Source organism: Octopus bimaculoides, chromosome 24, assembly GCF_046866305.1.
Source record: "Octopus bimaculoides isolate indiv1 chromosome 24, ASM4686630v1, whole genome shotgun sequence".
Classification (NCBI taxonomy): domain Eukaryota; kingdom Metazoa; phylum Mollusca; class Cephalopoda; order Octopoda; family Octopodidae; genus Octopus; species Octopus bimaculoides.
In genome coordinates, this window is record NC_142951.1 from 28,903,990 (window position 1) to 28,969,768 (window position 65,779).

General features: G+C 39.6%; 3 protein-coding genes across 8 annotated transcripts in view; 1 reads left to right on the top strand and 2 right to left on the bottom strand.

Annotated features, from left to right (window-relative positions):
* Positions 1–5,547: 5,547 nt before the first annotated feature.
* LOC128250772 (uncharacterized) lies at positions 5,548–7,572 on the bottom strand. The gene has a single exon (XM_089341100.1). The coding sequence runs from the start codon at positions 7,224–7,226 to the stop codon at positions 6,624–6,626; it is 603 nt and encodes a 200-aa protein (XP_089197226.1). The 5' UTR covers positions 7,227–7,572; the 3' UTR covers positions 5,548–6,623.
* A 2,765-nt stretch (positions 7,573–10,337) lies between these two features.
* Positions 10,338–49,095, bottom strand: LOC106879684 (MAP kinase-activated protein kinase 5-like). Of its 6 annotated transcripts, none has more exons than XM_089341093.1 (16): positions 48,791–49,095; positions 44,636–44,805; positions 33,181–33,234; positions 27,948–28,082; positions 27,284–27,357; positions 26,535–26,708; positions 24,823–24,931; positions 23,895–23,984; positions 21,999–22,094; positions 20,570–20,647; positions 19,062–19,249; positions 18,232–18,349; positions 16,992–17,119; positions 15,369–15,490; positions 14,388–14,492; positions 10,338–13,359 (listed from the first exon to the last, which is right to left on the bottom strand). In XM_089341093.1, the coding sequence occupies exons 4-16, from the start codon at positions 27,975–27,977 to the stop codon at positions 12,005–12,007; spliced, it is 2,667 nt and encodes an 888-aa protein (XP_089197219.1). In that variant the 5' UTR covers positions 27,978–28,082; positions 33,181–33,234; positions 44,636–44,805; positions 48,791–49,095; the 3' UTR covers positions 10,338–12,004. The 6 variants fall into 6 exon arrangements, with proteins under 6 accessions (XP_089197219.1, XP_089197218.1, XP_089197223.1 ...); XM_089341092.1 differs by lacking the exon at positions 48,791–49,095 and adding an exon at positions 45,654–46,230; XM_089341097.1 differs by lacking the exons at positions 33,181–33,234; positions 44,636–44,805.
* A 7,159-nt stretch (positions 49,096–56,254) lies between these two features.
* LOC106879683 (uncharacterized) overlaps positions 56,255–65,779 on the top strand; it is a 34,365-nt gene continuing 24,840 nt past the window's right edge. Inside the window, 1 exon segment of the mRNA XM_089341101.1 lies at positions 56,255–56,406. Within this exon segment, the coding sequence (XP_089197227.1) occupies positions 56,385–56,406 (22 nt within the window). The 5' untranslated portion in view covers positions 56,255–56,384.

Consider the following 65,779-nt stretch of genomic DNA (forward strand, 5'->3'; position numbering starts at 1 on the left):
GGCACTGGCATCAACCATGTTCGTGTGGTGCTTTTTACTTGCCACCGGTATGGGAGCCAGTGAGGGGACACTGGCATCAGTCATGTTTGCATAGTGCTTTTTATGTGCTACTGGCATAGGAGTCAGTCAGGGTGCACTGGCATCAACCATGTTTGCATGGATATTTTTACATGCCACTAATACAAGGAGCAGTTATGCTGCACTAGCATTGACCTACACTCAGATGGTGCTTATTATGTGCCACCAGCATGGGTGCCAGTCAGGGAACACTGGCCACGACTATGATTTCGATTTCACTTAACAGGTCCTCCCAAGCACATCATATCGCCCGATGCTTCGAAGGTACCTTTTTAAATGGACCGGTTATGCAACACTGGTATCAGCCATGGCTGTAATCTCACTTTACTTGCCAGGTCTTCTCAATCACAGCACATCTCCAAAGGTCTTGGTCTCTTATCATTGCCTCTGTGAGGCCCAGTGTTAGGTCATGCTTCACCACCTTATCCCATGTCTTCCTGAGTCTACCTCTTCCACAGGTTCCCTCCACTGTTAGGGTGTGACACTTCTTCATACAGCTGTCCTCGTCTATACACAACACATGACCATACCAGTGCAGTTGTCTCTCTTCCACACAACATCTGATGCTTCTTATGTCCAACTTTTCTCTCAGGAAAGACAGGCGTAGGAACACCAAGCACGTGTATTAGCTTAACGCTTGCGAAAAATGGAGAAGTCTTTTACGTTTTGAGCCTACACTCTTCAACAGAAAGAATTAAGAGAAAAAAAAAAGCGCAGAGCTCAATGGTCCAACATGGCGAGATGACTGGAAGAAAGAGGTTGAATGAAAGGGAGATATAATAATGATAGTAATGATATCAACAACAATAATAATAGTAAAGGTAATGATAATCCCCAACGAACGAAGGTGCGCAAGCATGTGTGTATATGTGAGAATGGTGTATGTGAGTGTATATGTGTGAATGAGGGTGAGTGAGTCTAACGTGTGTGTGTGTGATGAAGGTACTGAGGGAGGCGGTATGCAGGTGGAGGGGGCAGTTGGATGTGGGAGATGTGTGGGAATATGCATATATATGTATATATATGCGTGTGTGTGTTTATATATATATATATATATCTGTAAAAATATGTGACACTTATTCAGTAGCCATGATAAAACTCCGAGTTTCCAATGCCCGGGCAGTGTTCCGCTCCGGCCATCTCTTCAGTTATCCAACTACCGGAGATTCTAAGCATGGCTACTGAATAAGTGTCACATATTTTTACAGATAAATTCCTCTATTTGCATAATATCGAGGTCTCTTTCTTTCTTTTGTTGCCATTCCTGTCAAATATATATATATATATATATATATTTTATTATATGTATTTATTTTCTCCTAGTAATAAATAACTCGGATAAAATAAATTGGTTAATAGATACCAGGGTAGCAAATTTATATATATATATATATATATATTTATATATATATATATATATATATATATAAATATATGCATATATCCATACATATATGTACATACCTACATATATATGTATATATACATGCATATATGGGCACAGGACATCAAAAAATCAAAAAAATCGTTGAACACAATGAGAAACGAAAACATAAAAACAAAACATAGAAAACGAACTTTTTTTTCGAACAACGAAAATACAGAGAAACGTGTGCATGTGTGTGTGTGTGTGTGTATGTATGCGTGTACCTGTGCGTATTTCTCATGGGAATTGCAATAATTCTTGTTTCCATATGAAATTTTCCCCTATCAACGATCGTTTATGTTTCAATATTTATTTCTCCTGCTATTTACTTATCTTTCTTGCCTTTATTTACTTCATTTTACCTTCTGAAACGAACATATTGTTGTTGTCTTAGAATTTCTTTCATTTTTTTTATTTTTTATTTTTTACTGTATTCTCTGCCGTCAGAACAGAAACCAGATCGTCACCATGCCCCCCCCCCCCCCGCGCACAAAACTTACGGCTTTATTTATTTGTTAAAAGTGAGTGTACGGTGGGCTGACAGAACTGTGTATGACCTCGCGATTTCACCTTCTGGCTTGTTCAAATACCACCAGGTGTTTACTCGGCTTTTTCTCATTTCCAATCCGAATAAAATATAATACCTGTCAAATACAGTCATTCAATTCTGAATTATATAGAAAAAAAATACAAGGAATAAATTCAAAGCCTTGCTTTTTCTTAAATGTGTGATATTATACTAATTGTTAGAAATCATTATTTAGCCATTATAAGGCAGCGAGCTAGTAGAATTGCTAGCTCGCCGGACGAAATGCTTAGAGGTATTTCGTCTGCCGCTACGTTCTGAGTTCAGATTCCGCCGAGGTCGACTTTGCCTTTCATCCTTTCGGGGTCGATTAAATAAGTACCAGTTACGCACTGGAGTCGATATAATCGACTTAATCCGTTTGTCTGTCCCTGTGTGTAGCCCCTTGTGTGCGTATGTGTACGAATGTGTGTATATGTATGCATATATGTGTGTGTGTGTGTGTGTGTGTGTATGCGTGTACCTGTGCGTAGACTCAACTGGAATCAATCGAAGGGAGATAACTCTATCTCGCCCATAAGTATTGTTGTACAGTAGAATTTCTTATCGGAGTTATTTTGGTTACTTCCAGTTGTAGACAGGTTACGAGGTTATAGCAGAAGATACTTACTATAATGTAAAAATATTACAATGATAAAATCGGTCCAATTACAATTAATCCATAATAATATTTTGGCATTCAATGATTTTGAGTCTCAGACTTGTCAAGATACGTTCGTTAGGCGTGAAAGCGCGCGTTGTCAACTGTAAACACATGTTTTATAGTCGTTCACCACTTTTTATAGCCGGTTTGGTTACTGTTTGTGTAACACTAATTTTATGTTTCCTATTTGGAAATCGATAATAAATATATTTTACTTTCGAAGTAGGGGATCTTTCTGATTTGGCGGGCGCCACTTTTTATTTATGTTTTATTTAGTGTGTTTTCTACCGAAACACTTTCAAACTTCATATACTTGTATATATTATGTTATAAAACAAGATAAAAAATTTTGTATTCGAGATCCGAAGTAGGAATATATATTGATAAACATGTCACTTATAACTTACTTATTTATAAGTGTTACTATTATATATAAATCCTGACTCCAGCTACATAAAGGCCATAGCGAGAAATATATATACTCTGAAACGCAAACGGACATTTTATACGTGCATGTATGTTGAAGATAAATAAATTCGTGTTCTTTTAACCGCTATAAAAAAAAAATTTTTTAAACATAGTTTCATAATTGCAGAAATAAATTTCATTAACAAGTTGAAGAACGTGAAGAAAGAGAAAATAATTACTACATTATTTTATTTATGTATATTTAGCATTTATAGTACAATAGGAATGTAAAGTCATTTTATCGTAGAGAATTATGACTTAAAATTCACACTAGCTAATCCTTCATACTAACTACTAGGTTTTCACAACAATTCAAATAAGTCTTGTTGGACTTTTATCATAGACATGGCATGAAAAAATAGCCATTATCTCAATGAGTGAATATCGTGGAGTTTAGTAACATCCAACATCACTGATTAATTTCCCCCAAACCAGGGTTTTTATAACTGCTCATATCTAAATTCTCTAAGAACCGTATTTCGTGAAAGAATTCTCTTTGACGAAAGTTTAGAATTCAAATATGGGCAGTAATTTTAATCAATGGGATTACCAACAATTATGCTTGTTCGGGCAAACGACCATTACGTCAAATTTGGGTAAATTTTCAGATTAACACCCGCACGATTTTTACTAGGGTGTTATGGTTAAGATTAGGGACGAAATTCCCTAACTCTAAAACCGTAACCGTAACTCTAAAACCTTAACCCTGACCCCTAACACCCTAGTGAAAATCGTGCGGGTGTTAATATGAAAATTTACCCAAATTTGTTACATATGATATACAGTAATCCTTCTCTATATCGCTGTTTATAAGATTAGGCCGATTCCTCCGTGGTGTTGTTTTGCTTTTATAATAAAATAAACGTATGCAAGTTATAAAAAAATGAAAAAAATTACTTACAGTACAGTACTGTTTCTACTTCGCGGATTTTCACTTATCGCGGAGTTTCTTGGATAGTCGAGGGATTAAACCGTATTATCACTAATACGGGATTTTCGATGTCAGCCTCGTTTTCTTCTAGGGAAATTTACATACACAAATGAAGCGGGTAAGATCGAACCCTGGGCGCGGAGAATCTGGATAAACTGGGATTTTCAGGAAGAGAAATCGACCGGCTAATTCATACATTACAATCTGTGAGTGGAACAGTAAAAACAGGTAAGACTTTTAAGTTCCAAATGTGAATTTGCCTCTGTTACTTACGAGTGTAGGACAAAAGACCCACGGGCAAAAAGCCCCATGGTTAAAGTGTGAAAGTGGAAAAAAGCCCCACGGTTATATTTTTCGATTATTTTTTCTTTTTTTCACAATTTACTTGTACCAGTCATTAGACTGCGGTCACGCTGGGGCACCACCTAAAAGAATTTTTAGTCGAATATATCGACGCTAGAATTTAAAATTTTTTTTATTCATTGCAGTTATTAGACTGCGGCCATGCTGGGGGCACCACCTTGAGGAATTTTTAATTGAATGTAATGACCCCAGAAAATTTTTTTAATGATTTTCAACCATCGCATGAAGTTAAGCCTAGAAGGTATCTACGCATGCGAGAAACAACAGTCAAATCTCTTGAATTTTCTTTTATAAGTCCCTCGGTTTTTTTTTTGGTTTTTTTTCATTCTAAAAATCTCTTTACTTGTTTCAGTCATTGGACTGCGGCCATGCTGGAGCACCAGCTCTAATTTTTAGTCCGCTACATTTAGTTGGCAAACATTTTATGAATAAACGGAAAGGGATAAATAGATAAATAAATAAATGGATGAAAAAGTTCAAATTTTAAAATTGGGGGTGAAATTTGAGCCCCTTATTAAACTTTATAGCATTTTCTCATAAAATGGTGGGTACTATCCAAGAAGAGTGGTCCCGGTGCGCGCACTCGCTAGTCGTGACTAGTCGATCCTAAACAAAGTAAATAATTTTTTTTTTGTTGAATCTTCCCCATCTTACTCTTAATAAAAGGGTCTATTTTGGTGTCATCTATTTCTGCGCATGATGCGCACTCGCGCTAGGTAGTTGTAGGATCGACTAATGGGCCCGTTTTCCCGGTTTCTATGGCGCATGTGTTCCCCTCCAGCAGGACGGGACGCCAGTCCATCGCAGCGTTACTCAAGAAACAGGAAGAAAGAGTGAGAGAAAGTTGGGGCGAAAGAGCACAACAGGGGTTGCCGCCACCTCGTGGAGCTTTAGATGTTTTCGCTCAATAGACATTCACAATGCCCGGTCTGGGAATCGAAACCGCGATCCTCCGACCGCGAGTCCGCTGCCCTAACCACTGGGCCTCCATATTTAATTTACATTCAATTATTATTTACGATTATTTAAGGCAAACACAAGTAACACGCAAATTCTTTTCACCTTTTGGTCTATATTTAATTTCGATTTGCATATATGTTCATCAATACACTATAATCTCTTCAAAGTAGACAAAATCATTTTTTTTTTTTTTGGCACTATCATGCTATTAGCTGTCAGAAGTGAAAGTGCTCACTGCCTGCTAGTGAAGTATCTGTCTGTCTGCCTGTATGCCTGTTGCTGGCCTGTCGATTCTTTGGCTACTGACAGCTAATACCATGACTGGCCGGAGCGAGCTATCTGTCTGTCTGTCTGTCTCTCTATCTATCTATTACTCGAAAGTTCGCGCGTCCGCGTTAGCTAGTCGTGAGTAGAAAACACAAATTTAATATAAAAACATATTTCCTGAAATTGCAAATTATTTAAAATATAAAAATATAATTTTCAACAGAGAGAATTTATCAAAATAGAAAACAAATGAAGTTTGAAGTTTAAAAATAATAGGATCGACCACTCACGACTAGCTAGCGCGGACGCGCGAACTTTCGAGTAATAGATAGATAGAGAGAGATAGAGAGAGAGAGAGAGAGAGAGAGAGAGACAGACAGACAGACAGACATATAGCTCGCTCCGGCCAGTCATGGTATTAGCTGTCAGTAGCCAACTGAAATTCTTTTTCTTCACTTTCGAAATCATAAGAAAACATTGAAAAACCACTGCACTGGAAGACACTTGACAGCTAATAGCATGATAGTGCCCATTTGTCAGCAATAAAGATTGTTTCCAGGGTAAATTTTCAGATTAACACTCGCACGATTTACCATATTCAGAGCTGTAAATGTTTTTTAGGGATAGGGTTAGGATCGACCACTGACCGGGTCCGCGCTGCTTTAGTAGTACCGTGTTGATATATGCATAGTAATTTAAGTCCCACTTAGATATCAGAGCTACAGTCATTATAACTTAGATATTCAAGATCGTCCATACCTTCAAATATAATGAATAGCGTTGATATGCTCACAGAAGTTCAAACGTTCAACATCGTCCATTTAGAAATCAAAGGTGCAGTCATAATCAAAATCATTCATATCTTCAAAAGTTTGGACATATAATCTGAGTTGAGTGAACATTAAAAGTCTACCAAGTCGTCCATATGATCGTAGTCTTGTGCACATTCAATTTCCTCTGCCAAGTCAAAATAAGCGTTGGCCATATGATCGTAGTCTTGTGCACATTCAATTTCCTCTGCCAAGTCAAAATAAGCGTTGGCCATATGATCGTAGTCTTGTGCACATTCAATTTCCTCTGCCAAGTCGAAACCGAACATACGATCTAAGTCGTCCATTACGGAATTATTATGACTGGAATGACGTTTCGCGTCATTTGGCCTCCCGACCGTTCCACTACGACTAGGTGAACGTCGAATTCTGATACTAGTACCATCGTTCTTCGTTGTAAACTTCGATTTATCACTGAGCTTCACAAATTTCGTCGTGATCTTAAAGTTTGGTTTGCTACGTTGCACTTCTTTCAAAACGTAAAGCTTTCTATTGTCACAAGCGTAGTATTTTCCATATTCTTTGAAAACTGCTATTTTTGTCATATTGTCTGTCATAGTTTCACCACCGATAATAGTTGAAATCACTTTATCTAATGTTTCTCCATTATAAAATGTGTTGCTTATAGAATCCTGAGAATAGCGGATTTCATTTAGACTTAGTTCGGTGCACATCGTGTTCGAATGGGTGGGCAGTTATGGAAATTAGAGAATTCAACAAATTTTATATCTCGTAAAAAAAAACAAAACATAAAAGAACGAGAGATAGAGAGTATTAAACAGAATCTAATGTCGATCGAGATACATTCGAAGAAACGTAATCCAGTCAGTCGTTATTTTCTTGGGGATTGAGATACAACTGATATTGTGAATGTACAGCCTTGTAAAAACACGAGCATAACTAACAAACTTACAGTTGGATGAGAGGAAGTGTGTGTGCGTTTGTGGGTGAGTCAGTTTCGTAGAAAACGAGTAGATTTCGAAGAAAATAAAGTGAAAGAAAAAGATTCCATCTCACTTTAGATAATATCCGCTACAAAAAAAAAATACTAATCATATACTTTTCACACACACACACACACACACACTCACTATGTGTTTGTTTTATATTTTCAGTCATTTGACCATGGCCATGCTGGAGCACCACATTTAGTTAAAATCAATCCCAGGATTTGTTCTTTGTAAGCCTAGTACTTATTCTATCGGTATTCTTTTGCCGAACCGCTAGTGTTACAGAGACGTAAACACACCAGCATCGAGTGTCAAGCGATGATGCTGGGACCAAACACAGACACACAAGTATATATACAACACGAACGGCTTCTTTCAGTGTCCGTCTACCAAATCCCCTCACAAGGCTTTGGTCGGCCTGAGGCTATAGTAGAAGACACTTGCTCAAGGTGCCACGCAGTGGGACTGAACCCGAAACCAAGCTTCTTACCACCACACATCCACTGTGGCCATGCTGGGGCACTGCCTTGAGGGGTTTCGTTAAAGAAATTGATCTTCCACCCGTACTTATTTTGGCAGAATTCTTTTAGCACGCTTTTAGCAAACTGACAACTCAAACAAGATTTTTTTAATGCATTTTATTATAAATTTGAGTGATGTTTCTGTCCGTTACGTTTTTATGTTCGTTAACTCCTCCTAGATTGTTGGTGCAAACCAATAACTCCCCTAATCCCCTAATCTCAGGGTATGTGCTAAGGGGTGTCTATTTTTTTAAGAGCCGCCTAATTAGGGTCCCCACTGCCCCCCCCCTATTTTTACTGCATTTTAAACTAAAATACATAGCATTGGTGACCGAATCGAAGCAATGGCAATGAAGTTAAACAATACAATAAACAATAAAATAAGCATATATAACTAATAAGTGAGTCATGAATTCTGGCCCACCCTATATATATATATATATATATATATATATATATATATATATATATATATATATATATATGTAGTGAAACTACCTCCCGCCATTAGATACAAACTACTATCGCCATTACATACAATCTTCTCATTTAAATATAAATAAATGCGAGCGTAGTAGAGAACCCATTCCTTGTCCATCACGTGACTGATCATTATTCGAATCGGCAACTTCTTCGAACCGTTCCCGCCAGAACGCAAACTGACCAATCACGGCCCCTAATAAGGTCACGTGATGGAGTAAAATTCTAAAGGCATTTGGAGCCCTCTTAACGCTATATATAGATCAACTCATACCCAATAATTTGTCTCGGTCCAGTTTCTCTTTGAGAACTGTTCCGTGTACCACACAACAGCAGCAGCAGCCAGCGACCACTTCAGCAGCTTCGTCCAGCCACGATGACCTCCGCCGTCGCCACATCAGCAACAAGAGTCTACTACTACTATCCAGCATCATCATCATAACCAACACGATTAATACCAAACAGCCTCTACACTACCAGCGTCAACACGAATTACTATGTACACCAAACCAAACCTCCGCGGCACATCTCTCTCTTCGATTCTGTTAGGTGACTCAGCTTCACCACGGTAAATAAACAGACAAGAGTTCTTAAACAGACAAGAAATTCTCAGCCAGCGATGAACATCTGTATAACAAGAATCACGGCCCGGCATCGATGCCACGACATCACAACTAGTGATCAGCACTGCCACACTCAGCCTCTCCTCACTTTCACATACAGAACTTTTCCTATAGTGTACTAACGATCTGGTATAATTGCTCACGTGTCATTTACTGACTCTTTCTATCTGCTGTAATAACTCACACATGTATCACTCACATACACACTTTTCTTTGTATGACGGCCTGTCTTTGATTATGTTCTTGTATGTCGCATTCACACTCTCACACAGACATACATCTTTAACGCTACAATAAATATATCTGTTATTCATCTAATACGGTTGTGGTCTTTCATTACTGGTCATCTATGTTATCGTCGTATAACATATCATATATATCATCATTTGATATATATATTGTGAGTTCGACCGTGTGACACGTTTAAATAAAAGGAGTCCTCTGTTTTTCCATTCGTCACCATATCTCCTTTTATGAGTTCGCACGGTCGTCCCTTACAATTGGTGCCCCCGACGTCGGTCGTTCCTAACATATATATATATATATATATATATATATATATATGGCTGTGTGGTAAGTATCTTGCTTACCAACCACATGGTTCCGGGTTCAGTCCCACTGCGTGGCACCTTGGGCAAGTGTCTTCTACTATAGCCTCGGGCCGACCAAAGCCTTGTGAGTGGATTTGGTAGACGGAATCTGAAAGAAGCCCGTCGTATATATGTATATATATATATATATGTATATGTGTGTGTGTTTGTCCCCCTAGCATTGCTTGACAACCGATGCTGGTGTGTTTATGTCCCCGTCACTTAGCAGTTCGGCAAAAGAGACCGATAGAATAAGTACTAGGCTTACAAAGAATAAGTCCCGCGGTCGATTTGCTCGACTAAAGGCGGTGCTCCAGCATGGCCACAGTCAAATGACAAACAGCATGAGCGCAGCCACTTGGCTGAAACACATAAATAAATAAATAAATATACACAGATAGACAGGTATTCCGGGTGTCCCAAAAGAGACCAATGTAATAAGTAGTAGTCTCACAATGAATAAGTCCCGGGGTTGATTTCTTCGACTGAAACCCTTTAAGGCGGTGCTACAGCATGGCTGCAATCAAATGACTGAAAGAAGCAAAAGAATATATACGTATGCACATTCAATTGAATGTCTTTGTTATTGAAACAAAAAGTGCAGTGAGGATTTAAACAAGGTACACTTCAACATCCTTAAAAATTTTATTTCGTATATATATTTCTCTATTTGTAAGAGAATAATATGAATGTTTTCACATCATCAGAAATATTCACAACTAAGTCTTCCTTAAAAAAAACACAAAAAAACCGAAACTGTAGATTTATATCCATTATACATGTTTCAGGTAATCTTTTTATTCGTAAATGAAGTGTTTACGTGAGGGTGAGAAGCTACCCTCTTTGATATAAATTTCAAACTGTCAACTAAGAAAATCAGGCATACAATAAATAAGCAAATACATACAAAAACAAAATACAATTTTTTTTTCTCTCTTTTGTATGTGTGTCTACAAAGATAAAAAGCTGGGGTTTAAAGCTTTCTTTTGAGATGGGTGAAAGGAAGAGATCGTAATTTTTACAGGAGGGAAACTCGAGGCTGTGATAAGCTCCAAGACAGTCAACTGGCAAAAGCAAGCGCGAGAGCAGAAAGGGGCAACCTTTGTTTCAAGAAGTGGGTCACATGAGCCTCTGCTCATCGTCAGGCAGGCCACACTTCGACAAAACATTATTATTTTCTTCAAAAAATTTGGCGTGCCATTTAGAAAGTTCGGCAGGCCTGAGTTGTCGGCCCATGACTGCTTTGGAACAACATCATCGGACTTTGAAGCTTGCTGACGTCAACGTTGTCTTTCGTACTTTGTTTTTTTCCTGACGAGGGATCAATAAGTAAAGTATTAGTTGAATGCTACTGGCCTGGCAGAATCATTAAAATGCCTTCTGGTATTTGTTCTGGATCTTTGTATTCTGAGTTGAAAATCCCACTGTGTTCTACCAGCAACCAATTAGCTGTCATTTTTGACGGCACGGGGCCAGCTAGTTTATATATATATATATATATATATATATATATATCATCATCATCGTCGTCGTTTAACGTCCGCTTTCCATGCTAGCATGGGTTGGACGATTTGACTGAGGACTGGTGAAACCAGATGGTTACACTAGGCTCCAATCTGATCTGGCAGAGTTTCTACAGCTGGATGCCCTTCCTAACGCCAAGTATATATATATATATATATATATATATATATATATATATATACACACACACATATATATATATATATGTATGTATGTCTATCTACATGTGTGTATGTATATATATATGTATGTGTATATGTGTCTCCTCTTGCCTTGACATCACGTCATAGTTGGAAAGAAAAATCTTCCTCATATAAGCAATGTCCTTCAATGCAATCTTCCATGAAAGACGTTGTCTCTCTGGTCACAAGGAAATATTACCTTACTTGGAAACAAGTATGCCTAACCCATGACAGATTGGAAAAGCAGACGTAAAAACTATGATGATGATGATGATGAGTGATGAGGAAGCTGGCAGGGTGACAGTAGAGATTGCAGGGGACAAGTATGACCGATAGCCTGGGAAGGATGTGGATGGTGGCGTGGGTGGTGGCAACAGTGTTTGGTCACGGACAGAATTGCTGGTGTTGGTGCTGCTGATGGTGAAGGTGGTGGCGTCATTACCTAATGGACTCCTTCCTTTCTTTAAGACCATAGTGTGTGTGTTTAATCTGAGTGAGATTTGGCTGCTATTTCTAACAGGTCGGCAGAGCGACCGCATAAAAGTACCTGTTGTCTCTAGTGAACAAACGTCACGATGACAGTCATGATGAAGGCGGCGATGATGATGATGGTGATGACGATAATGATGTTGATGTTGTTGTCATTGTTGCTAATGGTGACGAGGGTATTGATGCTGTTCTTCTCGTAGTCACTGTTACTGCTGCTGCTGCTGCTGTTGTTGTTGTTGGTGCTGCAGCTGTTGATGATGATGATGATGATGACATTGGTGGTTGTGGTGGTGGTGGTGGTGGTAGTCCAGTCGGCGGCGACGGCGATGACGTTGCAGCTGCTGCTGCTGTTTTCGGCGGCGGCGGCGTCGTTGTCGTTGCTGGTGGTGGTGGTGGTAGTGACGGCGGCGATGAAGACGGTGGTGACGGAGGCGACGTTGACGACGACGACGACGACGACGGGTAGTGGTAATAGTAGTAGTAGAAGGAAGTGGAGGGGGAGGAGGTGGAGGTAGTGGACTGCATCACTGCCCTCGCCCGTGCCGGATATGCCTCAACAAAGAAGGAGGGAGCTACGGTATAGTCCGCAGCGAGAGTGGTTCTGGTGGTAGTGGAAGGAGTACTGTCAAGAGTAGTAGTAGTAGTAGTAGTGTCGATGGTTTTGTCAGCAGTCATGGTGGTGGTGGTAGTAGTGCTGTTTATGTCATCACTTGTGCTCCCAGAGGTAATAGTTATGGCGTTGTCACCGATGGTGGTGGTGGTGGTGATGGTGGCGGAGGCGGTGTTCATTGTGGTGGTGGCAGATAAACTGTCAGTGGTGGTGGTGGTGGTGGTGGTCACGGCGGGGTTGTCGGCGGCGGCGGCGGCGGCGGCCACGTAGACGGTGGCTGGCAGGAGCACGCCAGACGGGCTGCCGGGGTCGCCGGGAGGCGGCGGCGGCGGCGGCGGCGGCGTGGCCGGGGAAAGCGGCGACGACGGCGAGGGAGGGCTGGCCGGCACGTCGAGCGACGTCTCGCACGAGGAAGGGGACAGCGTGGAGCACGGGTAGGACGGGGAGGTGTAGGAGGCCGGCGAGATGTAGGAGGAGGTCGGCGGGGAGGCGAAGGAGCAGACGGACGGGGAGGAGAGGGGCGAGCCGGGCGACAGGGACAGCCTTGACGTCGACGGCAGGGGAGGGGCGGGAGGAGGAGGAGGAGGAGGGGGAAGGGGTGGCGGCGGTGGAGGAGGAGGAGAGGCCGGGGGCAGTGAAGCCGAGGACGGCCGATCTTGACCGTCGGGTTGCTGTGGTAGTGCTGCTGTTGTCGCTGCGACTATTGTTGGTGTTGTTGTTGAGGTCAACGGCAGGGAAAGGCTTGGCTGGGGCTGGGATGGCGAAGGCTGCAATAATAATAAATCACTGAGATGCCGGGCCAGCAGCTTGCGGTCCACTTTCTGGTTGAATTTCTCACCTGTTGCAAGAAGAAAGAAGCAACAAATAATCACATAATTACCAACCAAAGTTAATTAATTGTGTGTGTGTGTGTGTGTGTGTCTCTCTTTTATCTTTTACTTGTTTCAGTCATTAGACTATGACCATACTGAGGGACCACCTTGAAGAATTTTGAGTTGAATGGCTCAACTCCAGTACTTAATTTTTTGGTAAGCCTGGGAATTATTCTATCAGTCTCTTTTACTGAACTGCTAGGTTATGGGGAAGTAAACACACCATCATCGATTGTCAAGTGATGGTGGGGTGTACAAATACAGACACCCGCACATATATGATGGGCTTCTTTCAGTTTCTGTCTACCAAATCCACTCACAAGGCTTTGGTCGGCCCGAGGCTATAGCAGAATACACTTGCCCAAGGTGCTACGCAGTGAGACTGAACCCAGAACCATGTGGTTAGGAAGCAAGAATATATATACATGTGATAAATTCAACATCGGTTGATAAATCATGTTCGACGTATGAAATCTCACCTGGTTGTTGTCTTACCTGTTTAAAATTTTACCTCAAGATGGGGTTAAGTGTCTGAGCACCCCACAGACATGTGTAGTAACCTGTAACATAGTTCTCAGGGAGATTCAGCATGACACAGAATGTGATTAGGCTGGGCCCTTTGAAATATACATACAACTTTCCTTTGCTAGCTGAGCAGACTGGAGCACTGTGAAATAAAGTGTCTTGCTCAAGGACACAGTGCACCACTGGGGACCTTACGACCGTGGGCCATGTGCCTTCATTTCTACGTTTCAAGTAGAGACATAAGATAGTGGTGGGAAAGGGGTGGGAGAGGAATTGAAGATGAGAGGTGAAAGAGAATCAAGAAGGAGAAAGGGAGAGGGGGGAATAAGAGAGAGTAAGGGAGAGAGAGAGTAAGAGATGGTAAGAGAGAGAATGAGAGAGAAAAAGAGAGTAAGAATGAGAGAAAATAAGAAAGAAAGGGAATAAGAAAATGAGAGAGAAAGGGAGTACGAGAGTGAAATATACCTACCGTCCCAATCCCACAATTTGAAGATGTCTAGCAAAGCTGTATTGTTGTTATTGAGGTACAAAGTACGGATGGTTAGATTGGTGATGGTTTTCTCATCTTCTTCCACTGTTCCAAAGAAAACATGGAGATAAATTTCAGGTTACACATGTAGCACAACATAGAAATTCCAGCAGTCAAAGAACACATCATACCATTTATAATTGACACAACTGCAATTGAAGTAAAGATTGTTTGCCAACATAACATGGCAGTCCTGGTTTAGGACGAATGTGGCTGTAATTTAGCCCCAGGAGACATTGTGGATTTGGTTGACGGGAACTTTAAAAGCCTGCTGTATATATATTTATATATATATATATATATATATATATATACGAAACACCGGTGTTTTAATGGTGGCAGCTGATGAAGGAGATGTTTCTATGTGGCCTGCTTGTTTGTTGTACCTTGTTTATCATTTTGTCCATGTTCTTTTGCCACATCATGTACCCAGATATGCATCTATATGTACATGTAGATGAAGGTATGTACATACATGTATATATATATGCATATACTCATATATTGTTTATATATATATATATATATATATATATATATATATATATATACATACACATGTATATGTGTGTGTGTGTGTGTGTATATATATATATATATATATATATACGTGTGTGTGTGTATATATATATATATATATATATATATATATTTCGTGCGGGTGACACGTAAAAGCACCCACTACACTCTCTGAGTGGTTGGCGTTAGGAAGGGCATCCAGCTGTAGAAACTCTACCAGATCAGATTGGAGCCTGGTGTTGCCATCCGGTTTCACCAGTCCTCAGTCAAATCGTCCAACCCATGCTAGCATGGAAGGCGGACGTTAAACGATGATGATGATGATGATATATATACACAGCAGGCTTCAAAGACACTGCAGTAGAGAACTGTGAAAGAGTCTTGATAAATTAGAAATCTTACCTGCTGAGGGCAGTATGCAATACGCTATGATATCACGAAGGGCCTTCAACTTAATGTTCTCTGTGTTATTCTTCGTTACTGTCCTCACGAGCTTCTCTGTCAACTCACTTTCAGATTCATTCCTGAAATAGTGGGAAAACAATTTCATTTCAGACACACCAACACACACACACACACATATAGAATGAAGTCTGGTGCAGCCTTCCAGCTTGACAGTCCTGGTCAAATTGTTAGACCCGTGCCCCTGGACTGGCTCTTGTGCGGGTGGCACATAAAAGACACCATTTCGAGTGTGGCCGTTTTCGTGCGGGTGACACGTAAAAGCACCCACTACACTCTCTGAGTGGTTGGCGTTAGGAAGGGCATCCAGCTGTAGAAACTCTGCCAAATTTAGATTGGAGCCTGGTATTGCCATCCGGTTTCACCAGTCCTCAGTCAAATCGTCCAACCCATGCTAGCATGGAAAGCGGACGTTAAACGATGATGATGATGATTCCAGCATGGACAACGGACGCTAAATGTTGTTGATGATATATGTATATATATATATATATATATATATATATATATATATATATATATGTTGTTGTACTTGGGGATGGTCATATTGCCAGTTTAGCCAATAAAAACACATGCACTGTATATTTGGTGTTAATTTGCTTCAGCTTTATATTACATTACATTACATTACATTACTCCTATTTCAGCCAGAGTTCTTTCGTCACACTTCTGTGACCTCATCAGTGGTCCTTTGCTTTCTTCCTTCTTATGTGTGTCCCACCTTGCTAACTATCAGCCATTTTGTCAGCCAATCTTGCAAAACAAATATATATATATATATATATATATATATATATATATGAAGGGGTGTTGATAAGTTCCTGGCTTTAAGGGTGTCGTGAAAGGCCTGGTTAGAGGCCCAACCTTCCAAGTTCTTTTACAGGGCTTAGAAAAACTGAAGGATCGCTGCAATAAGTGTGAATCTGAGAGGGGAATATGTTGAATAAAATCATCATTAACAGATCTTCCTCTATTTTCTTTTACCCAAAGCCAGAAACTTTCTAAGCAGATCAAGTAACCCTGTAGAGACTCCCTCAATGGTCCAACGGTGTTGGTGATATATGCCTGTGTGTCCTAAACATCTCGGAGGGAAAAACTCCCATGAAAATATATAGGAAAGAGTGAAGAAAAAGAACTTGAATTAGGTAGGAAGTGGGTAGTGGTGGTAATGATGGTGGTGGTGGTAGTAGTAGTGGTGATAATGGTGGTGGTGTTGGTGGTGGTAGTAGTGGCGATAGTGGTGGTGGTGTTGGTGGTAGCAGTGATAATGGCGGCGGTAGTAGTGGCGATAATGGTGGTGGTGGTGGCAGTAATGGTGGTGGTAGTAGTGGTAATGGTGTTGGTGGTAGTGGTGATGATGGTGGTGGTGGTGATGTTGGTGGTGGTGGTGATGTTGATGGTGGTGGTGTAGTAGTGGTAATGGTGTTGGTAGTGGTAGTAGTGGTGATAATGGTGGTGGTAGTAGTGGCAGTAATGGTGATGATCATGGTGTTGGTAGTGGCACTGGTAGTGGTGGCAGTAGCGGTAGTGGTGGTGATGGCGGTAGTAGTGACGGTGACTCACCTGAGCTGTCTCTTCTGTATGATGGGGTTCGTGACGTCCTCGATTGGTTTCAACTTCACGTGGTTCGCGGACTGACGCATCGTAGACAGATAATCAGAATGCACCATTTTGATGTCCTCGTGGACGGTCTACGGCGATAGAATTGACACCGATAAGAAAAACAAACAACACCAAGAACAAACAAAAAAATAAAAATATTCACAACAATCCAGGCAGTAACAATAACAACAATTGCTACAATCTTTTATCTTTTATTTGTTTTTAGCCATTAGACTGTGGCCATACTGGGGCACAGCCTTGCAGAATTTTTAGTTAATTGAATCAACTCCAATATTTATTCTATTTGTCTCTTTTGCTGAACTGTTTAGTAACAAGGATGTAAACACACCGACACCGGTTGTCAAGTGGTAGTAGAACACACACATACAATGGGCTTCCTTCAGTTTCTGTCTACCAAATCTACTCACAAAGCTTTGGTTGGTCCACAGCTATAGTGAAAGAGACATCACCTAGGGGACACGCAGTAGGACTGAACTCAGAAGCATGTGGTTGGGAAGCAAGCTTTTTATCAAACAATTACACCTGCACCTATATATATATATATATACATATATATATATATATATATATATATGATGGGGTTGTTTTAGTTTCCGTCTACCAAATCCACTCACAAAGCTTTGGTAGGCACAAGGCTATAGTAGAAGACACTTGCTCAAGGTGCCACGCAGTGGAACTGAACCCAGAACCATGTGGTTGATAAGCAAGGTACTTACCATACAGCCACTCTACAATGGACTTCTTTCAGTTTCCATCTACCAAATCTACTCACAAGGCTTTGGTCGGCCCAAGGCTATAGTAGAAGACATTTGCCTAAGGTGACACCCAGTGGGACTGAACCCGGAACCATGTGGCTGGTAAGCAAGCTATTTACCACACAGCCACTCTTGTGCCTATATTGGAATTTGTAATAGACCTAAATGAATTTAACTTCTTGTACTTTTGAAGATGTTCTTTAGGATAACGTGAAATATTGTACTTCAGATAGAATAAAGTAAAATATAGCTGTGAATAAAAGGTGCGTAGATTATGAATTTTGATTGAAGGGATGGGGACTCGAAACAAAAAGTTGCAGGGGGGACTCTAAAAGTCAAGCGATGGAGCTGACCATGTGGCCACAAAGTGAGTTTCTTTACCACATGGTTATGACTAATTAACATTACTTTACTGATTAACTTACCTTGTTGGCTATTATACATGGAGATTGGAGAATGGTGTCTGGAGCATTCTCATTCAGCCATAGAGTTTGCTCCAGCTGGCCAACGGTCATTCTCTGGGCAGGATCAACATGTAGCAAGCTGAATAAAGGCAAAAAAAAAAAAAAAAGAAGGGTGAATGCTTGCATCACCAACATCATCATCATCATCATCATCATCATTTAACATCCAATTTTCCATGCTGGCATGGGTTGGATGGTTTGACATGGAGCTGGCCAGGTAGAACACTGCACCAGACTTCACTGTCTGTTTTGGAATGGTTTTTGTGGCTGGATGGCCATGTAAAAAAAAAAAAAAAGTAATAAGTAGATGCATACATTTGAGTGAGTGCAGTGATAGAAGTGGTGGTGGTGGTGGTGGTAGTGTTGTAGTTGTGGTTTTGTTGCAGCTACTGGTGATGGTGACTGTGGTGGTAGGAGAAGGGTAAATATGGTGGTGGTAGGTGATGATAATGCTGCTGTTGATGATGATGATGATAGCGGGAGTCTAGGACATTTATCCCCCATGGATGATACCCCACCCGCTAAAGACAACAGATAATAACTTAAAGCTTCTTAATATATTGGAGAGGGGGTATTTAACCAGGCAGTGGGGAGTAATTGTCCTAGGAGGTAGTTGTTGTTGGCAGGGGGGGAACTGTCCCATGGGGGTAGTTGTCCTGATACAGATAGGGGTGATAGCAATAGTAATGGTGGTTATGTTAAGAGAATATACAACCACTGTGATGATAGTGGTGGTGATGTTGGTGGTGGTGGTGGTGATGGTATCTCTCCTCGAATTATATATGACTTACCTCTGTACAATGTCCTTAGCCGAATTTGAGATGAACTCCCAGTCCTGTTCTGGGAATTCGTACTGCCCAGTGAGGATTTTCCGACGCATTGCCAAGCTTAGTGGACGCGAAGGAGTTTCTGAGTAAAACGGGGGATAACCACACAACATTATATACAGGATCACTCCAAGACTCCACATATCACAACTCTGTATTTAACAAAGAAAGCAAGAAAGCAGATGATTAAAGATTAATGACTGTAGTTGAGCGATTGAAAAAATGGTTTCAAACTTATCTAAGTAGTCTGGTGTGTATATATATATATATATATCATCATCATGATCATCATCATCGTTTAACGTCCGCTTTCCATGCTAGCATGGGTTGGACGATTTGACTGAGGACTGGTGAAACCGGATGGCAACACCAGGCTCCAATCTAATTTGGCAGAGTTTCTACAGCTGGATGCCCTTCCTAACGCCAACCACTCAGAGAGTGTAGTGGGTGCTTTTACGTGTCACCCGCACGAAAACGGCCACGCTCGAAATGGTGTCTTTTATGTGCCACCCGCACAAGCCAGTCCAGGGGCACTGGCAACGATCTCACTCGAAAATCCTACGGGAGCCAGTCAGGCGGTACTGGCAACGGCCACGCTCAAAATGGTGCATCTCATGTGCCACCCGCACAAGAGCCAGTCCAGGGGCACTGGCAACGATCTTACTTGGCTTGCCGGGTCTTCTCACGCACAGCACATTTCCAAAGGTCTCGGTCAGTAGTCATCGCCTCGGTGAGGCCCAATGTACGAAGGTCTTGCCTCACCACCTCAGCCCAGGTCTTCCTGGGCCTACCTCTTCCACGGGTTCCCTCAACTGTTAGGGTGTGGCACTTTTTCACGCAGCTATCCTCATCCATTTTCACCACATGTCCATACCAGCGCAATCGTCTCTCTTGCACACCACAACTGATTATATATACACATACATATGTATACATACAGTTCTATATTTAAGAGATGAGGAATTATGGACATTATTTACATTTGACGGATATTTAAAAAAATAGACAGAGAACACTGGAAAATACGAAGACTAAAAGCAGCACATATGCTAGGACACAACAACCTCCTAAGCAGGCTGAGTGCAGATATGAGCAGCATATGGGAACCGGTATTAAGGAAGGATAGGAAAATACTACTCAAAATCTTGGAATTTCCAAATGAAGGATCCACCACCGGATGCCGCTTGAAGTCACACCCAGGACAATAAAAATGCATATACACACATGTGGAGAGAGCGGTATTTCGTCTGCCACTACGTTCTGAGTTCAAATTCCGCCGAGGTCGACTTTGCCTTTCATCCTTTCGGGGTCGATTAAATAAGTACCAGTTACGCACTGGGGTTGATATAATCGACTTAATCCGTTTGTCTGTCTTTGTTTGTCCCCTCTGTGTGTAGCCCCTTGTGGGTAGTAAAGAAATAACACATGTGGAGAGAGAGAGAGAGAGAGAGAATGAGAGAAAATCTACTTACCTTATCATACATACATGGCTTTGAGGTCTGTATAATACCATGTTTTATTTGGTTCTGGAACAGGTAGGCTTCCAATACCTGATGCAGATACAAAGAAAGAAAGAAAGAATGAATGAATGAATGAACGAATAAATAAATAAAGGGTAAAGACCCACTTTGGTCAGGATTGACCATGGGATTGCACCTACAAAGTTCTCCGACAAAGCACAAGCCCAGGCAAGACCAACAGTTGCCCATGCATATCAGCCTGCCCTCTCCATGCCACTAATGTTATCCAAGGGAAAGGCAAAGGGGTCGATACAGCTTGGCACCAGGCACAACTCATTTCTACAGATGAGTGAATTGGAGCAATGTGAAATAAAGTGTCTTGTTCAAGAACACAACACGCAGCCCAGTGTGGGAATTGGACAAGTTACCTCATGATTGTAAGCCTGACGTTCTAACCACTGACCTATGCACCTTCACTTATCTCTATATATATATATATATATATATATATATATATATATATATATATATATATGTATATATATGTATTGAGAAAAAGAGGCGTCAGAATATTGGAAAAAATCCTTTTATTTCTTTATTATTATTATATATAAATAAAAATGGATAAAGATCCCCTTTAGTCATGAAAAAAGACACTTGCCCAAGGTGCCACGCAGTGGGACTGAACTCGGAACCATGTGGTTGGTAAGCAAGCTACTTACGACATAACCATTCTTGCGCCTATGTATGATGGTGAAAATCATTTTACAGCTTCCAGGTGATGTCAAGACAAAGATACACAATCACACATACATATATACATGACAGGCTTCTTCCAGTTTCCGTCTACCAAATCCACTCACGAGGCTTTAGTTGGCCAGAGGCTATAATAAAAGACACTTGCCTAAGGTACCATGCAGTGGGACTGAACCCAAGAACTGGTTTGGGAAGCAAGCTCCTTATCACACAACCATGCCAGCATCATCATCATCATCATCATCATCATTGTTTAACATCCGTTTTCCATGCTGGCATGGGTTGGATGGTTCAACTGGGGTCTGGGAAGCCAGGAGGCTGCACCAGGCTCCAGTCTGATCTGGCAGTGTTTCTATGGCTGGATGCCCTTCCTAACGCCAACCACTCCGAGTGTGTAGTAGGTGCTTTTTTTACATGCCACCGACACAGGGGCCAGAGGGGGCTGGCATCGACCATGATTGGATGGAGCTATGTATGTGCCACCGGCATGGAAGCCAGCCAATCAAGTCAAGTCATCTTTGTAATATTTATTTTCAGACACTCCCTTATCACTATCGAAATTTTAACAAGCAACAAAGCAGAGAGTGGTTCGTTAGAAACTTGCGACTGATGGTAATGTTGTGCACAAACTGTATGATATAAAATATAAAAATAACTAAAATACAACGAAGAGGGGGTGACGTACCTGCGGAGCAACATAGTAAGGGGTGAAATGTGGCGTCATTAATTTACCATTATCAAACTTTGCAAAACCAAAGTCGGTCAGCTTCACTAAAGCATCCTGAAAGTAGAAAGCAATAAGAATTATTTAGATTAGTTGTGTCTCAACCATTTTTTGATTCCTATTTTATTCAAAGGACTCCTTTTTGATCCCCGTTTTATTCAGATTGACCCTCCAGGCCATTTGATGTTTAACTCTTCATTTAATCCAGCCCTAAATGGCACAAACACTCTACCTGTTTTATGTAAAAAAAATGGCCTGATCCAGCCTCTCATGCTGAACCCGGAACCATGTGGTTGGGAAGCAAGCTTCTTACCACACAGCTACACTGTGCCTATATATATATATATATATATATATATATATATATATATATATATATATATATTTATATATATATATGACGTTGACCAGACACAAGATGTGATCTATTTCTAGCACATTAAATGTCCACGTTAGTGGTCAACGTCATATATAAAAATGTACTTTAATCCCCTGAGATTGCACATACTGTTTCTGAATCTCTTTGATTCTTTAAATGTGCTAGCTTCATGGTAATTAATCAATATTAATTAATATATAATTTTTTGCCATTTTTTAAATAATATATATATATATATATGTGTGTGTGTGTGTGTGTATGTGTATTTATGTATGTATGTATGTATGTATCTAAGATAGTGGCAGACAGTGAGAAGAAGTACTTAACACCAGATTTAGTGGATAAATACTTTCTTCGATTTGTGGATATAAAATGCTGCCATTAGCTTCATGTAATGCGTTGCAATTATCAAGTGTACCTCGAGAAAGTTTCTCTTTTGGATATGACGAGGTGAGATGACACAAAACTTTATCATACCGTAAATCCTCGAATATAAACCGCACTTTTTTTCCCCAAATTTAAATGTGCATACTATATACGAGGTTAAAAATGAAAAATATTTCCTAAGCAAAATTTTCTGATAAACATGTAAAGGCAATTTACTTAATATTTATTTTTCACTGACGTTATTACTGTTATTTCTTTATTTTCTACAAAGTGCACAAAAAAGCTACACGTTTGCATTATGTTATATATGCAATAATAATAAAGGACGTTACCGTATATACGTTTACAAACCAAGGACGTTATATAGACCTCCTTGACACAAGTTAGAGAAGGGGTGCGTATTATACTCAAGGTTTACGTTTTTCAGAGGTACAGCCCCCTAAAAATCCCCTGCGTATTATACTCAAGGGCGGACTATACTTGAGGATTTTTTCGGTACTTCAAATATTGTTTAGTGACCTGTAAGGAAATACAAGATACGCAGGTGAAGGGAGGTAACTCGTATAGAATTACTTAATACAGTTTTTAAGTGCTTAGTTGATTTAAAAAAAAAAATTATTTAAAGAAAAAGTTATGAAATCTAGTGACAATTTTTTAATATAAACAAATGACCAAAAAATGATGGTGAATCTGATTGGCCAAACGTTGACCCATCAATTTCAGTCAAATTTAGTTAATATATACTTAAACTGTGTTGATACTACATAAATAATATTTTTATAAATATTTTAATAGATATATGATGGATTTCTGTACTTTTCATCCACTGGTTCCACTCATAAGGTACCGATTAGCCCCAAACAATAGAACAACACTTGCTCAACATGCTGTGCATTGAGATGGAACCTGAAGTCACATGATTGCAATACAGATGTCTGTACCTTTTATATATATATATATATATATATATATATATTTCATTCAAATAAGAATTCTTCAAGGCAGTGCTCCAGCATGGCTGCCATCCAATTACTGAAATAAATTAGAAGATAAAAGATATATAAAAAAAAAAAAATACTGAAAAATCTTACAGCAGAATTGTCTTTGAGCAGCAGGTTTTCAGGTTTCAAATCCCTGTGTGCTATATTTTGACTGTGGCATCTTTTGATGGCAGAGGTGATCTGTCAAAGAAAACAATGTTAAACAACAAAAAAATAAAGAAGGGCAACAACAACAACAACAATAATAATAATCCTTTTTACTATAAGTAGAAAGACCTGAAATTTTGGGGGATGGGGTAAGTTGATTACAATGATCCCCAGTGCTCAACTGGTATGTAATTTATTGAGCCTGAAAGGGTGAACGGCAAAGTTGACCTCAGAGGACTTTGGACTGAGAATGTAAGGCTGGACAAAATAATAATAATAATAATAATAATAATAATAATAATAATAATAATAATAATAATAATAATAAATGCTGTGATGCAGTACTGGGCAGTGGCTCTCATGGCTTCTGATCTTAATCGATTGGAAGTGTTATCATGTACATTGTTCTGTCTTGATATAAAAGATGGGATACAACAAATATTCTGCTCAATATCATAGATTTGCTTGTCAGTTGCTTGACCTTAACCAGTTGAGCATGTCCCTTAGTGGTTGACAAATATGTGCATCTCTGATCATGAGTAGAAGTAGTGGGGGAACATCATAGCCATGTGTTGAGAGGAATTCTTTGGGGTTTGAATGATTCACCTCTGGAAACATGGGTCTTTTGTTCATCATCCTTAAACAACCCTTATCCAGGGACCTTTTGAGTGGGATGAGCTACTCGACCTGAAGAAAATTCTAACTGAGCCTAATGATAATAGGCATACACATAAACATACACACAATACATACACATAAACACACACACAATACATACACATAAACACACACACAATGCATACACATGAACACACACATAATACATACACATGAACACACACACAATACATACACATGAACACACATATACCTGTTTTAAATAAAAGGTGGCTCTCTTCTCTGTGAAACATCTTTCTCTGCTGATTCGGTCGAATAACTCTCCTCCCTCCATCAATTCCATTATCATTAAGAGACGAGGTCTGAAAATATAGTAATCAAGTAATTAGCTAATCAAGTACCACATACCAAATAAAACAAAAAGAATGAAAACTGAAATCGTTATAATCTTAGATTTATTTTACAGTTTTGAACACTGAACCCACCCAGTCTGCTGTTGTTGTTGTTGTTATTGCTGCAATCATTAGTGTTTTGGGCCTCACGGGAGCAATGTCCGATGCCAGTGTCATGTAACTGGCACCTCTGCCAGTGGCACATAAAAAGCACCTTTCAATAGTTGGACCTCACAGAGGCAATGACGTATGACCGAGACCTTTTGGTAATGTGCCATGCTTGAGAAGAAGAAGACCCATGAAGCCAACTACCCATCCTGGTGGCATGTAAAAGCACCCAATACACCCTCGGAATGGTTGGCATTGGGAAGGGCATTCAGCTGTAGAAACCATGAAACCATGTCAAATCAGACTGGAGTCTGGTGTGGCTCCTCAGCCCTGGTCAAACCTTCCAACCCATGCCCAGCATGGACAATGGACGTTAAATGACAACAACAATGATGATGATGATGCTTGCTTGATGTGACTGAGTTCATTCCAAGTTAGTGGTCCCAGGGACATCATCATGCATAGAGTAGACCAGTGCTCTCCATCGCTGACCGTCCTGTGCCAGCCCCTTTGTATACTCCAAGGCGATGTTAAACCTCTGGAGATCTTCCCCAACCACGTCCAGCCACAAAGCCTCTTCTTGCCTGCTACTACTGCGTCGAATGAGAGCGAAGCCCTGGTAGGATGATCTAGCAGGAGACGGAAGCCATGTCTGTACCAGCGCATGTGATGGATAGCTATGAGGTCTGGGGCTGCAGGCTGATGTTCTCAACGGTTTTCAGGGCTCTGCTATCAAGAGACTGATAGAATAAGCACCAGGCATACAGGGAGTAAGTCCAGGGGTCAATTTCTTTGACTAAAGGGCAGTGTTCAAGCATGGCCACTGTCAAATGACTGAAACAAGTAAAAGAGTAAAAGAGTAAAAAGTATATGAAGAAGGAGGAAGAGGATGTTGAAGATGCTCTGACAAAGGGATGACTATATCTAAAGGCTAAGTATCTTTCTAAGTGCTTATGTCACTGCATCAGTTGAAGTGGTTAACAAGAGTAAAGGAAAGAAGAGTTACTCCAACAGAAGCCATTCCACTCACACTTGACAAAATGAATAATGACGTACTAATTTAAATTAAAACATATGTTCTTTTCTACTCTAGGTACAAGGCCTGAAGTGGAGGCACAATGGCCCAGTGGTTACGGCAGTGGGCTCACGGTCATAGGATCGTGGTTTCGATTTCCAGACCGGGCATTGTGAGTGTTTATTGAGCGAAAACACCTAAAGCTCCACGAGGCTCCGGCAGGGGATGGTGGCGAACCCTGCTGTACTCTTTCACCACAACTTTCTCTCACTTATTCTTCCTGTTTCTGTTGTGCCTGTAATTCAAAGGGTCGGCCTTGTCGCTTAACTGGCACTGCTCTAGAAATTTCTAAAATGATAGTTTAGATAGTTTGCCTTTGATCATTGTCATCATGAGTCAGGTGGGGGATCAAGGTTGACCTAGGGCTAAACAACAATAGAAGACACTTACTTGGGATGACATTCTCCTGGGAACTGGATGTTGTTCACATAGACATCGTAGACAGTCACGATATGGGGGTGATTGCTACACAAGATGTGGATTTTCGCTTCTGTCCTGGTTTGTAGGCAATCTGGTAGACACTTGACGGCAAACCTCTCTGATGTTGCCTTTTTCTTACACAACCTACAAGATGCACAAATCAACAGTTTACAATGGAAATTTCAAATTATTCGTAAATAAATGGAATTCCACAAGAAACAAATCTGAAATTAATAATAATAATAATAATAATAATAATAATAATAATAATCCTTTCTACTAGAGGCACAAGGTCTGAAATTTTGGGGGAAGAGACTAATCAATTACCTCAACCCAAGTGTTTCACTGCTACTTAATTTATCGACCCTAAAAGGATAAAAAGCAAAGCTGACCTCGGCAGAATTTGAACTCAGAACATAGTACTCAACTGGTACTTATTTTATTGACTCCCAAAAGAATGAGAGGCAAAGCTGAACATGGTGGTATTTGAACTCAGACTCACTAATGATTCTGCCAATAATAAACGTTTCCAATTTTAGCAGGAGGGTGAAACATTATGCCTGAAATAAGATAAGACGGTTGCCTTACATCATAGGTTTGCTTGATGAGAAGATTTTGAACAGAACCATGTATCTTCGTCATATAAACACAGCTAAATTAGCAATGATTAAATAACAACTAGAGATAAAGGAAGATCCACTTTGACCACCACCACTTACCTGACGGGTCCATTGCTGCCACTACCTAACTTCTCTTTCCAGTAGATTATATAGTCGTCCAGTACCGAGTGTGTCTACAAAAGATAGGTAAGAAGATGATTAAAGTTAACTCAAGCCACATTCTTGACTTACATACACACACACACACACAGGGTGTGGTGAATAAATTGTCGTCTAAATTATGCAAAAATGAAAAATAACACTGAGATCTCATTTTAATACTGAGTGCACAACTGGATGGGAGACAAACATGGAAGGTCCCTAATTCTTCATTCGTTATCAACCAATTGGTAATATTCAGTTTTGCACCATTATATATATATACATACCATCAGTGGAGGTGCAATGGCCCAGTGGTTAGAGCAGCGGACTTGCGGTCATAGGATCGCGGCTTCGATTCCCAGACCGGGCGTTGTGAGTGTTTATTGAGCGAAAACACCTAAAAGCTCCAAGAGGCTCTGGCAGGGGATGGTGGCGAACCCTGCTGTACTCTTTCACCACAACTTTCTCTCACTCTTTCTTCCTGTTTCTGTTGTGCCTGTAATTCAAAGGGTCAGCCTTGTCACACTGTGTCACGCTGAATATCCCCGAGAACTACGTTAAGTGCGTATGTGTGTGCGCGCATGTGTGTGGGGGGTGTTCACTGTCCCAGACTTGAACTTACCTTGACCTGTAAGGTGCCATAATCTGCCATTGGTGGTGTCCTCAAATTATTCTAGACTTTCTTGATGAAGAACATACTTGGTAGGTAACATCTTCCAACTGAGTCTTGACCAATGGTTGACCATTGACCATTTATCTGTATAGGAATGGAAGAGAAAAAGCAAGCAAAAATTTAGACTGTGTTTACTAAAAAAAATACCATAATTAGTTAGATCATCTGCACCTCTTAAATTATTTATATCAGTTAGAATACATCTATTAGACTGACTACATTGGGATCTGTTAGGATTTTAACATCTGTTAGACTATGTTAGAATACCTACATCTATTAGACCATGTTAGGATATCTACATCTGTTAGGCTATGTTAGGATATCTACATCTGTTAGATTACCTACATCTGTCAGACTACATACATCTATTAGATTATGTTAGGATACCTACATCTGTTAGATTATGTTAGCATATCTACATCTGATAGACTACCTACATCTATTAGACTACATACATCTATTAAACTAAATTTCCTTGAGAACAATCTTTTCTTAGTAGTCAGACCATAGGTGGTCTTCTTCTAGCATAATGGATGTCCACTTAGTGGTCATCCCTCTTATATGTGTGTGTATATATACATATATATATATATATATATATATATATATATATATATATGTGTGTGTGTACACACACACACACAACAGGCTTCTTTCAATTTCCATTAACCAGATTCAGTCACAAGGCATTGACCTGGAACCATAGTAGAAAACATTGCCCAAGGTGCCACACGGTGGGACTGAACACAACCCAAAAACCTTGCAGTTGGGAAGCAAACTTCTTTGGAAAGTTTATTCACTTTTTTTTTCTTTTTTCTTTCACTTAAACAAATGTCTTCCCATTACACTTCCGGCCAGCCCCAGGGCAGGTGATTCTACTTTCAACAGCTGGTGATGGATGATTCAGTGTGTGAATAGTAAACAGCTGTGTTGTTACAAGAAAACCTAGATTGGTTTCTGGAATTTTCCATTTGTAATGCTTTCTCATTTAAAAAAAATTTTTAAACAAATTTTTTTTTTTCTTTCAGATTGAGGTTTATAAATCGTATCAATTTCCAGCGAGGGGAACCGCTATGTGGTCGTTCGACCTGCTAGAAATAACAGCCGATTCTCTTTCAAATAAGACTTGTCTTTATATATATATATATATATATATATATATATATATATATATATATGGATATGATGCATAATGTGATTCTGAATTCCTTGAGGAAAAGTTGTGATGGTCTCCACTGGAATGTCTTTGATCACGGTGGTGGTAGTGGTGGTGGTGGCGGTAGTGGTGGTGGTGGCGACGGCGGCAGTGGTGGTAATATCTAACCTCAGGACAGCCCGGTTCGATAAGACTATTCCCGCGGTGACCATCCAGTCTTTTTCACCTATGTGCAGGGGAAACCCCAGACCACCTACCTACCTACCTACCTACCATCATTCTCTAGGACGAGTAGAGTGTGGGTTGATCGAGAATTTAGGACCGATTTCTAGCAGGTCGGGGGACCACTACAAGCATGCATGTCTAGAGTGGATGGGAATACAAGAGGGGGGGGGGAATTTACGATGCTTAAAATTTCCATCATGCGGTATTGTTGCGAAAAAAAAAAGCAACAACAACAACAAAAAAAAACAAAACTAAATAATTACAAGTAAAGATGCTGCTTAATAAATAAATAGATGGAATTGAAGAGAAAATACTTTTCATTGAAAATCGAGCCTCGGTCTTTGACAATATATTAGAGTAGGAAATCAAGACAAGATACCTTGCTGATAATATACGTAAAATATATATATATTACGGCATCATTAAATATTATGAAACAAAACTGAACGCGGAAGGTTGCTTTTAGTGGTTTTGTATATTAGACAACTTACCGTTCCAAACACACATACATAAAGAGATGCTTTCATCGCTATGTACAATAAACTACTGTTTCTTTCTCTCTCTCATACATACATGTATATATATATACATATATATATATATATATATATATATATATATATATATATATATATATATGTATGTATGTATGTATGTATGTATGTATATAGGTATGGTAGTGCAAACAGGAAAAATAGAACTCGAAATATGGGTATATGAATACTTTTTATTAATATTTAGCGGAGTGACTCAAGGGCCGGGAGTTTCGTGTTTGGCACGAAACTCTCGGCTCATGAATCACTCTGTTGCTTCTGCTAAATATTATATGTGTGTGCGTGCGTGTGTGTGTGTGTGTTTAGTTATAATAAAAAAAAACAATTTTAGATTAATCAGCAAGGTTACTCTATACTTTTGTGAAGTACGAATTTATTGTTATACAAAAAAGTTGCCGATCGTGACTTCGAAGTTTCGGTCATCTAAGCCATCATCTATATATCTATCTATCGAATCAGAGAAAAGAACTTGGGCCAAGACGAAACCCATGTTCTTTTCTCTCATAATTAAGGTGTTCTCAATATTAAGTTACAGCTCTCCTCAGACTGCAAAGGACCCCGTGTGATAATGCCACGGTAGAAGTTTAATGTGGTTAACAATAAAAGGGCAGAAACCTAAACGGTGAAATTGTCGCGCACTGAAGACGTCTATTCCTACTTCACACTCACACACACACATGCATACAACACACACACCTTACAGTTCCACAGGTGTTTCTATGCAACAGTATTTTGTATACTGCAAAGCCTTTAATCATATATAAAATATATGCATTCTACATTATTAAATATTGAGTTCTTTTCTAGGGTAGGAGTCTTGCCGTTGCTTCAAGAACCACACACACACACACACATACATACACGGATGTCCGTGTGTATGTCTGCGAGTTTGTGTATAGACGTAAATATGTGTGTCTGTGTCTGTGAGAGAGTGTTTCCATGTATATCAAACAAGCTGTTCATAAGATTTGTGCAACGGTAATTTAAACATTTAAAAAACCCATCATAAAATACTGCTAACTCTTATCTAAATATTTTCATACTTGTTCATAAAATTGACAGAAAATAAACTGCACAAATTTTGAAAAAAAATGCTAAAACAAAACAAGCTTACACACTCCCTCAGTGTCCATACAAGGAACACAATCATTCACTGTTTTTCTAGAGTTCAGAATTAAAAAAAAAAAAAAATAGTAACGGGTCTTTAGTACAAAACCATGATTGATGCCCTGTCTGACCGGCGTTATCACTACTAGCATAACATAAATGGTAAATTTATTCTACCGACTTCTGGAAATGGAAGAAAGTGTAATAATGTGCCAAAACACGAAACTCTCGGAAAGTTGAGTCACTCGGTTGCTTCTGCTAAATATTAACAAAACTATACATATACTAGTATTCCGAATTTCTATTTTTCCTGTTTGCACCAACACACACACACACACACACATGTATATATATGGTTGTATATATATATATAAGGTTGCAAGACGCAACGATTTTAGAAAAAATAAATGAGTGGAAATCGAACCGGTGTGTGTGTTAAATAATAAGGCACTAAAAGAGAATGACTCTCCCCAGACACTATATATATATATATATATATATATATATATATAATATATATAGTTATTAGTTATATATATACACATACATACATATATAGTTATTAGTGAGGGATTATCAATCCGGGCAAAATAGTTTATAAGCTGTTTGTTAGTACATCAAGCTAACAATGCAGCGATTGAGCAATCCTATCAAAAACAAACCGATAATGATAACTGGAAACAGCTGCAAGTTAAAATTTACTACAATAAAGAAAAATATGTAACGACCATTATTTATTCCTTGTTTTATAAACACACAGACACACACAAATTCTAGTGGGTGACAAGTTCATAAAGAAGCTATGTTAGGTCATTTACAAAAAAATTCTCCAAGACCAAGTCTGAGAGTAATTTAAAAAGAAAATTATATGTATAATCGTTAGTCCGACAAATTTATTATGAGCCATACGCGAAACAGTATATATTTTGTCGAACTAACGATTATGGATTAAATCTCTCTCTCTCTCTCTCTCTCACACACACACACACACACACACACATATATATCGGTCAGTAGTTCATATATCCGAAAAAGAAGCAAGTTCTAAAACATTAGAAACTCTCTTACTATACTATATACTATAATACTATACTATACATACATATTATATTTTATGTGTATATAAAATACCGATGCGATTTGATCACAAAATATTCTGGGACCCACGGAGAAGAAAAAAAATAAAATGATAAGGGCGACAAGTGGCAGAAATGGTAAAGCGGTGGACAAAAGTGCTGTTGCTCTGCAGTATTTTATTACAGTCCTAAGCATTCGGTGTTCGAATCTCACTAAGGCCTTTGTCTTCCCCTTTCCGGTAATCTAGAAAATAGAGTTAACAATGAAATAATAATAATAATAATTTTAGGCTTTTCTATATGTAAAGGTTAATAGCAGACAAAGACTGAATATTGCAAGTTATTCTTGTTGTTTGCCGTCGTTAGTTACGATCTAAAGCGTCCTTCCAGCTATGACCATCCCGTCTTTTATTTAGGTATCGTCTATCATGCACAACGATATACAATGTATTCTTACATAACTGACATTTTGTTTGTATTATAGTTTGTTTTCGTTCTTTTAACGGAAATGGATGTTCTAAGGTAAATTTGGTTGCTATTTCTGACATGGTCAGGCTACCACGTAGAGTCCCTTCATGTCTCGTACCGCAAAGTGCTCTCTCTCCGCCGGTCTACAAAGACTGATTCTATTTATAGCTATTGCAGCTGTTGTTTAGCACCGGGTCAATCATACGTGACCATCCCCGTTTATATATACATATGTATGTATGTATGTATCTATGTGTGTGTGTGTTCTAAGAATATTGAGGACTGCATAATTTAATGTGTCCTTCGCGTAAATTTCTCTTCGTAATTTTTTTCTTTTTGGGAACTGGATCTCGAAGCACATAGAATGCTGTAAATAACAGCATGTAAATACTGCGTTGAGAAACAAACAAAACCTTTCTGGATAGAAAAAAGAAGTCGAAGGCTGCCTATGGGACACTAAAGACAAGACAACAGTTATGATTTGAGGTAGATTTCGCTACCATTTCTAGCAAGGTACGACTCCTTCGTCAGATCTATCTATAGTAGAAGTAGTAGTAGTATTAGTAGTAAGAAATTATGTAATAATAGATACATACGTTGCATAAGAGAGGATATAAAACCAGTCCAACCTAAGCGCTGTTCCATAGATTCTGTAAATATTATTTTAACAAGAAACTTACCGAAGAGTCGAGAGAGAGAAAGAAAGAGAGAGACTTTACAGCAGAAAGAAGGGCATAAACAAAGGGAAGTAACTCTTAAAAGATTATTCTATCGCTTTCTTTCTTTTTCCTTTCTGTCTCTTTCTTTCTTTTTTCTTTCTGTCTCTTTCTTTCTTCCCCTCTCTTTATTTCGTTCTTTCTCTTTTCTTTCCTTCTCTCTCTTTCTCTCTACTTCTTTCTGTTTCTCACCGTATCTTTCTTTCTTTCTATCTCTTTCTTCCTTCCTCTCTCTCTCTCTCTCTTTCTCTCTCACATATTTTCTATCTTTCAATCATTTTATCTTTCCTTTTCTCTCCCCCCCTCTCTCTCTTTCTCGGTCTTATGCTTGTATGTATATGTATGTATAATTATATGTATGTATGCATGCCTGCGTATGTGTGCGTGTGCATATATATATATATATATATATATATATATATATATATATATATATATATATATATATATATATATATATATATAAGGTGATGCAAACAGGAAAAATAGAACTCAAAATATGAGTATATGTATATATATTTTTTAATATTTAGCAGACGCAACAGAGTGACTCAAGGGCCGGATAGTGACTGTCACTTCTGCTAAATATTAATTAAAACGTGTGTGCGAGTGTGTGGCTGTGTGTAAAATATATACACATATAACATGTATGCTATGTATGTATATATGTATGTATGTACGCAAGAATGACCGAATGTATGTGTGTGCGTGAGTATGTGTGTGTTAATATATACGCATAATTAATTTTGAATTAGCAAATTACAAAAGGAAAATAGACAATAACAATAAAAGCGAATCGGAAAGGCCTACACGCTTCTTCATTTGCATTATGCAAACAACGATATTTCCCTATAAAAACGTTCAAGGTACCCCCAAAACACTAACTGCATTTACCCGCAGTTGATCGCAAAAACGCTGATCGCAAAGGCTAGGCTAAAGGTGGTTGGAAAGGGCAAAGCACGAAGCACCCTCCCAGGTAGAATCATCACCTGATACTTCGGTAAGACGAGACACCTACGACGAAGGGCAACGTCGTCGTCGGCAGTACCTGGACTGCTTCCAATCGTCACAAATGCGACCGACAGGCCGGGAAATATATATACAATCCACAAGCAAATTATATTACAGTTAAATAGTTCACCAACGTCTGCAACGGCCAACTCTTTCCGTGAGGCGGTGGTGTCGGTGGTGGTGGTGGCGGCGGTTGTAGTGGTTGTGGTGGTGTTGGTGCGGCAGTGATTGTGGTTGGGGGGGGGGGGCGTTGATTGTGTGGTGATGGTGGTGGTAGTGGCGATGATTGTGGTGGTGGTGGTGGTGGTGGTGGTGGTAGTGGAGGTTGTGGTAGTGGTGTCAGCGGCGGTGGTTGTGTTGGCGATGGTAGCGGTGATGCTGGAGGCGATCGTGGTCGTAGCGGTTTGCGGTGGTGATGGTGGTAGTGGTGGAGACTGTAGGGATGGTGGCGGTGGTACCGACCGAGCAGTGATGTTTGTGTTGGTGGTGGCGGTGATGCCAGTGGTGATAGTAGAGGCGGCGGCGGCTGCAGTGATGGCGAAGGTGTCGGGGGTGTATTGCGTCTGCGGCTTGTCCAAAAGATCGTCTGCCTTCATCTTAAATCTTCTGCTACTCACTTTTTGATTGTTGATTCATAAATCCTTTTATCTAGTAACACACACACACATCACTCACAAACATATATATACATACATACATATATATATATATATATATATATATATATATATATATATATATATACATCTATATCATCATCACCATCATCATCATCGTTTAACGTCTGCTTTCCATGCTCGCATGGGTTGAACGATTTGACTGAGGACTGGTGAAACCAGATGGCTGCACCAGGCCCCAATCTGATCTGGCTGAGTTTCTACAGCTGGATGCCCTTCCTAACGCCAACCACTCCGAGAGTGTAGTGGGTGCTTTTACGTGCCACCGGCACGAGGGCCAGTCACGCGGTACTGGCAACGGCCACGCTCAAAATGGTGTTTTTTACGTGCCACCTGCACAGGAGCCAGTCCAGCGGCACTGGCAACGACCTCGCTCGAATGTTTTCTAACGTGCCGCCGGCACAAGTGCCAGTAAGGCGACGCTGGTAACAATCACGCTCAAATGGTGCTATTTACGTGCTACTGGCACGGAAGCCAGACAGCTGCTCTGGCAATGATCACGCTGTTAGTGGTCCGCTGGCACAGGTGCTAGTCATCGAATATGGTTCAATTACGATTTCGATGATTGACCGTTGACTGAACACTATTCAATTTTTTTTCTCCGTGTTTTTCTCCTTGTCTCCGTATTCTTTCTGTTGAAGAGCGTAGCTCGAAACGTTAAAGACTTTCCGTATTCCCGAGCGTCATACTAATACATCCTTTTGTTGTTTACACCACCTGTCCTCGTCTGTTGTTGTTTTTTTCGTACATTCTCCCATATATATATATATATATATATATATATATATATATATATATATATATATATATATATATATATATATATATATATATATATATATATATATATATATATATATATATATATATATATATATATATATATATATATATATATATATATATATATATATATATATATATATATATATATATATATATATATATATATATATATATATATATATATAGTGAAAGCGCATGGCTCAGTGGTTAGAGCGTCGAGCTTGATCGTGAGATTGTGAGTTCTGCATGTTGTGTTCTTGAGCAAGACACTTTATTTCACGTTGTTCCAGTTCACTCAGCTGTAGAAATGAGTTGCGACGTCACTGGTGTCAAGCTGTATCGGCCCATTAGCCTTTCCCTTGGGTAACATCGGTGGTGTGGAGAGGGAAGGCCGGTACGCATGGGTGGCTGCTGGCGACACAGTGTTACTTGCGCGGTCCCAGGAATTTTTCAAAGGCAGGGCACAAAGTCAGAATGGAACACACAATTCGAGGAGAAGAGAGCGTAATAATATTTAGTAGGGCGCACTTCTTTTCTTGGCGGAGGCACGTGCTCCTCAGTCCCCGTTCCCAGGTCCATCCCAGTGTTATTTATGCATCAGAACATCAGTCAGGGATTATACGTTTTGATAATCCCCTTTCCAACTCCCATGATGTTAGTGTTCTCATGTATACAGATTTATTCCATGGCAAGACTTCGGGTGATTGGTAAGTTAGTAAGGTGCTATCGAAAGGATTACGATACGACATTTAAAGGTTGTTTCGACTGGGTCAATCGTACACGGGAAGTGGAAGTAATTTCTTCGGCAATTTCCGTAAAAAAAAAAAAAATTCTCATTTCTTTACTTTTAATTTTCAGCTGAATCACTTATGATTATGCATTTTTGTAATATATATATTATGTGTTTATGTGTGTGTGTGTAAAAATCTTGTGCATGCATATTTGTATATGCATATTTGTGTATGCAAGTTACACAAGGACAAACAAAAATCGTATAAAAGTGCAAGCAATTTTTTTTATCGCGCTTTCTCCAAAAACGAAACTTCCTTATTGTGCGATATCCAATACGGAACTGATGTCGCTAGATATACTATACCGCTTTGATAGCATTAGTATAACATGTAGCCTCAGCTGACCCGTTGAGACTTATCTACGAAGGGGTGTTGAAAAGTTCCTGGCTTTGGGTAAAAGAAAATACAGGGGGATCAGTTAATTATGGTTTCATTCAACATATTCCCCTCTCAAATTCACACACTTATTGCAGTGGTCCTTCAGTTTTTTCTAAGCCCTGTAAAATAACTCTGACATTGGGCTTCCAGCCAGGCCTTTTGCGACACCCATAAAGCCAAGAACTTTTCAGTAGTCTCTCGTAGAAGCTATGTTGAATTTCTTTCAAACTTTCCAGTCTCCCCCCACCCCGAACATCTAATGAGATGGACGTGTCCCATGAAACAGCAAGATTTTTAGATCATGTGAAGCTGAGTCAAACTGTTATCATGCAACTCCAGCTACATGTACGTGTGTGTGTGTGTGTGCGTGTGTGTGTGTGTGCGTATGCGTGTGTGTGTGTGTGTGTGCAGATTTATATGTATGTATTTATATGTGTATGTGTGTGTATATGTATATGTATGTATATGCGTGTGTATGTATGTATGTATGTGTATGTGTATGTATATGTATGAGTGTATGTGTGTTTGTATGTGTGCGCGAGTGTGTGTGTGTGTGTGTGTGTGTGTGTGTGTGAAGGCACGTGGCCTAGTGGTTAGGCGTGTCGAACTCACGATCGTGAGATCGTGGTTTCGATTCCCAGACAGGTTGTGCGATATGTTCTTCTGCAAAACACATTTTCTCGTTGCACCAGTCCACTCAGCTGTAACTGGGCCACCCTGCGTTGGACACAGATCGTGTCGTATAGCCATCGTGTCAAGCGGTGGTGGACGTGCACACGCGCACCACACAGACACAGACACACACACACACAGACACACACACACACACATAAAAGTTAGATAAGGCCGGTTTATGGGATCACCTTAGGTTTCACCTCCATAAAGGGCTTAGCTTTATGGCGTATCATCGGATCTCAAAACCAGTTGGCTAAAAGCCCCAGTAAGCCGTGCCTATACATATTTACAGAAACCATTTGGTCTCTCATGAACGTTTTGACCTCGGCTACTCTACTATATATATATATATATATATATATATATAGTAATAATAATATTAGGGACAAAATCCAAAATTACAGGCCAAAAACTCAATTAAAATCAATTTATATAGAATATGGAATATATAATATATATATGTGATAGTGGATTTTCATCGATGAGTTCTTGATAATTGGTTATTTTCCCTAAAACTATATATATATATATATATATATATATATATATATATATATATATATATATATATATAGCTTTGGTCGGCCCGATGCTATAGTAGAAGACACTCACCCAAAGAACCTGGAACCATGTGGTTGGGAAGCAAGCTTCTTACTTTACAACCATGCCTGCAACAAATCAACAAATTCCCCCTCCCCCTTTTTTTCTAAATACTAAATTTTGATGTTTGATACGTGTTGTTAGCGCTCATCCGTGAATTGTGGCCTTTTCAAAACTGCTTTTGTCGTTTTTTCGACAGAAGCTTATACAAGCTGAAGAAATGTTACGAAGATTTTTATTTTTCCTCTCTTTCTTTCTTTTTTTTGTGGCGTGGTTAAATATAATTCCAAGATTACGGAAAATAAAATGAGGTAAGGGAAGTAACTTATGTAGTAAAGATTGTTTGCCAACATAACATGGCAGTCCTGGTTTAGAACGAATGTTACTGTAACTTAGCCCCAGGACACATCGTTTCCAACTGGCTATACGACACGAACTGTGCCCTTATATTTTCGAAGAAGGGAATCTAGCACCCCAACTCACCTCAAAAAAATATCTGTGCTGATGAAGGGAAATAACCCGGAAATCGCGATACACAGATATTGTTTTGAGCTGAGTTGGGGATACTAGATTTCCTTGTTCGAAAATATAAGGAACCATGTGGTCGGGAAGCAAGCTTCTTACCGCACAGCCATATATATATACACACACATACATATATATATATATATATATATATATATATATATATATATATATATATATATATATATATATATATATATATATATATATATATATATATATACACATACATATATATGTATATATATATACACATGCATACATACAAACATACATGTATATATATATCCAAAAACGAAATATATATATATATATATATTATTTTATTTAAAAGAGTTCCAACTCTGTCTGTTTTTTATGTTCTATTTATATTCTTGTAAAATTAATGCGGGATATAGAATATGGAATATATAATATAAGCCTATTTAATCCTTTATATTGAACACTCAATATTTCATATATTCAATAAGACATATTCCATATATTCAATAAGACATTCAATACTTCATTTCATTGTACCATCCATCTTTTTTTATATTATATATTATATATTCCATATTCTATATCCCACATTAATTTTACAAGAATATAAATAAAACATAAAAAAACAGACAGAGTTGGAACTCTTTTAAATAAAATAATATATTCCTCTATACACGATCATACGCAACTGGTACTTAATTTATCGACCTCCGGAAGGACGAACGGCTAAGTCTACCTCGGCGGAATTTGAACTCAAAACGTAAAGACAGACGAAATATCCGCTAAGCATTTCGCCTGGAGTGCTAACGTCTCTGCCAGCTCGTCGCCTTTACATACGTATATTGAGAACAGAATGAGTTGACTCCAACGAAATCTGTTAAGAATGTTTATGGCTAGTTGAAATACCGGGCGTTGCCCGAGTTGAGGACTCGATGAATAAATGCTAACATTGCAAAGCAATTTATTTAACTTACAGAAAAATCTTCTGAAAAAAACAAAAACAACTCAAGGTGCAGCAGTGACTGTGTGGTAAGCAGCTTGCTCACCAACCACATGGTTCTGGGTTCAGTCCCACTGCGTGGCACTTTGGGCAAGTGTCTTTTACTGTAGCCTCGGGCCGACCAAAGCCTTGTGAGTGGATTTGGTAGAAGAAAACTGAAAGAAACCCGTCGTATATATATATATATATATATATATATGTATGTGCCCCCCCCCAACATCACTTGACAGCCGATGCTAGTGTGTTTACCTCCCCGTAACATTAGCGGTTCGTCAAAAGAGACTTAACGAATAAATATTAGGCATACAAAGAATAAGTCCTGGGGTCGATTTGCTCGACTAAAGGCGGTGCTCTAGCAGTCAAAATGACTGAAACAAATAAAAGAATAAAAGAATAGTTTAAGACAAGTTTTAAAAAAAATAATCTTTTTTTTAAGGACATTTTTTTTTTCAAATTTCATTTCTATGATTCAGCAAAATTTGTACATAAATTTAAATATTCTCAGTTCCCCAATTTTTATTTAACCCTAACTTAAAGCACTCATTCTTAGCGCTTCCCCCAAATCCTAACCTTAAATCCTAACTGTATGGCCTTATCTCAAAACTGCAACCCTCAGCTTATCTCTAAATCCTACACTCTAACACTGATCCAAATCCTGCTCCTAAATCCTAACGGCAGTACCTGATCTTAAGATTATTCTTTGTGTAGGTTAGCAATCTGCTTTGTTTAAAGCATACACTTCTGTCGGCGGAAGGCAAAGGAAAAATGCAAATAAAAGAAGTACCACGAAGTATGTACTTTGAAATCAATGGACCAAAAATTAGTACTTGAAATTTGGAAAAATCAGTGTTTAAAATATGACAAAAAATACGAAGAAATTTCAGAAAACGCTTTGGAAGTGATGTAGGATATTTATCCCACACTTTGTAAAGCAACATTAAAGCACTATCGCGCTGAGATCGACTTTGCCTTTCATCCTTTCGGGGTCGATAAATTAAGTACCAGTTATACACTGAGGTCGATCTAATCGACTGGTCTCCTCACCCAAAATTTCGGGCCTTGCGCCTAGAGTAGAAAAGAATATTAAAGCACTAATATACTAACACGGAGCCGCCAGGTTCCTGCAAAGAATAACTGAGGATTTATTATATATATATATATATATATATATATATGTGTGTGTGTGTGTGTGTGTGTGTGTTTTGGGGTATTAATCTTTTATGCGACACTCCAAGTGTTTTCAATTTGTTGTTGAGAATCTCGCTGGTGTAGTTCGGTTTCAGTACACAATTTCAAAAACCTGCAGCTGTTGATTCATCGTGTAATTTTAGTCTGGACACAGGTATTTCAAGTAGTAATATGTGTGTGTGTGTACAAATATGTGTGCTGTGTTTATACAGAGAGAGAGAGAGAGAAAGAGAGGGGGAAGAGAGAGGGGAGAGGGAGAGAGAAGTGTTAAGAGGTACTAATAGTAGAAATATAGAACACAGCACCTAAAAAAGCACAGTGTATGTGTGTGTATATATATATATATATATATATATATATATATATATATATATATATATATATATATACATATATATATATATATATATATATATATATATATATATATATATATATATATATATATATATATATATATATATATATATATGTATATATATCAAGAACAAGCAAGGAAAAACAACAAAGTGAGGACGTGGAACAGGTACTGGACGCTCAGGAAAGGAAAACAAAGAAAGAAGATTTCACGTTTCGAGCGGAACTCTTCATCAGAAATATAGAAAAAGTCCAAAGAAAGGAAGACGGAGAAAGAAAATCGCCAACGATGCACACGCGGTCAAAATTTAAGTGTAGTTCTACGTATCTCATGAAACACGCATCCCATTTAAGTGTTTAATATATATATATATATATATATATATATGGGATGCATTTCTCACGAGACACGTAGCACCACAGTTAAATTATATATATAATATGCATAAATGTGTATGTATGTATATATGAAGTGTCGAGAGTTTCGTGCACTGGCACTTACCAAACTAGTTACAGTTGGAAGAGCTGTGGGTTCATATAGCTGATTAAAATTACATTTCTCTAGATTGTTCAAGAACGGATTTTAAAAGCAATTACAATACCACGTAGATGATTCATTTTTTCAAATAGTTTTCCCGTTATGTCATTCAATAAGCAAATACATACATACATACATAGATTGAGGCCCTGGGAAATGTAACACACTGCCTAAATACCAATCTTGAGAAATTAGGCTTTTCAAAACCAGAAAGGAGACAGCTAATTCGAATACTACAGACACAATCCATCACTGGAACTGTAAAAATCTGTAAAACTTTCCTGAAGTTTATCATTTAAATATATACGAGCTTGTCTAGATATGCAACTATAGGCATGAGAATACATTCATAGAACATACAAATCTGCACATACATACATCCATACATACAAACAAAAATACCCCGTTGATGTTGAAATTCCAATGAAGGAACCTTGGATCTAGATTAGAAACCGGTTCTTTCTCTATTGGCAAAAAATCTTGAAATAAACTGAATAATGACATATTATGTCGTATCGTATGCTTTCGACAACACCTACTAACTACCAAACGCTGAAGTCCGCCATGGGACAAATCTGTATACATGAGAGCGCTAACATCATAAAAGTCGGAAAGGAGATTATGAAAAAAGTAATTCCTAACTGCTGTTCGGATGCATAAGATTGTGTAACACAATTTTTGTCCTTGTGTAGCAACTGTTATTTCTTCTTTGCTTACCCTCGAAAATATGAAAAATGGCTAATATTTCCTTCAAAGTTTGCTTTTGTTACGATATTTATTGAAACCCCCAAAGAATCCCTATGATGTTCCCCCACTACTCCTGCTCATGATCAGAGATGTTCATATTGTCAGCCACTAAAGGACGTGCTCAAGTGGTTAACATCAAGCAACTGACAAGCAACTCTGTGGTATTGAACAGAATATTTGCTACAACGATTTCTGTTTCAGCAACTCAGCGTTGAATTTGTCTGAAATGGAATGGAAAATAGGTCAGTTTGGAAATATTGATGTCCAGGTCACAAGAGCAAAGTTTGAAGAGAATAGTAGTGATTTCCTTTGATTTCTTGATAAAGGCAAATAGGAAATAACGCTGACCAAAGACAAAAATAAATAAATAAAATGTTTGTTAAACAGTGTAATTAATTGAAAATTAATTACAGTGTTATCAATTAATTACCTAATTACCTAAATCATCGTGAATATAATTTATACTCATTTCAGTTTTAATTTGTTTTTGGTGGGGGTACGATAAAAACTTTTTAAAATGCGTAATCGTGTTGTGCCCTATTACGTTTGGTACATTCATTCATTGTGCTGTCGTCTGCAAAAAGGGTGACGGAGGCTGTTTCGTTGTTTCGAAGTAGCTCCAACGAGTTGACAAAGCAGAAACAACAATGTACTATAAAGGAGGCAAACAAAACAAGCCGAACGATTAGTCAGGGTTAAGCAGACGACCAAGTAAAACAAAGACGTTTCATTTCAACATGGCCGGCAGCAATAGCAGCAACTGGTCACAGCAAAGTGAAACAACGAAGCTCAACTATTTATGGAATCAGCTATTCAACAAGTGTGTATTGCATCCAATTAATTATCACTGGGACTTGTGCATTAAATAAATTAATGAGATAAAGCAAAAACAACTTGGTAGGTCACGCGGATGAGGCAACGACGACGACGACGACGACGAAGAGGTATCGAGCGAACCTCTTATAGGACGCTCGGCTTGCTAGAAATAGCAGTTAATTCTGTACTAATCATACTTTACCGTTTTTGAGCAAAAAAAATAGACATTCGGTAATATCTTTTATCTTTTACTTGTTTCGGTCATTTGACTGCGGCCATGTTGGAGCACCGCCTTGAAGGGTTTTACTCGAACAAATCGACTCAAAGACATATTTTAAAGCCTAGTACTTATTCTAAGTACTCTTTTGCCGAACCGCTATGTTACGGCTCCATCATTGGAATTTCAACATCAACAACAGGGTACTTTTGTTTGTATGTATGTATGTATGTATGTATGAATGTATGTATGTATGTATGTATGTATGTAGGTAGGTAGGTAGGTAGGTAGGCATGCATATATGTATGTATGTGTGTGTGCAGATTTGTATGTTTTGCTTTAAGTATGAATTCTCATGCATATAGTTACATATCTAGACATGCTCATACATATTTAAATGATAAACTTCTGGGAAGTTTTACAGATTTTTATAGTTCCAGCGATGGATTGGATCTGTAGTCTCCGAATTAGCTTTGTCAGTCGGCAAGAAATCTTGAAATAAAACCGAATAATGGCATGCATACCTACATACAGAAAGAGGGAGAGAGAGAGAGAGAGAGAGAGAGAGGGGGGGGGGCAGCCGGCCAGACAGTCAGAGAGAGGGTGGAAGGAGTCAGTGAGAGAAAGAGGAAGAAATCACTAAATAAAATCTTCGGTTTGAAAATGGCGAACTTCCCTCTTCTCTCTCATTATTCTCCACGTCAAACTAATTTCCTCCACTTCTCCTCCAAGTGTTTATTACTTACCAATTAGCCAATATTATTAGGCCATTATTATAGTGTTTACGGATTGTGCTGTTAAACCAATTAATATAATGATTTTGAAGACTATTAAAATAATGGGGTGCAGCGACAGGTGTGTGTGTGGGGGGCAGTGGGAGGAATTTGAACTCAGAACGTAAGGGCGGACGAAATACTGCTAAGCATTCTATCCGGTACGGTAAGGTTTCTGCCAGCTCACCGCCTTCAATAATAATAATAATGATAATAATAATAATAATAATAATAATAATAATAATAATAATAATAATAATAATAATAATCTTACCTTTAAATAAGGCAAGAGACCGGCTCCACGGCTCCTTCATCAGTTAGGTTGAAGGTATATAATAAGGCAGCGAAATGGCAGAATCGTTAGAGCGTTGACCTGAATACCTGGAAGTATTTGTTCTAGCTCTCTGCTGTTCTGAGTTCAAATCTCGCCGAGGTCAATTTTGTCTTTCATTTTTTTGGGTGTTCGATTAAAAGTAGAAATTTAAAAAAAACAACAACAAAAAAACAGTACTGATTCAGTTTCAGACCAGCGGGTTGTTACATTACATTTTTGCCTCTCCGACTCTTTCATTCTCCGACTCTCTCATTCTCCGACTCCCTCATTCTCCGACTCACTCATTCTCCGACTCCCTCATTACTCGACTCCCTCATTACCCGACTCCCTCATTCTCCAACTCCCTCATTCTCCCACTCCTTCATTCTCTCACTTCCTCATTCTCTGACTCTCTCATTCTCCGACTCCCTCATTCTCCGACTCACTCATTCTCCGACTCCCTCATTACTCGACTCCCTCATTACCCGACTCCCTCATTACCCGACTCCCTCATTCTCCAACTCCCTCATTCTCCCACTCCTTCATTCTCTCACTTCCTCATCCTCCGACTCCCTCATTCTCCGACTCCCTCATTCTCCGATTTCTTCATTCTCCGACTCCCTCATTCTCCGATTTCTTCATTCTCCGACTCCCTCATTCCCCAACTCCCTCATTCTCCCACTCCTTCGTTCTCTCACTTCCTCATTCTCTGACTCCCTCATTCTCCCATTCCTTCATTCTCCAACTCCCTCATTCTCCAACTTCCTCATTTTCTCACTCTCATATTCTCCGACTCCCTCATCCTCCGACTCCCTCATTAATAAAAAAATAAACAAACAAAGAAGCACAGACAAACAACAAACAACAAGCAACGTAATAACCTTTGTACATTACCGGTGCATAAAAACCCAAAAGCATTTCAAGAGAAACAAGTTAAAGAATTAATAAGAATCATAGAATCATAAGAGTATGTTCTTACCACAAAAGATGTTGACTACTGTGTGAGGGATGCTGGTGGAATGAGCGTTACTAGGGAAATAAAGGATAATATTTCCCATCAGCTTGAGGAGTGTAGAACGTATCCAAAGTGGTTTGTCATTTATAAGGCATCGTCTCTTCGTACTGTTCAGCGCAGGAACTGAGCTCATTGTAAACTCTTCTCGTAAGTTTTATATTACGTTCACGACCAGGATCATTATCAAGCAAAAACTCGCAAGCCTTCCTGTATAAGTGCCAATCCTTTAGCAATAATTTTTGAAGTCAATTTAAGTGGTGTAGATTGAAACTTCAGTCGTTTCATCTGTATTCTCAGTTTGTTCATTTCCTCACAACATCATCTTCTTGTTAGATAAACTTTCTCCCTGGGACACTAGCAACTCAATAAAATCATCCACCCCCCATGACTTCTTCAAATCCTACACCCTTTGCAAGTGTCACAATCTCTTTGCGAATTTGATGTAGACTTCCTACTGAAAGAGAACTTGTAATGTCAGGAATACGGTCTGGTCATATATTTTCCCACGTACTATTCAAAGCTGAAGGTTTCACTTCATCCCGAAGCTATATTATCTACAGCATAAGGCTGGCTGGCAGAAACGTTAGCACGCCGGGCGAAATGTTTAGCGGTATTTCGTCTGCCGCTACGTTCCGAGTTCAAATTCCGCTGAGGGTCGACTTTGCTTTTCATCCTTTCGGGGTCGATTAAATAAGTACCAGTTACGCACTGAGGTCGATATAATCGACTTAATCCCTTTGTCTGTCCTTGTTTGTCCCCTCTATGTTTAGCCCCTTGTGGGCAATAAAGAAATAAGAAACGTTAGCACGCCGAGCGAAATGTTTCGCGGTATTTCGTCTGTCTTTACGTTCTGAGGTCAGATTCCGCCGAGGTCCACTTTGCCTTTCATCCTTTCGGGGGACAGATAAATTAAGTACTAGTTGCGTACTGGGGTCGATCAAATTGACTTCCCCCTCCCCCAAAATTTCGGGCCTTGCGCCTAGAGTAGAAAACTATATTATCTAGAACATCCATTATGTTGAATTACTTCTAGAAATCTCTAACATTAGGTTTATCTTCCCTGTCAGTTGCTTCGATAATTTGTTTGGATGTTCTCCTCATATAATATACCTTGAAGTTAGCTATCACATCTTGATCGACTTGGATCTAGGTTAGAAACCGGTTCTTTCTGTATTGGCAAGAAATCTTGAAATACAACTGAATAACGGCATACACACACATTATGTACATTATAGATACGAGTGTATGTGTGTACATGTATGTATGTATGTATGTATGTGTATGTATGTATGTGTGTGTGTGTGTGTGTACGTATGTATGTAAGGCGATGATAGTTTTTCAAATCGTTAAGTATATACTTTCATCATAACTAAAACGCAAGTGGCCATTGAGATGAAAATGAAGTATAGTTTTAAATTGCTAACAATTTAAAACTACGCGAACGGGTTTTCGGAAGAGCGTAATTACGTGACGTATCCCGAAACTAATAGTCAAACTTTACAGTGTCCGTAAGCGCGAAATGCCGTAACCCAAGACAGCCGTAACGCGGGGGATGCCTATGTGCGCACGCGCGCGTCTGTGTATGTATGTAAGTATGTATGTATCTGTGCGTGTGGGTTTTTCTGCCACCAGCACTTGACAATTGGTGTTGGTTTGAAGGTGGTGAGCTGGCAGAAACGTTAGCACGCCGGGCGAAATGCTTAGCGGTATTGCGTCTTTCCGTTCTGAGTTCAAATTCCGCCGAGGTCGACTTTGCCTTTCATCCTTTTGGGGTCGATAAATTAAATACCAGCTGCGTAGTGGGTCGATCTAATTGACTAGCCACCCCTCCCCCCCAAATTCCAGGCCTTGTACCTCGAGTAGAAAAGAAAGAGGTATGTAAAAGATAATTTATTTTAATAGCATACTTTTTTGGTGCTGGGAATGTTTTTTCTTACGCATACGAACACACACACACACACACACACACGGTCTCACTTTGTTCGTTGGGTGTAAAAATTTAAATTACCATTTTGTTTTCGTTTTGTTGCTTATAATGATACTTTTTGGTTATCTCACCACCCCTATTAAAAAATTGGGTTATCACCCCACAACTAAAATAAATTGTTTAACCCTCAATAAAATCATTAAAAAAATGAAAAAAATTAATAAACATCAAAGCGAAAAGATTAAACGTCTTGTTGAATCTGATAATATTTTTATAACAAATCATACCGTTCCTATTGAGAAGGCCAAAAGTCAGTAATGTGTTGAAGTATCGAATCAAAAAGATCTAACTCTTTTGATCCAATCTCTTGTCGCCACATTAACTCAATTTTTTAGTGGGGAGGTACCCAATTTTTTAATGGAAATTCTTTTAATGGGGGTAAGATAACCAAAAGGTCCCCAATATTTTACCCAGCATCCAACAATTATAACCCACACGTGGGGTTACTTCCGCATCATCATTCCAAAAAATGCGTTTATGGAGAGAAAAGTATTCTTTTCTACTATAGGCACAAGGCCTGAAATTTTGGGAGAGGGAGTTTCCGTCTACCAAATCCACTCACAAGGCTTTGGTCGGCCCGAGACTATAGCATAAGACACTTGTCCAAGGTGCCACGCAGTGGGACTGAACCCGGAACCATGTGGTTGGTAGGCAAGCTACTTACCACACAGCCACTCCTGCGCCTATAGATAGATAGATAGATAGATAGATAGATAGATAGATAGATAGATAGATAGATAGATAACGCGGCCATGTTGAGGCACCGTCCTGAAAGATTTTAGTCGAACAAATTAAACGCAGTACTTAGTACTTTGTTATCTTTTTAAAGCCTGGTACATATGCTATCGAATTCTTTTTTGCGCGAACTGCAAGATTACGGATCCGTAAACAGGCCAACACCAGTCGTCAAGCCTTGCTAGGGAACAAACACAAACATGCACGCGCACACACACACACATGCATTGGGTGTGTGATTGCACGTCTGTGAACACATATTAATGGCGTATGAACACATACATAATTTGATTGCCTGTTTGTGAATAGCATAGGAATATCGATTTATATACTTCATCTTTTGATCGTTAACCTCTACTCTCTGCCTCTCCGTACTCACCTGTGACTCTTGCGGTATATGCTTCCTACTACCTCCTCGTCTCCGTCTTCGACTGTCGCAATATCGGCGAACATATGGTCGACATATTGATAACTACGCACCGATGATGACCATGGCAACAAAAGGGAGAGAGAGAGAGAGAGAGAGAGGGACTCAGATTGAGGCTGGAAATGACAACCAAATCTCCCTCAAATCGCCGGTGACTTGTCTTGGTGGAGGGAAGAAGCACACTTGTAATAATGTAGTCCTAGATGCACCGTGTGATGAATAAAAACGACGGGCTCATTGCTGCTTGAATGTCTTCTGTATGAAGTGTAAACTCAACCAGATGAACAGACCTGGGGTTAAAAAATAGCAACAACAACAATAACCATGGTAACTGCAACAACAAATAGTAGCAGCTACAGTAACAACGACAACAACAACAACAGCAATAATACACTACATGAATCAACGAGGTAGCACGATCTACGAGAAATAGCAGCTAAATATCTTTAAGGTCGCCGTCCACTCACTGTCCTGGAAGGCGGCAACATACATTAAATAATGAAGTTTTAGATATAAATAAAACAAACAAAACAATACAGTTCTATATTTAAGAGATGAAGAATTACGTACATTATTTACATTATTTACATTATTTACATTTGACGGATATTTGTCCTCATTTTGTTTGTTGTTAACACAACATTTCGGCTGATATACCCTCCAGCCTTCATCAGGTGTCTTGGGGGAAATTTCGAACCTGGGTTCTCATTCCTAAGGTATTTTTCGATGTTATTATTATTATTATTATTATTATTATTATTATTATTATTATTGTTATTATTATTATTATTATTATTATTATTATTATTATTATTATTATTATTATTATTATTATTATTATTATTATAATATATGCATGTATGTATATATTTGTGTTTTTATGTCTGCCCTCCCCACCATCGCTTGACAACCGATGTTGGTGTGACACGTCCTCGTAACTTAGCGGTTGGGTAAAGAGACCGATAGATTAAGTACCAGGCTTACAAAGAATAAGTCCAGGGGTCGATTTCTTCGACTAAAAAGGCAGTGCTCCAGTATGGCCACAGACAAAATGACTGAAACAAGTAAAAGAATATATATACGACGGGATTGTCTCAGTTGCCGTTTAACAAATCCACTCACATGGATCGGCCCAAGGCTATAAGCAAAAGACACTTACTCAAGATGCCACGAGGTGGGACTGAACCCGGAACCATGTGGTTGGTAAACAAGCTTCTTACCACACAGCCACGACTGCACCTGTATATCTACTACATATGTGGAAAATTCTGTCGGTGGACGTGTTTGTTTGTGGGGTTATTATCTAACCCCTCTTACATCATTTTATCGATTTTTATGAAACTTGACACGTGAGTAGAACTCATGTCTGGAAACCTCGTGACATACTTAGATTGTTGAAAAAAATCGATAATAGGGTCCCTGGAAGGGATCCATATATCTACTGCATATAACAAATATATTTCATTTAAACATCCAAGGGAAATAGCCCGTTCGCTCCTGGAAGGGATCCTTAATATAGCCAAGGGAAATAACCCATTCATCTTCGTTAATTGTTTGGTATAAATCAAACTGCGTATACTTATTTCTTAGTATTTGAAGCGTTAGAGTTATTTTCGCAATTTATCCAGTACAACGCTTAAACAAGTAAATAGTATTTTCCTAAACGATAGATCCACTTATTTTGGTTAATGACTTATTCACGAATATACCAACACTAGCGCCGCTGAGGGTAATATTCTTTGGGAACGCACAAAAGCCCTTTTCAGAGTTATTTACTATGAATTGTCATTATCTCATATCTGATTAGCCTGTTATTACTTAACATGCTTCACGATTTTAGTATACATACTTTATTAGTATTACCTCCTAAGTTCTATAAACTCTGGAAACGTATTAAAGCCCTTTTCGAGGCTACTTTATTTGAATTCTTAGTATCGGGTAACTAATTTCATGTTATAACATAACTGACTTCACAATTTAGGTATTCATAACTTATTAGGAAGTCCTAAGACAAGATCATGTGTAAGACTGTTCGGTATCCTATATAAATGCACAAAAGCCGTTTTAAGGGCTACATACTTTGTATTGTTGTTAATGGATTAGCGAAACAATTTTGAGAACGGAACAAAGGGATAAGCCCCGCTTTCCCGGGAATTACCGGGTATGTCAGCTAGTATATATATATATATATAGTGGCTGTGTGGTAAGTAGCTTGCTTACGAACCACATGGTTCCGGGTTCAGTCCCACTGCGTGGCACCTTGGGCAAGTGTCTTCTACTATAGCCTCGGGCCGACCAAAGCCTTGTGAGTGGATTTGGTAGACGGAAACTGAAAGAAGCCCGTCGTATATATGTATATATATATGTGTATGTGTGTATATGTTGTGTATCTGTGTTTGTCCCCCCAACATCGCTTGACAACCGATGCTGGTGTGCTTAGGTCTCCGTAACTTAGCGGTTCGGCAAAAAGAGACCGATAGAATAAGTACTAGGCTTACAAAGAATAAGTCCTGGGGTCGATTTGATTCGACTAAAGGCGGTGCTCCAGCATGGCCGCAGTCAAAATGACTGAAACAAGTAAAAGAGTAAAAGAGTATATATATATATATATATATATATATATATATATATATATATATATATATATAATGAGCGTCGGGCTCACAATCGCGAGGTAGTGAGTTCAATTCCCAGACCGGACTGTGTGTTGTGTTCTTGTTGCTCCAATTCACTCAGCTGTAGAAATGAGTTGCAACGTTACTGGTGCCAAGCTATATCGGTCCCTTTGCCTTTTCCTTGGATAACATCGGTGGTATGGAGAGGGGAGGCTGGTATGCATGGCCGACTGCTTATCTTCCAAAAACAACCTTGCCCGGACTTGTGTCGCGGAGGGTAATTTTCGAGGTGTAATCCCATGGTTATTCATGACCGAAAGGAGGCTTTTACCAACCAGCTCTGTATATATTAATGGCATATACACATATATAATGTGATCGTGTATTCATGTATAATGTATTGATATCGACTTTTTTTTTCCAAGAATTTTTTCCCAAACTGTGACCCGATTATAATCGAGGTTGCTAATAAAATATCTCGTTAATTTTCACTGTTTAACAATCAATATATTTTTCTCTGTTGGATTCTAAGTAAATTTTTTCCCCACACTAATATCTAATTTGATAATTTTCGATTTTCTAAAAAATTAAAAGTAAGTAAATATTATAGGCGCAGGAGTGGCTGTGTGGTAAGTAGCTTGCTTACCAACCACATGGTTCCGGGTTCAGTCCTACTGTGTGGCATCTTGGGCAAGTGTCCTCTACTATAGCCTCGGGCCGACCAAAGCCTTGTGAGTGGATTTGGTAGACGGAAACTGAAAGAAGCCCGTCGTATATATGTATATATATATATGTTTGTGTATATGTTTGTGTGTCTGTGATTGTCCACCTTGCATTGCTTGATAACCGATGCTGGTGTGTATATGTCCCCGTAACTTAGCGGTTCGGCAAAGAGACCGATAGAATAAGTACTAGGCTTACAAAGAATAAGTCCTGGGGTCGATTTGCTCGACTAAAGGCGGTGCTCCAGCATGGCCGCAGTCAAATCACTGAAACAAGTAAAAGAGTAAAAGAGTAACTGATTAAGACTATATATTTTGTTTCATTATTTTGTTTCTAGTATTTAAATAAAATGTAGCTTTTTTTTAGCTACCCCTTTTTTTCTGGCTAAAATTGTGTCTTTTTCCTCAGATACGAAAGAATACTAATTTAAGTCAGGCTCTGTCGGCATTTGCAATCAGATTGCAAAGAGATGCAACAAAATGTACCGTGATTACGTCAATCGATAACCTAGAAAGATCACGTGTTTTTCATTAAACGCTTTAACTCAAAGGTCAGCATGTCCACGATGACTTGGGACGAGTTAACCTTTATATTCTTTTCTACTCTAGGCACAAACCCCGAAATTTTTGGAGAGAGGGCCAGTCGATTAGATCGACCTCAGTACGTAACTGTTACTTAGTTTATCGACTATGAAAGGACAAAAGGCAAAGCCGACCTCGGCAGAATTTGAACTCAGAACGTAAAGACAGACGAAATACCACTAAGCATTTCGCCCGGCGTGCTAACGTTTCTTATTTCTTTATTGCCCACAAGGGGCTAAACATAGAGGGGACAAACAAGGACAGACAGAAGGATTAAGTCGATTACATCGACTCCAGTGCGTAACTGGTACTTAATTTATCGAGCCCCGAAAGGATGAAAGGCAAAGTCGACCTCGGCGGAATTTGAACTCAGAACGTAACGGCAGACGAAACACCGTTAAGCATTTCGCCCAGCGTGCTAACGTTTCTGCCAGCTCGCCGTCTTTGTCAACCTTTATATTAATGTTGCATTTGCATTAAGGCGACGAGCTGGCAGAAACGTTAGCACGCCGGGTGAAATGCTTAGTGGTATTTCAACTGTCTTACGTTCTGAGTTCAAATTCCGCCGAGGTCCACTTCCCCTTTCATCTTTTCGGGGTCGATAAATTAAGTACCAGTTGCGTACTGGGTCGATCTAATCGACTGGTCCCCCCCCCAGAAGTTTCGGGCCTTGTGCTTAGAGTAGAAAAGATTATATGGTGGCGAGCAGGCAGAAACACTAGCAGATTTCGTCTGTCTTTACGTTCTGAGTTCAAATTCCGCCGAGGTCGACTTTGCCTTTCATCCTTTTGGAATTGTTGCCCTTCCCCGAACTTCCTGGTCCTGTGCTAAAATGTGAGACCATTCTTACATTTGGCGGCGAGCAGGCAGAATCTTTAGTACTCCGGATAGAACATCCACCGGAATTTCGTCCGTCTTTGAGTTCTGGGCTCAAATTCCACCGAAGTCGACTTTGCCTTTAAACCTTTCAGGGTCTATGGAATAAGTACCAGTTGAATACTGGGGTCGATGTAATCGACTATTTCCCTCTCTTAAAACTACAAGCTTTGTACCTATAGCCTAAAGGATTATTAAAAGGCGGCAAGCAAGCAGAATCGTTAACACGCCGGACAAAATGCTTAGCAGGATTTCATCCGTCTTTTTGTTCTGAGTTCAAATTCCACTAAGTTTGACTTTTGCCTTTCGTTCCTTTCGGAGTCGATAAAGTAAGTACCAGTCCTCTCCCACAAAAATCTCAGGCTTTGTACTTAGAGTAGAAAGAATTATTCCATTATAAAACTGCTCGATCTGAACTGACATAATAGGAACACTTAAAGTTTAACATCTCGTCCATTGAGTCTTTCATAAGTTACCTTCCTTCGTGGACCTTAGCGTGGCGAACCACCTAAGTCAGGAATTGTCAGGGCGAGGCTTTAGGTTTTCGGGGCAATGATGTCACCCTTGTGTGATTCCTGTATTGTTGGAATGCTGAATGAGAATATCAATCGTGTTAGTGAAACTTCGCAATTCTCTGGTTCGGAAAGCACTGCATAAGGGTCTAACTTTCTTTTAATCGATCGCTCAATCTGCTAAAAACAGCTGCCAAATTCCCTTAAATCACAACCTGCTATATTAAAAAGGGAAGGGCATTTTTTGAGAATGTAGTTCCTTGATACACAAAGATACTGGACGGTCACAGCTAGAATGCCTTTAATTATGTCTGTTTAATTAGGGCTATGTATGTACGTATGTATGTATGTATGTATGTATGTGTGGAGGTGCAATGGCCCAGTGGTTAGGGCAGCGGACTCGCTGTCATACGATCGCGGTTTCGATTCCCAGACCGGGCGTTGTGAGTGTTTATTGAGCGAAAATACCTAATGCTTCACGAGGCTCCGGCAGGGGATGGTGGCGAACCCTGCTATACTCTTCCACCACAACTTTCTCTCACTCTTACTTCCTGTTTCTGTTGTGCCTGTAATTCAAAGGGTCAGCCTTGTCACACTCTGTGTCACGCTGAATATCCCCGAGAACTACGTTAAGGGTACACGTGTCTGTGGAGTGCTCAGCCACTTGCACGTTAATTTCACGAGCAGGCTGTTCCGTTGATCGGATCAACTGGAACCCTCGACGTCGTGCCAACAACAACAACAACATGTATGTATGTTCTCTCTCTCTCTCTCAATCTATCTATCTATCTATCTATCTGTGTGTGTGTGTGTGTGTGTGTATGTGTGTGCTCAACTGGTACTTATTTTATCGATCCCGGAAGGAGGATAAACGAAGTCGATCATGGTTGAATTTGAACTTAAAACGTAAGAGACTATTACCGAATACCGCAAACCATTTTCTCCACCGCTCTTTACAATTCGACACTTATTTAGCACCACCATTTCTCTCTGTTTTGTTCAGCTTCCAGTTACCCCCCCCCCCCTCAAAAACAACAACAAAACAAACTAATTTCTCATCCTTTCTTCCCTATATCAGTGCTTTGTTTCTTCTTTCTTTCACTCCGACCTTTCTCCGCCAGTCGATATTTCTTTTTCTAGTCACACTTCACTTCCGTTGCTGTTTTTATTTCTCCTCTTTCACCTCTATCTTATTTATATCTCTTTATCTTTCTGAGTCCACTTTATCGCCATCTCGCCACTTTATTTCGTATTTCTTCCCTATTTTATTCTTCCCCATTATCGCTTTCATCTTCTCTTTTCACTCAATCTCACTCACTCTCTCTTACATATCCCCCTCTCTTATATTTTTCTTTCTTTCTACTCTACGTCTCTTCATACCTTTCCCTTTACATTAACCCCCCCCTCACATTTTCTATATCTATCCTCTCCCTTTACTCTTCTCTCTCCTCCACGAATTTCTCTTCCTGACATTTCCGTTCACATTCCCTTTCCCTCTTTATATACCATTCATTTTTCTTCTCTCACCATCCTCCAATCCCCCTCTCTCTCACTCTCATTAATTTTTCCTTCCTGTCCTTCCCTCCTTCCTCTATATCTGCTTACCACACACCCTCCCTCTCTATCTTTTCTTTTATCGTTCACTTTTTCTCCACCCTTTCTTTATCTTTTACTCTTTCCTTCTCATACTTTCCATTCGTCTTTCGCCGTATCTCTCCCACCATCCCCCAATTCTCCCTCTCTGCCACTCTTACTAACTTTTTCCTTATCCTTCCTCCTTCCTCTCTTACTTTATCATATCATATCCCTTTCTTTATCTCTCTTCCCTTCTAACTTTCCTTTCATTTTCTTCCACGCCATCACTCCCACCATCCCCCGATCCCCCCTCTTTGTCATTCTCACTAACTTTTTCTCTCTGTCCTTCCCCACCTTTCTCTATCCTATCTCTCTACTCCCTCTCATTCTATTCCTTACTCGATCGTTTTCTCTTCTTTCTGTCAAATAACGGCTCCAGGTTTCTGTCATGGCGCGGAGTTCAGAATACTTTTTCTCTTCCTCAAAGTCGCAAAGAAAATTAATATAACGGTATATATATCTATATATTATTCTACTGTATACACACTAACTGTTTTTAAGGGTTTTCCTTGTTTCGCATACGTGTCAACAAGTAATCAACACACGTCTCTCTGTCTATTTCTCCCCTCTTTCTATTGTGTATTAACACATACATGACACCCGCATGCCCGTCTTTCTACAAATATGTAAGTATATACGTTTTGCATGTTTGTAAATATTATAAAACATATGTTTACATTATATTATAGACTTATTGTAGCGATCTAGGTATTGTACCGAAAGATGACCCTTATTGTTTGACTATAATGCTCTTTATGTTGCCGGAGGTGGTCTTATAATTTTCTGTAAAATATTATTTCATATTAAAAAAAACAACAACAATAACATATTTTTATATTTCCGTGTCTTCTCACACACAGACACACGAAATGATCTGTAGTTAAGAAGTTCACTTCTTGCATAGATAGTTCCGTGTTCGATCGGGGTCTACTTCACATGGCACCACGGGCCAACAGCTGTAATTCTGCTAGTCTCGGGCTGATCACCAACGACCTATGAATGGAACTTGGTAGTTAGGGACACTAAACCGATGCCCATGTGTATGTATATATATATATATATTCGGCGATCTTACGGTAAAGATCACCATATATTTTTTTATTCTTTTACATGTTTCAGTTATTTGATTGCAGCCATGCTGGGGCACTGCCTCGAAGGGTTTTGTTTGTCGAACAAATCGACCCCAAGACTTATTTCATAATCCTTGTACTTATTCTGTCGGTCTGTTTCGCCGAACCCTCTAGATTACGGGACGTAAACACACCAACACTTGTTGTCAAGCGGTGATAGGGAGCGGGGGGCGGGGTGATGATGGCGAAAGTAAAGAATAAAGACACCCAGGATTAAGGTTAGGGTTAAGGTTTTTGTAACGCCGAAAACGAGTGGTGTGTGTATTCTTTACCTCTCTTGGGGAAACAGGGCTTCAGTTTCCGTCTACCAAATCCACTTACAAGGTTTTTGTTAGCCCCAGGCTATAGCAGAAGACATTTGCCCAAGGTGCCACGCAGTGGGAATGAACCCTGGATCGTGTGGTTGGGAAGCAAACTTCTTACCACACAGCTAGACTTGCACCTATATATATAATATCTGCTTGTGTTTACGTTTGCTTATTCCGTGTACTTTTATATTGTATAACCTCGCTGTTCGACAAATGGTCTCTGATAAAATAGGTTCTCGACGGAAATAAGTACTAGCATCGATCTGTTTGACTAACTCCTTGAAACCGGTGATACAGTATGGGCCCCAGTCCAACAACTGAGATCAGTAAAAGGTCTCCGTCCCTCCGTATAAATATATATATATATATATATATATATATATATATATATATATATATAATAATAATATTAGGGACAAAATCCAAAATTACAGGTAAAAACTCAATTCCCTAAAACTATATATATATATCTATATGCGTGGCTTTGTGGTAAGAAACTTGCTTCTTAACCACATACTTCCGGGTTCAGTTCCACTGTGTGACACCTTGGGCAAGTGTCTTCTATTATAGCCTCAGGCTGACCAAAGCCTTGTGAGTGGATTTGGTAGATGGAAACTGATAGTCCCCTGAAGGGAATAATTCTACTCTTGGTTAGACCTAGGAAGCTGCACTGCTTTCTGTTGGCCTTGACACATTTCCTCTGTCCTCTCCCCCCTGTAAACATAAGGACACAGGAAATGTGTCAAGGCCGACAGGAAGCGGTGCAGCTTCCTATGTCTAACCAGCAGTAGTATTATTCCCCTCAGGGGACTGTCACATTAAGTTGATAGCATACAACTACTTCATGAGCGAGATACTGTAGAAACTACTACTCTGTTCTCAGCAATCCTGGTTTGGATTAAGTTGACAGCATACAACTACTTCATTGTCTCACTACTGCATAAATCTCTCTGAGAGATTTAGAAATGTATTATTTCTAAAATTTTGCTCATGGTTTTGGCATTATCTTGGAGAGTGCCATTTTCATCTATTGGAGGGCCAACAGTGGAGACAGTGACCTTGTGTGTTTATGCTAAAGAGAACAACACCTTGGGGGTTGAGTTTGATTTTTTCATTGGCCCATTTCTCCTCAGCTGTTCTTTGGTTATTGATGATGGTCTTCCTGTATTGTTGGAAGTTATATTTTTCTTGATTCAAGCTGGATGATAGCCGTTGAATATATGTGTGGCTGTTGCCAGTATTTTAGTTTGTTAATTTTTTTGCTTGTTCTTTTTATTTTTTTGATAATAGCTTTTCTGTGTGTGTGTGTGTGTGTGTGTGTGTGTGTGTGTAGTGAGATCATTGCCAGTGCCCCTGGACTGGCTCTTGTGCTGGTGGCACATAAAATACACCATCTTGAGCGTGGCCGTTGCCAGTACCGCCTGACTGGCCTTCGTGCGGGTGATACGTAAAAGCACCCACTACACTCTCTGAGTGGTTGGCGTTAGGAAGGGCATCCAGCTGTAGAAACTCTGCCAAATCGGATTGGAGCCTGGTGTAGCCATCTGGTTTCACCAGTCCTCAGTCAAATCGTCCAACCCATGCTAGCATGGAAAGCGGACGTTAAACGATGATGATATAGGAGAATTCACGAAAATTATATATATATATATATATATATCATCATCATCATCATCATTTAATGTCTGCTTTCCATGCTAGCATGGGTTGGACGATTTGACTGGGGACTGGCGAACCAGATGGCTGCACCAGACTCCAATCTGATCTGGCAGAGTTTCTACAGCTGGATGCCCTTCCTAATGCCAACCACTCCGAGAGTGCAGTGGGTGCTTTTTACATGCCACCGGCACAGGAGCTAGTCCAGCGGTACTGGCAACGGCCACGCTCAAAATGGTGTATTTTACGTGCCACCTGCACAAGAGCCAGTCCAATGTTTTGTTCACATGCCACCGGCACGAGTGCCAGTAAGGCGAAGCTGGAAACGATCGTGCTCAAATGGTGGTCTTTACGTGCCACCGGCACGGAAACGAGACCGCTGCTCTGGCAGTGATCCCGCTCGGATGGTGCTGTTAGCACTCACTGGCATGGGTGCCAGTCATCGAATTTGGTTCAGTTTCGATATTATAATGTATGTATGTACACATATATGGTGGCACCTGTTTCTCCTTCCTGCCAGCACAGTTGTCTAGTATGTAATAAAATGTGTAAAAGCTTGGCCGGGCTTAAAAGTCCATATAAGGGCATCACATGGCAACACTCATGGATCATCTCAGTAAGTCTTCTTGGCAATGGATTTTCTTGTGTAACGAGGATGCAACTGTGCCAACCACTTTACAGTGTGGACTGGATGCTTGTTACGTGGCACCAGCACTGACAAGTAATTTGCAAGATGAAGATTCTTTGAAAGGGGGAGGGGCCTTGGAAGAGGTGATCTTGTGCTAGATGATGAAAGGTTAGAGTGTGACAGAGAGAGAGAGAAACATGAGATGCTGTAGAGGAGATACATCGTTATCTGGCCAGAGAGAGAGAGAAAGAGAGAGAGAGGAAGAGTGAAAAAGAGAGATTATGATTTTTGCAATCTGTTTCCACATGAATGCTTTTGTTCCCTAAGGAAAGTTTTATTTTTTTGATGATGCTTGGTTTCACAATTCCTGTCATTCAGCTTAGCAGTCGCTGATTAAGTTGTAGTTTGGTAATGGAAGGTTAAGGGCTTCCTTGATGCCTGCCAGAGAAGCAAGTAGCTATCACCATCGAAGGCATCAAGGTGAAGAGTGCTTTGTGGAGGAGTGAGGTGTTGTCACGTAGAAGGTCTGTCACGCAACTGCCTAACAAAGTGAAACTCACTCTTTAAGTACCAGTTTTACTACGCATGCGCACTCGAGGGGCTTCCGGTGGTGAAGTCCCCTGCGCATGCGCAGAATAGTACTTCCTCAATGGCGGCTATAATTTCGCGCCACTACACTTCCATACCTGGAATATCTTGTTTTTTTACTTCTGTTGAAGATTTCACAATAAGTAGGTTGTCAGAAAATAGTTGTTCTCTACGGCAACCAGTCTTAACTCTGTTATGGCTTGGAGGACCATTGATGTAGAAGAGGGGGACTAAGAACTAAACCCTGTCATACATGCAGTGTTCATTTTCAATCTTCCCTGAAAAAGGAAAATAAAAAAAAAGAACATGTTAATCCCAGGGGAAATATTGGTTTCAAACTTTGGTAGAAGGCCAGCAATTTCAGGGAGAGGGTAAGTCGATTACATTGACCCCAGTGTCCAACTGGTACTTCTTTGATCGATCCTAAAGGAATAAAAGGCAAAGTCGCCCTCAGCAGAATTTGAACTCAGAACATAAAGATGAGTGACATGCCATTAAGCATTTTGCTCTGTGTGTTAACAATTCTGCCACTTTGCTGCCTTATCCCGATGGAAATATTACTTTGCTTGGACCTAGGCAGCCCATAATGCTGGTCAGATCTCATGTCCAACCAGCTACTGTATCCAGAATCTGGGATGTGTCTTGTTCATCATCATCGTTTAACGTCCGCTTTCCATGCTAGCATGGGTTGGACGATTTGACTGAGAGGACTGGTGAAACCGGATGGCTACACCAGGCTCCAATCTGATTTGGCAGAGTTTCTACAGCCGGATGCCCTTCCTAACGCCAACCACTCCAAGAGTGTAGTGGGTGCTTTTACGTGTCACCCGCACGAAGGCCGATTTAAGAGCGTCAGCTTAAACTGTTTGGTTATGATTGCTTGATTGTCTGGGTCCCATCCTGTGTATTGTGCTCTCTTCTCTGAGGATCTGGCTGGGGTGATGGCTCATGTTGGTCAGTCACATGCATGCCACATGGTCACAGGAGATGAGGAAGTATCTCATAGAAATGGGGTCTGACTAGGACACTGGTCATGGGTTTCTCGGGATGACCTGAACAAATACTGATAAATGGTGGATGCAGTGACGCGTTGCAATGGCGCATGCCTCCATACCTGACCTGGCACATGTAAGTGTTGGCAACAGGAAGGGCATCCAGTCTTAGAAAGATCTGCTTCAACGAATTCCGTTTGACCTATACAAGCATGAAAAAGTGAATATTAAAGAGATGATGATGATGTGTGTGTGTGTGTATATGCATGTATCTGTGTGTTTATGCGTGCACATGTGTATGCCTGTGTACTTTGAGGGAGATTTGGTTGCTATTTCTAGCAGGCTCAGTACCACATTTAATTTCCCTTTCTAGCTCTGTAAGAAATACATATTCTCAGCCATTGGTCAGCTGGTGTCATGTGACTTGGTGGATCTGATTCAACATGGACAAGCATTTAGCTTTGTTGTTTAACCCTAGGTCAACCCTGATCAAGCAGACCTATGATTAAAGGCATTCCAGCCATGCCCAGCACTACTATCTCTTTGCCTGTAGCAAAACTAAGACAGATGGTGTATGTCTTCCCTTTCTCAAGACATTAAGATATTATTTGAGAGTAGTTTGGCTGCTATTTCTGTTAGGTGTGGCTTTTTTTTTTTGTCAGTCTATTGCTGAGTCGCCTCTACATGTCACCTGCCTGATTGTGTTACCTGTTCGAAAGGTAAGATATTTGTTCTCTTAACCTTTATCCCACAAACGGATGATTAAAACTTTGTTATGAGTCACTGAAGGTGTTTCTATGTGGTTGCTTGAAATCTTCTAGAAATAGCAGCTGAGTCTCCCTGAAATCACACCTTTCTGCAGTAATTCACCCCCTTGTTTTTGACTTTTATCTTGTACACGTTTCAGCCATTAGACTGTGGCCATGCTGGGGCGCTGCCTTGAATTTATAGATGAATGCATTCACACCAGTACTGTTTTTTAAAGCCTGGTACTTATTCTATTGATCACTTTTGCTGAACTGCTATGTTATGGGGGACATGAACACACCAACACCAGTTGTCAAGTAGGGGAGTGGTGGGGACAAACAAAGACACACATACATAGACATGTACATACATATATTTAAAGATATATGAAGGATATATGTCTTGAGCCTGAAATAAAACAAAACATGGTACAAGACTTCTGATGAGGGTACAAGACTCCAAGGCACAAAATTATTCATACACCCCTCGTGTATATATATATATATATATATATATATATATATATATATACATATATATATAGGGTGGCCCAAAAGTAGGTTTACAGTTATTCAACTATCTCTTTTGTATTCATATATTAACAGTTTAGATCTTAGTTATAAAAAAATATGAAACCATTATTCTGTGCTAATTTAGTTAATTGTAAGACAGAAATTTAAATGTAATAAAATGTTTTAAAAGAAATTTAAAGCGCCTACGTGTACGTGATAACTGTTAGCCTACTTTTGGGTAACCTTGTATATATATATATATATATATATATATATATATATATATATATATATATATATATATATTTGCCCTTAACTTGTTAGCAATGCAGTATTAAAATCAATAAGTACTGAGTACTGCAATAATTGCCATGAGAGAACCTCTCATATGGGCTTTTGGTGCACATAAGCACTCTTGTTTATATGACTAGCAGGAGATAAATCACTGCCATGGCCACCACCAAGACTACCAGATCACATGATTTCATCTTTCCTTGGCCTTATCAGTGGTAGACGCCCAAAGCTAGACATAGCAGTGATACTTCTGTCAATTGTTGTTGTTGGCACCCTGTCGCTTACGACGACGACAAGGGTCCCAGTTGATCTGATCAACAGAACAGCCTGCTCGTGAAATTAACGTGCAAGTGACTGAGCACTCCACAGACACGTGTACCCTTAACGTAGTTCTCGGGGATATTCAGCGTGACACAGTGTGACAAGGCTGGCCCTTTGAATTACAGGCACAACAGAAACAGGAAGTAAGAGTGAGAGAAAGTTGTGGTGAAAGAGTACTGCAGGGTTCGCCACCATCCCCTGCCGGAGCCTCGTGGAGCATTAGGTGTTTTCGCTCAATAAACACTCACAACGCCCGGTGTGAGAATCACTTCCGTCAGTAATATACCAAGAATCTCACTGTTAGTTTGGGGATTTGTGTTGTGAATAGCCTGTAGGCTTACTGAAAATAATTATGGGCAACAGAAGCAGTATTAATACCAAACGGTAATATTTATCCCCATCCACTACACTCTCTGAGTGGTTGGCGTTAGGAAGGGCATCCAGCTGTAGAAACTCTGCCAAATCAGATTGGAGCCTGGTGTTGCCATCCGGTTTCACCAGTCCTCAGTCAAATCGTCCAACCCATGCTAGCATGGAAAGCGGACGTTAAATGATGATGATGATTCAAAAGTGGATGCTGTGCTAGAACACAATAGTGCAGTAGTTAACCCTGAGAGAACCTTTGAGATGGGCTTTCGGTGCATTCAAACAACCTTGTTTATCTGTGTTATACCAATAAAGAGTCATTCTAGAATTCAGTGTGCACAATCAAACACTCCCTCACTTACCCTCTCTCTCTCTCTCTCTCTCTCTCTCTCTCACTTATGTTTGCTCAGTTTCTCTCACATATGCTCACTCTCTCTCTCTCTCTCTCTCTCTCTCTCTCTCCTTGCTCTCTCCGCTCCTCTCAGATTCAGTGTATACTGACACACACGCAGAAATACTCTCAAATTCAATGCTTGTACATACACACACACACACATGACACATGCACACACAAAGACACATTATACGCACAAATACTCATCCTTTTGAATTAGGTAGGCACACGCACACACACACACACACACACACACACACACACACCACTGAAACTGACACACAGAAACACAACACACAAATCATTCTCAGAAATGCTTGTTCTTTTGAATTAGGTGGGTACGCACACACACACACACACACACACTAACACACACACAAACACTCATTCTCTTGACTTCAGTATGCACAAATATGCACATACACTAACACACTCACACACTCACACACACACACACACACACACAAATATTCATTCTCTTCAATTCAGTATACACACACACACATATTCATTCTCTCTCTCTCTCACACACACACACATTCATTCTTTTGAATTTAGCACACACACACACACACACACACACACACACACATAAATACTCATTCTTTTGAATTCAGTACACACACACATGCACACATACTTGCATGCACACACACACACACATACACATATTCACTCTCTTGAATTCAGTACACACACACACACACACACACACACACACACACACACACACACACACAGAGTCAGTCTCTTGAATTCCATGCGTGTGCACACACACACACACATACACACACAGAGTCAGTCTCTTAAATTCCATGCACGCTCATCCACACACACACACACACACGCACACATACACTCATGCTAACACACACTTTTTCTTTTTATTAGTCGATGACATTTCCACACTGAAATTCTTCTGTGCTTTTATGAGTGGTGAGTTATTAGAACCATTAAAACGAAGGAGAAACAAACAGCTGTGATATTTAACTGAGGACCTTTTTTTCCATTCATTCCAAGTTCATCTCTCTCTCAGGTCAACTTTGCTTTTCCTCCTTTTGAGGTAAGATAACATCATCATCATCATCGTCATCGTTTTGTTGTTTTAACATCCACTTCTCCATGTCTGCATGGGTCAGATGGAATTCGTTGAGGTGCATTTTTTGGTTTTTTGCAGCTGGATGCCTTGCCTGTCACCGACCCTCACTTGTTTCCGACCAAGATAATATTTCCCCATGAGCAGGTGTATTTTTCCGTGGAATCGTTACAAACCGAACAAAGGATACAACTTGTGTGATGGTGACATTCATTCACAACTGTCATGTGATGTCAAGGCAAGGAGACCGTTACACACACATTTACACATGTGTGAGAGTGCATGTGTGTGTGTGCATGTGTGTGTATTTTCTTGTCTTGCAGGTTACTTGGTGACCCTGTCAGTGTATGGGCCACTTAAAAAGCATCCAGTCTACACTGTACAGTGGTTGGCATTTGGAAGAGCATCCAGCTGTAAAAACCTTGCCAAAACTGACCTCACCTGTGCTTTTGCCATGTAAAAAGCCCTGCCGGGTGGTTGGTGTTAGGAAGGGCATCCAGCCATAAGAATCTTGCTAAAACAGTCACAAAAGTCTGGTGCAAGCTTCTGACTGGCTGGCTCTTGTCAAACTGTCCCACCCATGCCAGCATGGAAAGTGGATGTTAAATCATGATGATGATATATATATATATATATATATATATATATATATATATATATGCACACATATATACATGTATGTGTATATATCATCATCAACATGTAACATCCGTTTTCCATGCTGGCATGGGTTGGATGGTTTGAAAGGAACTGGCCGTACCAGGTTCCATTGTCGGTTTTGGCTTGTTTCTACAGCTGGATGCCCTTCCTAATGCCAACTAGTTTTTCATGTGCATACTGGGTGCTTTTCACGTGGCACAATCACCAGTGCTTTTTACATGACACAATCACCAGTGCTTTTTACGTGGCACAATCACCAGTGCTTTTTATGTGACACCAGTACCATTGCTTTTTGTGTGGCACCTTG

Coding starts and splice junctions, on each gene's coding strand:
- LOC128250772 (XM_089341100.1), bottom strand. CDS start 7,226: ATGTGCACCGAACTAAGTCTAAATGAAATCCGCTATTCTCAGGATTCT.
- LOC106879684 (XM_089341097.1), bottom strand. CDS start 27,977: ATGGCAGATTATGGCACCTTACAGGTCAAG. Junction 24,932..26,534: donor CCAGGAGAATGTCATCCCAA/GTAAGTGTCTTC, acceptor CTATATTTTCAG/ACCTCGTCTCTTAATGATAA. Junction 19,250..20,569: donor AGCCATGTATGTATGATAAG/GTAAGTAGATTT, acceptor TGTTAAATACAG/AGTTGTGATATGTGGAGTCT.